General features: G+C 41.0%; 1 long non-coding RNA gene across 1 annotated transcript; it reads right to left on the bottom strand.

Annotated features, from left to right (window-relative positions):
* Nucleotides 1-12,232: 12,232 nt before the first annotated feature.
* On the bottom strand, nt 12,233-35,254 carry LOC141947354 (uncharacterized). The gene is made up of 3 exons (XR_012630091.1): nt 35,048-35,254; nt 14,516-14,640; nt 12,233-12,286 (listed from the first exon to the last, which is right to left on the bottom strand). It is a non-coding gene; the product is annotated as an uncharacterized LOC141947354 (long non-coding RNA).
* Nucleotides 35,255-72,089: the final 36,835 nt, after the last annotated feature.

Here is a 72,089-nt window from a genome sequence, read left to right as displayed (position 1 = left end):
ACAGAGCTGCAATTTCACCTTTAAGAGAAGGCAATGTTTATATTCCAGCAGTCCTTTTGAGTTTAGAGTTCTATACCCTGGAGAGCTGTGGGATCACTTCTACAATGTTTTGACCACTAGTCAATAAAATGCAAACCTATTTTCTGCAGATCTAAAATCACTGTGGACCACAGAAATATCACTAGAAAATCTGTATCCTATAAATCACAAAAGGTAACTTCTGCTAACTGACCACCATGCTCTGGTTGGTCCCTCCCTGTCCAGAGCTGCTGGCCTCAGTCCCACCTTATGACTCTCCCCAGAAGTCCAAGGATGGGGCGGGAGGGAAGACGGCTCTAGAACAGGGATGCCTTTCCTCAGACACTCTGCTTTTGAACTCCAGAAGCCTCGCCACAAACTACAACTCAAAAACCTCTCCATTCTTCAACCAGTCATGCACAAATGGATTCTGTAACTCTGCAGGGCTCCTGCAAGAGACCTGGCTCCAAGGATCAAGAATCTTTCAATTAGATGACCAGTATTGATATTAGATTTATACTACATATGGGGTATATACTAGCACAGAAAGAGAGAGAAGTTTCTGCATATTTTCTTGTGATCTGAAGAGTCAAGGAGAGGCAGGACTGCCCAACATTCCAGATGTCTCTTAGGAGAGGACAGGTCCAGGGAGACCACAGTGTTCACATTTTCTCTCCTCGGCTACCAGCCTCCCATTAAATCTGTCCTTCACTAAAAATACAACATAGGAAATCTCAGGAGCATAAAGTACAATACTGAGAAGAGAACCCATATTCAGCCTGATAATCAGTTGCTTATTTTTTAAATGTAAGAGTTAGAAGTGCTGCCAGCACAAGTATGTCGATATTTAGGACCTGAGAATTAAAAATAGCAATATAAAAAGTGAATGCTTTTTCTCCCCTTTCCTTTATGCTTAATTTCTTTTCTAAATGTACTTTGCACATTGTTAGGTAGGTATAACGTGTGGGATGTATTGTTGAGGTTGCCATGGTTTCTCATTTTTAATGAGCTTTGAGACTTTATAATCTAACCAAATACATTCATAATTACTACATCTCTTTTTTTTTTTTTTCCTCCTTTCCCCCCTCCCTCCAAAGCACTCCAAAAATTAGTGGTGGTAAAAGTAAAACTAGTGATTTGAAAGACAATACAACAACAAAGTAAAGGCCCACCCTCAAAGAGTTGGCAAACAAAAGCTTAGGAAAGTAACAGGAGAAAATTACCACCAGACTCAGGGATCTGTTCCATGTCCTTGTGTCTGTTCTTAACATCTAAAGTCAGCAAGATCATTTGTTCTGTTGGATGCAAAATTCCCCAAAACACACAGAAAACCAAATCACATTTGTCATCAGACGTGATGGTGACCCACTGAACGCGGCTACACCAACTCTGAAGCTGTTTGCTAAGTCTGCTCTATGCGTAGGGAGAGGCTGGACTGCTCAGACGTTCAGCGGGCAGCCGTCTCCCGTGACACCTGCCATTACAGTGCCTGTAGCCCTGACTTGGCAAAGCAAGGGAGCAACTGCCTGACTTTGCAAACAAGGATCTGAATGGGACAACCGTGCGCTTATAGTGGGGCCTTTTTGGACTAATTCATGGAATCAAAGTAAACAAAGCTGAAGAGGCAGAAACACTATTCAATTAAGAAACACAAAAAAAATTCTATTTCCTCATCAAAGTGTTTTGCTTTTATACTACTGGATGAAGTAACTAGAGATAAGTAAGATTAAAAAAGCCTTGCTTGTCAAATGTACAGCTAAGGAGAAAAGCACTTAATGCTTAAGCAACCATAAAAACACTTTTTTCATGAGAGCTGCTTCTCAGCTGAAGCCATTTCCTACCACGCAATTTTTGACTGCTGCCTAATGCTGATGAAATAGGGCAAGGTGTAGAAGTAATCTAGGCCCTGGATCTGTAAACAGCTCTTTGTCCCAAACACATAAGCAAAGGTGCATTTGCTACTTACCACCATTGTTAACCTTACCTCTGGAGTAAAAGAAATCCTTTCCTTCAATTTGTAGGCAGACCAAGTATGACTACCATATTTTTATATATAAGAGAAGGCAATTTTAGCCTTCAAGAAACCAGCAGATTGAAACCGCAGTGTTTATACAACTTACAGTTAGCCAAGCAGCTGTGGCTGAGAGTTCTCAAAACAATCAGCCACTGCAAGGACAGAAGATGAAACATCTGAGGGCTCCCTGTGGAAATTTCAACACATGCTGTCCTAAAACCCTGCAAGGCACTTGTGCGCTTAACCATCCCACTTGGTAAGACAGCTAGGCACACAAAGACCAGCAACGCACAGACCAGGCGACTTAATGTTTCACAGAAAATCTGTGCCAGAGTGGGACACTACATCAACTTCCAAATTCTTGAGATTTAATTTTCACTCGTGGTGCTCTATCCACAGACCACTCCTCTCTGCAAGGACAAGGAAGAACATCAGCACTACGCCTGACAGACGACTGAAACCCTGCTGTGATGTTAGAGATTAGAGGAGCCCTAGCACCTAAGTGCAATTTGGCAGAAATTTGGAGGAAAAACATAAATTACTTCTGCAGTATGAGTCAACATGAACACTGTGAAGTAAACTTGTGATGCCAGCTTCCTGCATGAAGTGTCTGAGAACTCAGACATACCAGCAGTGCTTGCTTTCCGATGAACTCTTACAGAATGAAAGAAAATTGCAACCTAAAAATTTCCATCCCGCGTTCTACTGTGAATCAGAAATCGCCGACTCCTCTCAGAAGGTTCGTTAGTATTTTACTTGAGAGTTTCCAGAGAAGCAGCTCATTTGAGCAGGGCTTTGCTAGAACCTGTGTTGTATAACCACACCGCCATCTATCCTCTAAAATCACTCCGATTCCCAGTCGGAGGAGGCTTTCCCTGCTTTCTGGGCAGGGCAGGGCAGCAGGCTGACTCTGATCTACACTAGACTTCACCTAGCCCGGCCAGAAAAATTAGTGCCATTTACTGAAAAGGTTATTGAACAGTTCTCTCTTTCAGCATTTACCTACACCTTTAACAAACCTTAATCACCCTGTAATATTCTTCCTGCTACGTGGCTTTCCAATCCCTAATTTTTATAAAATACAATAATGTGGCTGCTTCTTGCAAAGTAGGATAACAAAATGCTGAGTATTCCAGGCTTTAAGGATATGCAGCATGGCAACCAGTGTTAATGTCTAGTCACTACCTTGGTTCAACCAAATAACAATACTATCTTCAAGCCTCAAATTTTGAAGAAGTACCAATAAAGAGGAAATTTCTAAAGAACTCCAATAGTGTAGGAGGTAAGAAGATCCATAAGGTAATTCATGGGGCTGGAAATACATTTTCAATGATTGTTCTGTGACACTGATGACAAAACAGTAGTATTTCCTAATTTCTGAGAGTTTGATTTTACAAACTCAATTCCATTTAAGCTGGTGGAGATATTTTGCACTGGGAGGAGAGGAACAGTGAAGGGCCTTTTTTTTTTTTTAAGATACCTTGTCAACACTGTGTGAGGTTAGAAAACAGAGGTGATAAGGTATGCTCTGATTATACACTGTGACTTGATAAGTTAGATGCTGTGGACAATGGGAATGAGCAATAGGAAAGAATATGAAAGTTCATCTGTCTTAATACTATTTTTTTAACATTGATTCCTCACGAATCTTTGAACAAGATTCCTCAGGAATATTATCATGAATTCTCAGACCTTGCCATGACATTAAAGTATTAAGACCATTTCTCTTTGTAGCACCAGTAAATGGTCTCCAGATAAAGCCATGAAGATAGAGGCAGCTTCTTACTTGTTGAGAGCAGCTATAATGTAAAAAGTTAGATGCATGTTTTTAAATAGTGCATCTTTATTACAGATAATTTTGCTGGTAATTAGATTTCAACTTCACCCTGTTTCCTTGAAGTTCTGGTCTTAATCTCTTGTATCTACTGGTCTTGATGAAATGAATTATTTTTATTGGGAGTTGCAGTTAAAGCATTTCACTGATTGAATAATGCAATGTAATTATCTGCGTGTATGTGTAGAAACTGCCTTCCAGTGACCAAAGTAACCCCAAACTGGGATGCAACCATTTAGCATAAGAAATTATCACATCTTTGGCACAGAAGTCTAAATTTGTATTATCTGATGTACAGTATAGGTTTGAAGACACATTCATGTATAGCACAAACACTAGAACAAATGAGCAATTCCCTTCTATACAAACAAAACGGAAAGGCAGGGTCATGCACACCCCCTGCTTTGAGGGGAGAACTACTCCTTTCCCTAGAATGCTTTTCTCCAGTATTTTCACTATATTATTTAGGAATCTGCCTCCACTAATTTGTTTCCATGGCCCTCCATAAAGACCATCTCAAATGATGAAGTGTGAAAAACTGACATAATTAGGTGAAAAGTCTGTACTAATTGGAGGCATCCGATTTGAAATTACCTCATTTCATTAGCCTACTTAGCATCATAAATAGTGTTTGAATGTCCGAAGAATCACACTGGCCCATCTTCCCAGCAATTCCCTCTCCGTTCACACATACATTGACTTGTTTTCCACCTATAGGTACTGAGCATCCCAAAGTGGGCATCTAGGAAAATGAGGTAAGCATTAATGGATAATCACAGCAGCTCGTTTCAGGGGAGTTTCTTGGAGCCACAGAGGAACCCTCTGGCAGAAGCAGAACTCCCTGTGTCAGCTGCATGAAGCTGGTGTATGACATCGGTGCCTGCTGCTGCTCTTCCTGCAACACTCACAGCCCGTTTCCAAAGCAGAGAGCATTCTAAGGCAACAGCCAGCGTGACTGCACCTCCAGGTGACGGACAGAAGTGTCATAAAGGGAAATCTAGTATCCAGTTCAGTTCTCCAGGACTGCCATTACACACGTACACACAGGATCTGAAGTGAAAGCTGCACAGACATTTTGTTTTATCTTCTGAGAGCGCAGGTTGAGCATTAACACTTTCAGTAATGTTGTTCATATGCACTGTCATAGACTCAGAAGGAATCCAAAGAAAAGAAAATCCATCTTACTGGCACACATATGGCGAGGAGGGTCACACTCTTTAGGGCCACAGCACGAATCTCTGTTAACATAATGGGACTAAGTCATAGTTGTTGTTGATCATCATTCTCTGCAGTGACTGATATGACAGCCCCAGAAATACACTTTGCCAGTACAAGTAAATGAAATTTTCTTGACAATAGAATACTGTTGAGTCAGAATTTTGGCTTCTGTTGCTGATGAACAGACACTTTGGAGAAGAGTACGCGTTACTGGTTTGCAGACCTTTCTGTCCCTATGTGCTAAACTCAACCCATTTGGTTTTGTTCTTACCTAGCAGAGGCCCACAGCAATGAAGAGCATCAAGTGCTAGAAAACTCCACCCTGATTTCTATCTGGAATTTGACATGTGGAGAACCTTTGGTGAGCTTCAGTGCCAGCATTAGATTCAGCCCGCTCACATATTTTCAGTAACGTCTACCAGAGCACCAGCGCCCAGGAAACTCAGACTTGTTCTTTCAACAAGTGTGTCTGGAGCAGTCCACCAGCGATGGCTCTGCTCAGGTACTCGTTCCTGCTCACTCGATGTTACTTTAGCTATTGCTGCACAGCCCCGTGCAGTACAGATGAACTCCAGAGGCTTTGTGGAATCCTGCGTCTTCATCAAATTTGGATGTTTTTCTATATAGAACCAGCACAGCACATCCTTGTACAGTAATGCCCTAGACTAATGGAAAATTCCTGCTCCAAAGCACTAAAATGTCTCAATAGAACTATTGTAGTGTTTCTTTTCATGTGGCCAACAGAAATAATTTCTTTCCTAGTCTCATGCTTATTAATCTGAGTATAATACTAGTATTAGACATCAAACTGGCTATCACATGATAGAAGACTCTTGTGAAATGCCTTATTATCCAGTTATTCAGATCAAGATTGTAAAATAAAGCATTTCAGCTTGCCTAACCTGAGTAGGACATGCAAGTCTATGCAAGAGTGGGAAGAAAACCACTGCTTTCTCTTAAAAGAAAAAAACAATTATTCTAAATATTAAATTTTTTGTTTACAGTATTGTCTAAGCCAAGTATGTAAAAACCACAAGTCAGGCAAAAAAAAAAAAAAATCAAATTGATTGGTCTGATTCAGCATCACAAGATTTTAAAATAACTACTGCATTCTTTGGGTGGTGGAATATCAAAGAGTTCACAAATAAACAGATATTTAGACTAAAACATAAGAAGGCTTTCCACATCACATTCACACAGATGTTTTTTCCCCTGAAAGCACAATTTACATCTAGAGTAGGGTTATGCTATTTACCCTGCTCTTTAGATAGGGAGTTTGGAATACTTTTCCACTATTTCTGATAGCAGAAGACTCTCACATGTTTACATTATGGCAGCAGGGTGGCTTTTAAGAAACCCAGACAATATTGGTAGATTTGCGATACAGTCAGCGTAGTCAACAATGCTGCTTAGTTTAAATTTTGGACTAAAACTATTTTTTAAAATCAAACATAGTGTATCTATTTTTCATTTCTATTAAAATCAATTACTGCCTTTACATTTAAAGTCAATCCTTTAAAAAGAAAGCTGATGAGATGTTGGATTACGTTGAACATAAACTGACTGGTTCAAAGGCAAATTAGCAATCACAGGAGTGCACCATTTTAAACCATTAGAAAACTGCCTCTTGAGAACCTATCTACGGCAATCCAGCCATGCTACTAGGGAGTGCCTGCTCTTTCAGTTTACAGTGCAGTTTTCACAGGCAAATTCTATTTCAAATTTGAATGCTGAAATTCTATGTATTTTAAATGGTTTTAACCATGATTGATTGTATCTCTAAATTAAAACCTGAGGGATACCAGTATTGACCAAAAGAAAAACGTAAACCCGTGGAAACACATTAAAACACAGTATAAAATCATTTAAGGCAAATCAATAGGCATAGCCTTGTCTTTAAATCACTCTTCACAGAACAAAAAAAAATTCTTAGCTCGCTCTGTTTAACAAAACACTATGTAAGTCAGGAAACATTTTCACAGAATTAGGAATACTAAGGCACATATATATATGTTCCCCAAACTAGATTTTCCCCACCACTACATACCCACTTCTGAGAAAATATGCTGCAATACAATGCTGTGAACCGAATGTGACTCAAACTGCTAGTGGAAGCTGTAAAGGTATCTTTCAAAGCTATTTAATATGGCACACATAGATAAAACACACTTTTCTAAGCATTGTCCAAACTCACTGAAGCCAACAGAAATACACATAAAATTGTTTTGGTTTTGGAGCCTGAACCTCACTTTTCTGTTCATTTAAATGAGAGTAGAAGCCTTGATGACTGACCCAGTAACGTATTTACAATACATGGCTTTATGGTGTGCAGTTAGCGTCCACTAGCTATCATTAAACCCACACTGAGATCTTGTTAATTATTACGATTTTAGAAAAGCCATTAACAGCTACCACACTAAAGGTAAAGTTCACTGTAGCAAAGCTACTTCCTGATGGCAGAGGCTGATTAGACTGTGAGTAGTTGGGGTACAATAAAATGGCCTCAGTTATTCAATCTAACGGAGCTGATCAAGATAATCTGCACATCATCCCCTGTGCAAGCACAGACATGTGCTCTTAATTCTCAATGGAATATGTAAAAAATAGATTTATTAAGCAGCTTTGTTACCACTCATTGCTTCAGTCTGCAATTACAAGGGAACAGCTCTAATGTATTGCCAGTTTCAGTCAGAATAACCTGTTTCTTATCTGATATATAAAGCAGGGGGTTATTATCATTCATTACTACGATGGTACCAGTCACACTAGTCTTGATGCTGTCTTCATACACATGGAAAGACGGTAACTCTCCTGCAAAGTGCTAAGTACACAGTTTCTATGGTAAAATCAGCCAGGACACACTGAGTTCTCCCCACCTAAGATTATTTTGCAGTGATTTGAAATTCTAAGTCAAAACTGAGAAAAATACTCCTGAAGTAGGCAGGTGATCTTTTCACAAATTCAGACAGTGACTATCACCCCCAATCTGCATCACACCTCGAGAACTGTTCAGCATGGGTGCCTCAATTCCCATAATAAGGGAATGCCATGAGATTAAACCACCTCATGATGCGCCAGGTGCTTAAGCAAAAAGCGTAAGTGTCTTTAGTTTTAATACAGTATCTAGGCTGCAATTTGACAGGCTCACAGCAAGGAAAAAAGGAAATTCTGTCTAAGATTGCAGTTTTCTGTTTGCAATCAGTTGTATCAGTTTTAGTACCTAGCTACACAAGAAGACAACTCTGACCACAGTGCCATTGTGTGTCAGTGGAAGTACCAATGAAAAAGGAAAAAACAGCAGCAACAAAAATATCCTAGCATATGCAGAATGAGAAGAGATCCGTCTGTGTTCAAAATTAAGTTTCAGAAATTGATTATGAAAAATAAAGACACTGGGAGAAATTCACTGTCACAGCCTCACAGCAGTATTGACTGTATTGATCTTCCTGAGAGGTATCTGTTTAACCCGTTCTTAAAGACCAGTTATAACAGATGCTCTACAGTCTTACAAAGCAATCCATCCTTTTCCTAATAACCACAGTCTGGAAGGAAATAGTAAAAAGAGATTTCAGAGGACAAAAAAATTATGGGTTTGGTTTGGGGTTTTTTTAGTCTATCCCCATACATAAAACTCAAACTTTAAGGTAAAAATCAAACTGGTCTGAGGTGATTACTTAGACACGTGCTAAATGTGAAAAAGGAAAAACTGAAATAAGTAATAAAGAAGTTAAAGAGTCGTTACATTGTGTGTCTTTCCCAACAAGATTTTTGATGCCATCTGTGAATACTATTCTTTAAAAAAGTATCTTGTGCTTTGATTTATGAAAAGTACTTTTAAGTCCATGAGATCTGAATAGTAGCAGGCCCAAGATCCACTTCGATAATTCAAGTTTTAGATATTCTTCATGCTGCATAACTGTAATAGATTTTTCATTTGATGTTACTTCATTAAAGGTCATTTTTGTGTGACATTTGCATAACTAGTTCTCTAATTATATTGCTAACCATATGAGAAGCTTTTTCAGGAACAGTTCATTCTCCCTTGTCAAGGAGACAAATTTAATTACAGAGTGGAAGCTTTAATTAATGGTTACATAAAAAAATACTTCTGTAAATTCCTTTTAGATTAGGTTTTGAATTCTTAAAGGTCATGCTCTTATAAAGCATGTAGCTTAAAAAGAGATCATGACTTCCATATATCATCATTACACACCTCAGATTTGTATTAGTGGACATTGTTCATTCTCCTTTGTCACAAATTTTGAGTTTTGAAAACAATTAGAGATTACCAACTGGTTTTTTTTAAGTTCAGCAGGTGAGGGTTTCCTTTAAAAGGATAGCCTACACATACAACGGTCTCAGAGACGGCAACCCATCAGTGCATCTGCAGTAGTCATTTTTATGCTAGACATTTATACTTCATTCATCTGTTCTGCTCATCAGAAGCACAATGGTGAAAACACCGCCAAAACTATATAAAACAACTTAATTATAATAGTGAGGTTGCAAAATAACACTCTCAAAATACAAAGTCAGTCAATGAATAGAAAGACGTTTAAGTATACACATTCTAATTCTGTGGTACTCACTCTCTTCTTATTTTCTTACCCTCTACTGACACCTCCAACCACACAGTTCTTAATTTTGTGAGGGATGAAATAAACGGTAACAGGAACTTAATCGTGGAAGCACAAGGTTTTTGCACTTCAGCTTGCATCAAGCACATAATTCAGACTTTAGGACTCCAGAAGTGTTTATAAAGAATAGCAGGGATCCCTTTTTAGGATCAGGAAACACAGAAGAGTATTCCACATCTATTTTTAGATAGCAGAAGAATGGTCAGATTCGGGGTTCAATACTACAGTACAGAGGAAAATAAATCCTGGTTGTTAGAGGGAGGTGCGGCTGTGGTTCTCAGCATGTCCAGTGTCTCTCCTTTTGCTCCTCTTTACCCCAGAAGACCTCTGTTCCCTCCTGTCCTCAGCATTCTGCAGAATTACTATTTTGTTTGAAAAGATCAGAGGAGTAATTTTTCTGCAGCTGGTAATACTGATGGCCAAAAGGTAAATTATCTCATACTGTAACAGATTTGGAGTTGCATTTAAGACTAGCTTCAAGTCAAAGAATGAATTAATCTAAAACTACAGAAAGTGCTTGGAATTGAGCAAAGCGCACATATAAAGGGGATGACAAACTAGCTTTATATTCTCTGAGCAGTTCCTATTAACTTTACAGTATGTGGTGATCAATACAAAGGTTTACAGAGGTGCTGTGCCATTCTCGTTCATTTAAATTACAAATCCATATATAAAATGTATTTGATAAAAATAAAGTATAATAAAGAGAAACAATAGAACTTAGTTAGTATCTCTAAGTCATATGTTTCATCTCCTAATTCACTACTTTTCCCAGTTCACACTTTTGCCCAGTGAAGTTTGTGGCCTTTGCCCAGTTTAGGGCAAATTTTGGTTTAAAGTTCTCTGTAGTGCATCTGGGTCCACAGCTGAGCCAATCCCAGTGAAGAATCCAACAGCAAAAACATGTTCACAAACAAAGAAATTTTTCAATAAATGCTTTTGTCTCTCTTTGACAGTGGTACCTGTTACCCTACCTCATTTTGGGTGACCTTAAAATTCAAGGTCATATTAAATTTTGCTAAAAACAAAATTGGCTCAGCTTAGGATACACAGGGTGTTCTTTGCTTCTCTTCACACACTTCCCTTTCTGATGTTTATGTCCCCTTTCATATAAAGCAGAAATTAGCTAACTCTTCCTTTCTGTAATGGAGAAAACTCTCAAGAGCTTGGATAATGTAAAATTAACAGCAGACTGAAATCAGGACCATCACTGTCTCCATTTGAGTGAAGAAGAGGCCAAAAGGAATAGAAATACTCCCTGCCCCAAATCCAAAAGCATATACAGATTATAGCTAATCTCCTGAATCACAGAGGTTACAAGATTAATCAACTAGTTTTCATGTTTTCATGAACCAAGGGACATCAAAAGCTAGGAATTAAAAACTAAAGTTGACAACTGTCTTCTGGAAGCATACAGTGGTGACAAGTATCTAATAACGGGGATGGGCAGGATCTTACGACAATCAGAGTAACACAACTGCCATCCTTCAGGATTGGGCTCTGAACCAGTCAAATGTCATTAAAGTAAAATTAAAACTGAACTAAGTGCTGAAAGTTAACCCTCCAGAAAAGATCTAATTAATAAGATGTTGACAGTGGTTGCAATCACCCATATCACTATACTATTGTTTCTGATGAGGAATAGATTTGGACTTGTTTATAGTAAGACACAAACCAGTATTTTTAAATGGACTAAAATCTAGCATGAGTCTATTCAACTTCACTGAGTGGTGGATGCCCTGAAAACCCCAGCCATGCAGGAGACAGGGTACATCTCAACTGGTCAAGACAACTGCTAATGGCATCTTAAACATTCACCTCACACGTCCACTACACAAGCTGTAAGTTCTGTACCTGGGAAAGCCAACTTCTTTGCTCCTCTCATTCACATTTTAATTTTTTTCATTCATAAATGTATTGGTAAACTCCTTTTTAATCTCACCTATCACTTTCTTAGAGCCCAGACTAAATTGCAACTGACCCTTCCACCAGCCAACTCCACCTCAGTTTTAAAGATTTTGTCTTCATTTCCACAGGACACTTAGGCCTCTCCAAAACATTATGCTAGCAAAGGGAATGTCCCACATTTTCCCTTACTATTCATTCATATGCTGCTAAAAATAACATGACCTATTCAATGTTTTCACTTCTCTCCAAGACTCCTGTACATTCTTTAATCTTTTTCTACTATATGACTATCATATTCCTTTAGCTTCTTCAATTTTAATAACATAGTCAATATTGGAAGGTGTTCTGGGTCTTTCTTAACCTTCCTTCACATAGCTATGATATTAAGTACATGAAATCCAGAAATTTAATCAACAAAGAGGAACATCCAACAAAGTCTTTCTCACCTGAATCACAGGGGCGTTGGGAAACACTGCTCGGAAAAGAGGTGTAGCAACTATCTATTAACACAGTTATTCAACAGGAAAATTGTTGTGTGTTCGTTAAACGAAACGTCATGTAAGCTCTATTTCTCCCATCCAAGATTAGAAATTGCACTCTCACCTCCAAACCCAGGGGACAGCAGCATACAACGGGTCTTCTGAGAGGCAGGTGAATCTGCAAAACAGAATAAACACAGCTGTAGGAAGATAAAGAGGGCTCTTGCAAGGCTAAATGAGTGGACTCAGAAAGCAGGATGGCTATGGTAGTGGTGTTGACTGCATTCACAGAAAGGTTTGCATTATTTTCTGTTCCTGTTTAGTATGTGTGAGCTTTGAAGCTGAATAGCCTTCAGGAAATCTGCCAGAATGATGCATCTAGAATCCCTTACAACTATGAAGGCAATCTGTCCCATCAGCTTTCTACTTTTCATGCTTCACAGTGATTTCAGTTACTCCTTGTTTTAACCCCAAAAAATAGTTTTGTATTGAATCAAGACATCCATATACCATATGGAGCATCCAATGGCATTAGAGGCAAAAAAGCTGTTCTGCAAAAGTGATAAAATCCAGGCTGAGAGCTCAACATGTATTTTTTGCTCAACGTCTCCTAGTTTACTTTTATTCTTCATATTTGTATGTCATCATCTTGGATAAAATTTTTCCATAATCAAGACAGACATCTCCTGGTGGTACACTAGGCAGGATGAATTCCTCACTACACAGAATTATTTCTTCAGAGATCATAATATCCAAGTATTGTTTATGTAAGTGAAGAGAGCGCTATGATCACTTGAAGGCACGTAAAAAGCCCAGAGCTCTAAGATGGTGCTATTTAGATTTATTGTCTACACTGCCATCACACTGAGCAGTCACTCAACCAGGCACACAAACTAACACAAAGGGTGCAAGCTTTCCTTGCGCAATTACTGAAATGTTAATACTTCAGAAGACTGAGTCAAAACACAAAATGTCCAGCTTCAGTTACCACACCAAAACTGCAATGGACAGCTGGATACTAGCAATGGTTATTAACTGTGAAATACTGTGTAAACATAAATTACATTTTAAAAACACCCCTAACAGCTCCCCGAAGCCTCACTGTCTGCAATACAACTAGGATCACAAGAATTTTAAATGTAAAGATGTTGGGTTTTAGTTTAAGTAAGTACAGTAAACTGTAAACAACAGTATTGATACCCCTTTTTCAAGCACAGAAACTGGTAACAGCCATGACCAAGAAAATGGACAGGTTTCCAGAAAGGCAGAGTGTGAATTAATAAAATACCTTGATTATGCAGTGGAACCTCTTAAGGAATCATTTAAGCTGTACAGCAAAGCAAAAATAAGCAATTTCTACTTTTCACTTCCTTTTCCTCTACAAACTCACCTAAGGCTTTTTTTCTTTTCTTATCTCTTTTAAAGTGAATCATTTCCTATCAACTTTTGCTGCATCAGCCTAGAAAAATCTTTGGAGTACCTAATTAGGTACTCTTCCTGTATTAGTCTGTAGTGTGATCTGGGTATCACTATCTTGCTTCAGCAGACAAGGGAAGAAATACTGATTGTGAGTCTATCTGATTGAAATCATCCACCTCTCCAAATCCGAAGAGCAGCAGCTGTATTGGTAACAAGCTATTCAGAACCAGAGTCTTAAACAGAGACTCTGAGATCTTTCTCATTAATCTTAAAACCACAGCTTTTTAGAGACAGGTTTAGACATCTGAATAGTTCTTTGTATTTTTGATAGCCCAGGTAGATGATATTCCACCAGTTTACATTTGTTTCATAATTTGAATCGCATTCCCTTCACATTTTAAAATTTTAAACCTAAAGGCCTGAGCCAAAGTCTCTGAGGTAGAAAAACTCTACTGACTTTAATTAACTTTAGCTTAGACCCTGACATTATTCTATTTTTCTAGATGAGAGTTTCAATTTTGAATTAAGCAGCAAATTCCTCAGCGGATAATCACATTATACTGAGGTAAGAAACTAATGTAGGAAAACCTTTTTCTTCAGAGGTACAACAAATGTGGGGCACAGCACTGGTGGGAAAATTGGGAAATCAACCTGGATAGATAGCTTCAGCCAATGCAGATCAGAAGATGGTTAAAACCACCAAAATGAAACACCTTTATTGCATTTCTGTATCTTAAATGAGGCTCAAAACAAGGATCTGTGAATACAGAGGTATCTCTTTCCTGTCAAAGACTCAACACTAATCACCCCATGAGGCCACACACCCCTGTTCACGTGTCACAGTTTGCACTGTACTAGAGCTGGTGATTCTCACACCATGTGGTAAACTACAGAGGTAAATCGATCCACCTGAAAAACCAACCTAAAGGCTTTTTTACAGTGTTACGTTACTTTTTCCTTGACAAATCAGTTCACTAATGTGCTTCACCTTACATGCCCACAGCCCCCGTACTGACCCAACACAGGAATGAATGGTCACAGGTGAAACTTGACTGCAGACAGACAGCACTGAAGGAGGACACGTGGAACCACAGCCACAGCTCCTCAAATGATCTGAGAAAACGTAATGGGAAAGATAAGCAGCTTTGTCTCTTTGAAAATGAGTATCTTAACATTGAGCATTATGAGGTTAAATTGATTTTATTGTAAAGCAAGTCCAGCAGTTCATAAAGTTTATACCAAATCCAAGCATCATTTTCAAATACAAATTTCCTTGTTTTCTGAGACGTCAGTAACAGCACATCCACAATCAACTGTATATTACATTCGTATTTCCACCTTCTCCAGTGACATTTTTTGCCATGCCTTTTTATATCAAATTCAATTCTTGATTCAATGTTTGATTGCAAGCCACAAGCCTATATAATGTACTGATCTCTTCCATAAGACACACTGTTCTTTTGGGCCTTCACACATTTTCAAACCCTTTGCTGTTGTTCAGAAGCTGAATGCACACAGCCTGCATACTCCATGACTGTACTTGCAGCGAAAAAAAAAAAAAAGAAGAAAAAAAAAAGAATTCTCACTGGATTGGTGACCCCACCTGTGTAAGGGAAACCGGCCAGCCTCAGCATGCAGCCTGGGAAAAAGGTCTATCAAATGCTAATGATTACAGCTGTCCTGTACCACACCTCCCAGTACGTGCTGGGAGGGACAGCTCGGAGGGACTGCAAACATTTTTATCAAGCAAATGAAAGCAAATTTTTATCAAGGAATGAAAGCAAAATTTCCCTAGACTTACGTCACCAGCCAGTACAAAGCTGGCCAAAGCAAGGCCCATATTCTTTAACACCAAACCTTCACAAAAGCGGGAGTGACAAGGATGAACCTGCTGTGTTGGTGTGTGCAAAGGCAATGTTTACCTTCAGGTATATAATACAGCATCAGAGAGTTACTTTTAGGACCTAACGTGACATCTACAACAGCAGCCGATTGTCACAAGTTCTAATTAAAGTAACAGCCTTGAGGTTCAACTGCAATTCAATACAGAGAGGTAGATTTTGGATGTGTCAGGTCAGTTAGGCAGGAAAAGCAGCAGAATCAATTAGGAAATAATTCTCTAATGACACATTCTTGCTTTTACCAAGTAATAGAAATAGACTGGTGAAACAGTCATTTTTGTGGCAACACACAAATCCTAGGTAGAAGTTTAGTGCCCTCTCAGGACTGTAAACACCTTTCTGACCCTGGAGAAAGCAGAATTTTACTAATTCTGTGTATTGGTTCCTACTGAGAAGTGATGAGTCTGAAGCAAGGAAGGTTTGGTACACTGAACTGCTGCACACTGATATAACCTTTCATACATTTACAGATATTAGGTCCTATCCTTCTACGTTTTAAAAAGCTAGCAACATATATCCCTGTTCAGAGTGAGAGCAGACACTTGCTTTTTCTTGAAGAAAATGCTCTCTACACCACCAGCAGGAACCATTCAGCGCTCGGTAGGCACAGTTCTCCGTGTTTACAGAGGGTTTGGGAACCACATTAAGGCTGTCGAGCTACTGTTGGGCAGTTTCAGCTGACTGCAGCTGGTATCCTGCACAGAGGGGTCTCAGACCAAACCCAGACCCTGCAACAAATGCTGAATGCAGAATGGGAAGGTTTATAAATGCTATAAACACATGATCAGCTCATTCACTGTAAGATTATTACCTGAATTTTAGAAATATAGGTGATTAATTTCCTTGCTCATTATTAGTCTTTGAAGGGATTAATAATGAGCAAGGAAATCAATCAATACCAAATAAAACAGGCATATATGAAAAGCTTCTAACCACATGAGTTGAGAACCACAATCCCAGTATTAAGATCACTTCAGCTCGACTTTAACATACAACATGTTTATAACTTTTTTATTTAAATCTACTTTATTGTAAAAAATAAAGAAAATAAGAGAATTATCATGCAAGTAATTGACTTCAATATATTAAATTATCTTTAGAGAAGAGGAGCAAAATGACTCCAACTTCATTAAATGGAAAAGTCATGCAAGGGTTATATTTGAATATAAATTACTGAATAAGGTAAATGGACAATGCAGACTGCAATAACTACTGGACCAAGATATTTTTGCATGTAACTACAAAAGTAACATTCTCATATTTATAAGAAACAGTAGTCATTCTCAATATACTATTTTTTAAATATATAATTCAAATCACTTTCACATGATAGAACATGCTGGTTTAGAAATAAAGAAAATCAAGTATGAGTTGAACTCAGTAAAGAATATTCGAGGTCAGTTCTCTGCTATGGCTGCTCCTTGTTAGATTAGAAAATAATAAATAACTTCTGTTAATGCCTTTTATAGCAAGATGTTCCAGAGAAAGTTTCTCTCTACAGATTAATCCTTGGAAAACCACAAACCTTTGGAAAATTCTATCTTAAATGCATTTGCAAATCAGAAAACTCAGAAGAGGACACTCTGAGATCCCAGAAAACAAATGCTGCTGTACCAGACCACACTGGGAAGCTGCCGAGAAACCCAGGAGGCACAGTTTTATTCTAAGAAGCTGAACAAAATGATAAAAAAATCTTTAGGCTTCAATGACAAAACAAGCACACAGGATATTTGACCTATGCCAGAAAACAGATTAAAAAACAGTGTCAAATCATAAAAAGATACAGAGGTGAGGATATTTAACACCTTTTTATTATCCCCCAAACAAACAGTAAAAAAACCCAGGATCATACTGGCTCATGGGTTAGTTGAAATGATGAATATAGTTTCAGGATGCATCTTCACATTGTTTCCTTAAAAAAGTCTCACTAGTTTTATGCGTAAGATGAAAGAGCTTGTCGACAGAAACATTTATCAATTTGCTGTACACTTTTAAGCACATTTATAAAGTGAAAAGTCACAATTAGACTTCTCTGTGGCAGAAAGGGAGGCAGCAGGTTTTGTTTCTTCTTCTAAAGAGACAAAAAATAGGACTTTAATAAAAATAAAATCCATTGCCTTTTATGAAAGACAAAATAAAGGTCAAGGAAAAGGCTTTGAATCTTCTGGGAAATAAGTAGTCCTGTTCTCAGAAAGAAAGATGATCAGTGGCAGACTTAGTCTGTTCTTCACTATCTATCTTGCTCAAGAAGTTTTATTTTCCCCATTTTTCTACTTATAATAGGAGCCACTGAAAATTTAAGAAGTATTTCAAGTATTTTCCACTTTATTGCAATTCAAAATAGAGAACTGGAAAATGCCTCCACAAATAGTTTACAATGGCTGGAAAGTAACAAGCAATGTGTACTCACAAAACCAGAAACAATTTAATCTCCCATTAAGTTTTAATCATACCTACAACAAATACAGTAGTTATCAACAGCTTGCTTTACAATAAACTGAAGACACAAAAAAAAAGAGGTAGAATACTGCTGAACTTTATTACCTATAGGTAGATAGGGAACTGAATGCCAAAATCCCACCTTAGCTAGGACACCAGCTGAGTTGGTGTGTACAAACAAAAAGATTTTTTTTCATCCTAAATACCAAAAGGACCAGCTTAAAGGTTGGTAAGGATCTTACCTTCTGAAGTATGAAAAAGACTGATGAACTTCTCAATGGCTAGAGAGATGTTTGCTAGTGAAAAGCTCATACATCCTACGGATGCAAGTAATCTGTACCTTACTGAAACAAAGCCCTTAACATTTTGCAGAAACTTTCTTACAAATAAGCTTCAAATTCAAGAGCTGAACTTCTACCATGTAAATACAATTGAGACATGATGGTGTTAGAACAGTGTAATACTAAGCTGGAAGTCCATAATGTGTACAGATTTGATTCCATCCAGCATTAAACACCTTAAGCCTTACGTAGCTTCTCTCAAGCCTCTCTCACTGCAGATATTGCCTTACAGTTTAGCCCTAGACCCTAGTCAAGCAATGTAACAGCAATTATTTTCAAGGCAGTTCTCCTGCCAAGGGGTTACTCTTGCCTACACCCTAGAATATGGCAATCTTGCTCGAGGGAGTGCCCAAGGGTCCACAGGAGAATCTCCTGAAACAGTCTGGAAGGGTGCCCCACGGAAACTTGAGAAATGGCAGAGGAATAACCCCACACCTACCCTCTTCAGCTGTGCAGCCTATAAGGATTAAGGTTATCATTATTACAGGAGAAGGCCAGGAAAACCCCTTTCTGATAATCATAAATTTGCATGAAATTTCAGCTTGCTATGTCCCAAAATTGTGTATGATTTTACACATCCATAGGGGAAGGGGAGGAAATAGGCAAAATACAAGGAAAAAATCAGCCTAAGATTGATGCTTTTCTTCTTGTTACCCAGTTCAGTTTTAGACAACTCAGCTAAAATTAGGAGGCTCTGAACATATTCTCTTCACTGCTGGGGTACCACTTAAAAGCTATGAAGAAAAAGCATTTTTGAAAAGAGCATGACTCCAAGCCTACTAAAGCTGTAAGAAATCCTCTATTTTAATTTTGCAGAATGTGATTCAGGTCCTTAAATAAAGCACAAAGGTGGAAACAGGATCTCCATCTTCCCCCTGGGCTTCAGGGATGGATCTCAGAACTTGAGTAGATTAAACTGAATTCTGCTTCTCTCCATATTCTTCTTTACTTATTATTTTCTTATCCCATCAAGAAATGCAATTAGTTAGACACTGAGCCACACAATGGAACAAGTTTTAATTGACAGAGGAAAACAAGATAAAAAAACAATTAATTTCTTCTTTATTGCTTCAGAATCTGTAATAATTTGCATTCAAGCAAACAGTAATATCTTTCATCTGGAAGGCATTCCAGGCTAATGCATCTGTGGTTTATTCTTTTGTTTGCAGATATTCAGTGGCTTGCTAAGATCATGATTAGATCATGACACTTTCTAATTCTTTGGATGGTGATTCACCAAATCTCAGAATTGCTACCACCTCCTCTCTGAGACATATGGACTGGACTACATAGTAAGTGACGAAGAAAGTAAGAGCTATTTTAGAACAGAGCAGCACTAGGTTTGTACCTAATGCAAGTATCTAACAACCTATTTCCTTTTTGCTCTGTTAAACAGCAACAATTGCTCTTTTTACTTCTTTTAAGAATGATATTCAGATCTCTAAAATGCATTTAGTATCTTTTAAAGTCAAACTTCTCTGCAATTTGGCTGAGAGGTTCAGTATTATGCTGTGTAGCAGTTCTGCCTAGGGTTCAGTTCCTCACTGTAAAAGAAGAGAACACCTGTAACATTTAGTGACTTGTGCTATGATTCTGAAAAATTCTGATGGATTACATGGTGATGTGTCTCAGTCACTCACAGAAGAACATGACACCAGTTTTCTTTTAAATTAAATCCTGAAATCTAGAACTCCCTTCCTATAAAAAAAAATTATCTATTAACGAATATCAAGGCTACTGGCCCCACTCCCAGTGTAGGTCTGCCTTTCTCACTCAGTCACTGTCTTTTGACTTTATTGGCAAAGGTAAAGACAAGCAGCTCTAGCCTGACTGTTGGAAACAGGGCAGAAGGAAAGCAGCTCATTACAGAAGCAAAACTGAAAACAAATATTTTTGAATTTGTCCTCATAGCTTTTCAGAACATAATTCAAAATAGTCTTAATCAGGTCTGATGGCTCAGGGAGTCTAATTTCATTATTTTAGATGGTCCAGCTTTCATACGTTCGCCGGTTTTCTTGTGTCTTATGTTCTTCAAGCCAAAATTGAGAGGGGGGTAAGGTAGAAGACAGAATCACATTGGATATACATTCTGTTCCCTCTATTAGCATGCCTGAAAGCACTGAAACGTTGAGACACTCAGTGTCATCAGTAAGTCCCAGGAAGTAGTGGACAACCTCACGTACCTGAAAGCTGAGCTTCTCTCCAGCTTCCTGCAATACACTGAGACATCTCAGTGGCACAATGTTTTGGCAACCTTGCGTGGCCATGAAAATTGCCAATCTGCAATTTTCCTCAACACTGAAGGGAAACAACTGGAAAATAAGCTAGGGCATGGATTTAAACACTATTATCTATTCTGGTCTCACATCTGGTTCATAAAAGCACACAGAAAGTCCTAGTTGCTACTAAAACCTGTGAATACAGGCTTCTAAATATCTTTTTGAATATGACTTAATTTACCTTTTAGATATTCACATTGCATGTTAAGAGGACTTCTTTAAACCATAAAAAAGGTCCCTCAGTATGGAAGAAGTGTGTCTGTGTGAGGGCTAGCACAGTTCAGTATAGGTTCAAAAGTAAGGAATGCCACATTTTCTCAAGGCATCGCAGATATCACACACAAGTAGTAAAGTAACGTTAGTAACAAATTCTGCTCTGTTGTCATAACAACGCTCACACAAGACACCAAGAGCTGAAGTGAGCTGTCAGGATTTTGAAGCAAGAAAGAAATCAGTTCAGTTAAGTGACTCAGGACTACTGAGCTGCTTTAACAGACACGCCTATTTGGCCACAGGTCCTTGGAATGGAAAGACTTTGGTCGTCAGTACCTATCCGAGCTAAATTAACACAGAGTTCAAACATCATGTGAAATCATGGCAAAAGCTACACACACAGTGACAACACAACAGAGATCTTTCTCCACTGGTCTGCACACCAAAGAATCACCTAGTGTTCATGCAGATAAGCCAGTTTTATGAAAATTATAGGGGATATGGCTTCTACCGTATTTTCCTCAGCAATACAAACCTTTTCTGCACATCTAGCCATGTCCCAAAATGAGTAATCACTGTGCGAAAACAGGAAAAAAATATTCTGTATGTTTTTAATACCAGACACATGAATGACTTGCCATGCTATCAGATACGCCACCACCAGAACCTCCATCCATGTGACGATGTGATCTTTCTAAGACGGACAGGCATGCCAAGAGCACTGCATGCTGCTACACTGACTAGAATAATCAGAAGCAACTTCTAAGTGGGAATAATTTAGCACAGCTAAAATAGTCTCAGTAAAAAGGAAGACCCATTTTGCTTCATATAGCATAGAAGAAATCATAAAGCTTACAGAAGGGCTTTTTTCAAAGAGGTCTGAACTTATCTGCAAGCATGTTTATTCCTGGGAACTGAGTTCCCATACGTGGTTAGGTGCCCCAGAATAGAGAGAACTTTGCATTAATTTCCACAAAACTTGTGGTAATGGCATATTTGACACCTACAAGTTTTGGAACCCTCACAAAGTAACTCAGAGTTTCACAAACAAGGTAATTTTTTTTTAACCCAGGATCTTTCCAGCACATGCTACTGCAAGTGTGTTAGCAGCATCTGGATGTACAAACACATCTGTTTGCTTGTGCATTCACAGTTTATATCCTCACAGCTGAATTTTCTTCCATTGCAAGACATTTGTGTAGTGATCTACTCAGGCATTATAATATATGCAAAGTGCAAATGCTATCCTTTCTTATTAGAGATTCAGTAAGATGTTGGTCTTGCACATTTCTGATTTTCCTTTTTTCCCTCTTTAAGCTGAATCTAGAAACTTATCACCACTTAAGGAGAGAACTGAAAGAGTAAATCACTTTTTTTGCTCTCTGGGAATTAGAATTTTGCAATCAATTTAAAGGCAGTCAAAACTTTGTCATTGGTCCCACTGCAAACATTTTTTTGCAAAACCAGCAAAAACATAACTAATGCAGGTTGCACATTCCACAAGACCATAATAAAATTTTCTGATTTTCAAGAGAAACTGGTAACAGAAGATACTCTGAAGAAACACAAGTTATCTGTGGAACAAGTTGCTGTATTGAGGTTACAAACTCAGTGGAATTCCAAGAAGGAAATTTTGTGGGAGTAACTGAAGCAATCCAAAACATTTCAAACTGGATAAAATCTTTGTGCTTTAGGGCTCTAGCAAACCACTAATAGATGGAAGTCTGTCAGAGGCATGCTCTGTAGGCAGGTTATTCTATAAATTTATGCTCTAGGCTTTATTACAATTTTATCTGGAACATTCAGCTATTTTCAGTGATTTTTCAGAGGAAACATTCATACTCGTTTATGGCAAATACTAGGCTTATAGGGAGTCAAGTATGCAACTGCCTAAAACTTCTAAATCCTGAGAAGAGTCTTGCAAATGTGGACTTCTACAAGCCAGCTTAGGTAAACTCACATTACTCCTACTTACATATTTAGCCTGACCTTAATCACACATTTCCACATAAATAAAATCTTGTATTTCTAATGAGCAGACAGAAATGAACAATCAGCTACACCTGAGTAATACAGCATGTAGATTGAGAGAAACATTTCATTAAGAAAATGAGAAAACAGTAATAGTAATCTATTTTCACTCACCGCTTACAAAGCATTTATTCTAAGTGCCCACTAATATTGTTATCAGAGCATTAATACAGCTACCAATTCAGATCTAGTTAGGGTTTGAAAAGGAAAAAAATTAACTTGGAAGTTTTTGTAATTTCACAAAACAACAACTGAATACTGAGGGTTAATAGGAAATCATTTACCAGCTACAGCACGCTATTATTCCCAGTGACAATGATTTTTAAAATTATTTGTCCTTATGGTTGTTATGGAATATTATGGAAAATACATGGAATTTATTTCTAAATAAATTAGAATATATTTCATAGCAGCATCCTCCCAGAGTCATTTACCATGGGAAACATTAGAACTCTGTCTGTACTACATTTGAAATAATATTGATACTGTCTCCTTGACAGGGATAAATCCAAACTTGGGCTTTTTGCTGTGTTCCCCCCCACCTCCTCTGTGCGGGCTGACACATATATAGGTCTTCCACCATCTGAACTACTTCTGTTATATTATTTATGTTATAATGAATATGGGCTGCACAGGTCAACAGTAGAGATATGAAACATAAGAATCTATGTAGTGTACACCAGACAAGATAGCATCAACTGAACTAAGATTAATCCACAATACAGTGAGAAATAGCAGGATTTCAGCAACTTTTTACTGGGTCACAAAAATATTTCCATAAATAGTAACAATATCAACATCAGCCAGTGTATTTCAGTTATATTCTTTCGTGTGCTATACAGTTTGCGTTCAATCATTCAGTTTACTTTTGTCAGTGAAATACCATTTAAATGAACAAATACTTGCCCCACTGAAATGTAAAACCATAGATCTATTTCCGTTTTGACAAAGATACTTATTGTGCTAAGAGCCATTAGGACATTACCAACATTTGTTAACTCCTACCAGCTGCGGCCATCCCAGCACGGGATTCCCAGGTTCCAGGGGCAGTGGCCGAGCTCCGCTTTGCCAGTGACATGGTCAGATCAACACGTGCTGGTAACAGCCTCGTGCATCAGCTGTGCTTTCTCCTGGGATACCTTTGCTTGGTTCAGCTTCGTTCGGGTGTAACTATTGATGATGCTATTAAGGAAACCAACAGTTGAACTGATAAAAGACAGACATTGGAGAGATGATAGTCCTTCTAACTCTCCTCAGAAGCTTCCTCAGCACTACAGCTTGCAGAAGAGCAAGGCAAGCAGCAAGGAAAGAGGAAGCTTTCAGGATTACAGCAGGAGTTCAGAGACTACTTTAAATCCTCTTCCCACACATCTTCAGGAGCCCTTTTGCTCACAATGCTAATTCTCTGCACATTCCAACTTGCAGGAAAAGCATACTAGCTATGATCTCTGCAAGTTTTCTGGTATGTCCCCCTCTAACTTATTTCTATCCCCATTATCTGCTCTACAGAGATTTTTTTTCACCTTGAACACCTATTCCCCTATGGGGGAAAGAGAGGAACATTCATATACACCAGCAATCTAATTGTCACAACATAAGAACTCACAGCACCCAAAATTAATCAGTTATATTTTTCACTTGAAATAATGTTTAGGTCAACTGTTGTGTGAAAATGCTAGGCCTGGACAGTAGATGTAGAGAAAAAGAACTATAATTGTCCCTCAACATAACACCTAACATCCAAGAGTTGTATTGCTACAGTAACAAATGGGAGTGGGAGGAGAACAGTGGCAGCACAAGTTTCTTATCAGAACAAATCCTCCTGCAACTAGCAGAAAAATTAGTGCTTCGCATTCACACAAGCTCTTTGGTTGCTTGAGTGTATCCATGGTAACACCTATCTTTCAGAAATTCTAGTATGCATCTACACACTTATTTTACATTCCACCTAAAACATGAACAGAATTGAGAGCACTGGAGTATCTGCTGCAGTAATCTGGTTCTACTTCAGCTATAAAAGTGTATTAGAAGAAAGAAAAGCTCCCCCCCACATCTACCCTTTAAACCAAATTCCTCCAAAACATGCAGCTCTAATTTCTGGATTAGTCTATTCCTTGACAACAGTATTTATTGTCCTGCAACGTGACGATGAGCCCTGCAAGATTTTGAATATTTTAAATGCATTGTTATGTACCAATTACTAACTTCTGACTGGTAAACAAACATTTAGTCATATAAAAAAAAAGTTGAAAAATATTTTATTATATCAATAGCATTTTTCTTAATTCATAATAAGAATATGGTGTATAGCATTTTCTCAGGAAATTTGACAGAATTAATAAGTTTTCTAATCCTGATGTAAACAAAGGCTTCTTAAAAGAAAGATCTGTAATATTTTTATTTGTGGATGCAGAAAAGAAAATTACCTTGGAATTTCAGATTTCCCTATAATAAATTTAAGCCTCCCAGTAACTTACTTTGTTAACTTACCTGGTAACATGGTAATTTTCATGATTTCTTTTAATAGCATATCAGTACACAAAAATCCGCATACCTCAGACTGAAAAACAAGATCCTAAACAATAGCCTGTAAGAATTATGATAAAGATATTTAAATTACTGAATGAACAAAATTGGGGTGGCGTTTCACTGAAACAAAACAGTGTGATTTCATTATAATGTCATTACAACTTTCAGTAATTGTAAAAGGAGAAAAAACCATTTCTGCTTCTGAAGCAACTGACCTCTCTGCTGCCTTTTGTTCTCTTAAAACAGCCAGACCATTGTCCTAAAGCCAGCGTTTTAAAGCCAGCTCCTTCCTAACAACTGTTAGGCTTCACTATATGGTATTCATTGGCAAAAGCCTTCTTGCACAAGACTCTACTTCTGTTATTTGCTTTACTGTATCAAAATTCTCTTTAAAAATAAAGAAGAAAGTAGATTGATTCAGATCTAAAGCCAACAAACAAACAAACAACCCCAAAAATCAACTCACCTCGGATTAGGAACTGTTGTTCTTTAGGGAACTTGTTTTCCTTAGCTTCATTTTTGTGTTGCTCTTTATAATTCAAATTCAGCTACAGTGCCAGAAAATGGCAGGCATGTCCTTGGAAACAATACACACAATATGGGACTATTTTTACCAATAAAACATTTCTAGTGGTATCTTTGAAAAGACTGGGGCAGCAATGTACTCGAACCAGGTAAAACCAATGGAAATCTCCTCTCGAGCCCATTTTGGCACCTTTGAAATTTTATTTATGTTGCCTCTTCTTGAGAAAACAGATGGAGTTAATTGCTGGGTTTTTAGTTACTATGTGAGCAAAAAAGCTAAATTACCTTCAGAATGACTCTTGCATGTGTGCAAGAGCTAGTACAAGCTCTCTGCAGAATACAAATGTAACTTTCCAAGTAGCATTTGAATTTTTACATTTAATTCAAGTGCCTAAAATTTGGAAGAAACTTCTCTTGGGAGGACTTTTGTTCCAGTGAAGAAATCAGTTTTGCTATTTACTGCAAATGCCATTCATTTTACAATGCCATTCCTTTTAGCTCTGTCGTCTGCCTGCCACTGCAATTAAGTCTAAAGAAGCTTTCCTTTCACCCCACTTGGTCTTACAACACATACAGAAACTCAAAGAATGGAAGATTTGATGCTTTTTATATTTACACTGGCAAAATAAAAAAGACAAAAGTTTCTTCTGCTTGGAAAAACAAAAATGAAATCTCAGTAATCATAAACAAAGTAGAATTCTACTGTGCCTTCTTTGCATATCACCTTGGTAAGGACTTGCACAAAAAGATACTAACAGATGAGTATTATTTTTTCACCCTGGGCAAGCACACAGTAAAACAGCTTATTAGTATCTCACCTGCAAAGTCACAGCATCTGCCTTTCTTATCAGAAAAGTACTAAGTTATTATTTCCCTTTCTTCACCTCTTTATTAAAACTCTAAATATCACCATTGTGCCCAGAATACTGGGGGAGAAATCAGTCTGATATCTGAAAAGTCAAGGCGCAAACTTGAGAATGTTTTTGTCTTTCAAAGTTGCATAAAAAGTAAGAGTAATGTAGAAAGACAAACTAAGAGAGTATGAAAGGAAACAGAAAAGAATTCAGAAGATTTAGAAATGTATTTTAATTACAGAGACTGTAGATAAGGGTAAATTTGACAATGAACTCAGGCAGTCTATGAATTCTGACAGGTTTTCAGATAGCTCAGACTTACTGTGCAGAAGGTAGTGAATATTTTATGTTGTTTATTTTGAATATTTTTACTTGGAGTCAGGTCTTTTTGGTTAATAAAAATCAACAGTAAGTTACAAAAAAAGTATGTGTGTTCATAAATATTGATGAGAAACCAGTCTGAAAGTCCTACTAAATTGACCAGTTCCATTAACTTTAATGAGCTGTCAGTCAGACTGCAGGCCTGCAGAGCGAGGTACCCACAGTCACCTCTCGCCACATGCAGGCGCATCTGGGAGGAAGCATGTTCTCTGCAGAGCACGTCCACGGGGGTTTCTCCTCAGCAGCACACCCACACCAGCTCTGAAGAGCACCAAAGTCAGCGGTGAATTACACTGACATCAGTCCAGCTGGTCAACCAGCCAATGGCCTTGTGATGTTAAGCTATATTAAAGTCTGTTTGGTTTTGGGGTTGGTTTTTGCGGGGGTTTGTTTGGGGTTTTTTTTGGGGGGGGGGGGGGTGTCAAAGAAAATGTAAGTTTGTCCTCAAATAAGTGAAAAAAATTAAACCCTAATTCGTCAGTAATTTGCTGACAAGTACAGGTTAAGCCAACAGATCTACATAAGTCAGTCAACTGTAACCTTCTGTCAGGTCAGAAAACCAAACTGAAGAACCACACGACAATCATCTGCTGCCACTTCATCCCTAAATAGTAATTTTAAAGAAGGAAATGAAGAATCAAGTTAAAAGCTAGATGTCACAGTGGCAAACACACTGTCACTGCCAAAGAACCCCTCTCTAATTTACAGATCCGAGATCTATACGACATTAGCTCTAGGCTTTAAGACTATTTGTTCTTCAAAACTTTTCCCCACAACGCACAACTTTATTTTCTTCTAAAATATGACAGACTGGCTGCAGGAAAAGGCAGGATGTTGAGCATGTGCTGGTACCCCATCCGGAATTAGCATATCCTAGGGATAAGGCAGCTCTGGTATTGGGAGTCAGGAAGGAATTTCTCCCCCACCAAAGACTGGTAGTGCTTTCTTATTTTCCTGCGAGGAAAGCTGCATGGGAGCAGTACGGTTTGTTCATAGTTTCAAAGCTATTTGTGGTGACTCAGTGTCAATATCAACTTTTGAACACGAAATATTCCTCATAAACACTTGCCAAACCATTCACATATAGAAATTTAAAAAGAAAATCAAAGTAAAAAGAGCAAAAATTAAAATGTTTCACATTCTGGTTAAAATTATGAAAAAGTGAAACAAGATCCAAATTCCCAATAAACACTTGCCAAACCATTCACACAGAATTTTTTTAAAAATACAATAAAATCACAAAGCAAAAAGAGGAAGAACTAAAATGTTTCACATTCTGGTTAAAATGATGAAAAGGTGCAATGAGATTAAAATGTTCATGCCCTCTAGCCTACAAACACCTAGACTGTACTTTACCATCCTTGGAGGGGCTGTGAATAGTGCATTTGTACAGCTATTTTCTTCTCTACTGAAACCTTTCTGAAATAATATCAGACAGGGACGTTTTGCCTTGCTGTGGGTGGTGAAATTTCATTCACATTCTCCTGTAAACAACTTAACAGCACATTACCATCCCACAAAATCACCTTAGCAACCCCTGCAAACATCTTAGTCTTTCAGAGGTAACAGTCACATCGAGCTTTGCAAAACCTCCAAAAGAAAAAATACCACCTCTGGTAAAACACATAACAAAAGCTTTATGTTTTGCTGCATAGAACCTTAAAATCTCTAAAAGACACAGACTGATGTTTTGAGAAGTAAGTGATTTTAATGTAAAGGAGCAAACATTCCCTTTCAGAACAAAAACTTCTGTCCAGGACATGGTGCTTAACATGGCTTTAACATTAACCAATTTAGTGATGCTTAATACTGATCAAATTATCACCAAAATGAACTTCTTATCTTAACTCCTGACATGATTCTGGTCAAAGATCTGGCAGAAGAGCAGCATTTTTTGCTTGAGCGGAATTGAGTGTGAACTGGATTCAAACCAATGTTTTTCAGAACTTCTTATGGATTGAGAATGCTGAGAAAGTTCAGCAGAAACATACACGTGTGGATTCTGGATTCGCGCTGGATTCTCAGCAAGATGTATGATTTTCCCAATTTCCTGTAATTAACAGATCCCAGTTCCTCTTTTCTCCTTCTTACCCATTGTTCACTCTAGTATCAACTTGCCACAGATCACATCTGCTTTTTTGCCCCTCAGCATAGTGATGTACAAAAATGTCAGGACGCTTCCATTAAACACCCACCTCGGAATGTTCTGTAGTTCTTTTGATACCCTAAAATCAACTAATGCAACTTGTTATCCCAAAAAACAACTCCACTCTTAGCAGACTAACCTACAGCCCACATGAGAAAAATCATCTGGTTGGCAAAAAACCTCAAATACCTGGCAAGCCATCAAGCATGAACTAAAAATAGGTTGGGTTTGGGGGGGGGGGGGGGGGGGGGGGGGGCGTGTTTTGGTTTGTTTTTACTACCAGCTTCAGGTATTCTTGGGTATTTTGCTAGATCTCAAAACTGGCTGCAGCTGATTTTTGCCATTAAATAGTCACCAATTTCAGCCACATCAGTGCATGGCTAGGGTTAACCAATATCCTTATTAGGCAGCTGAAATTCCAAACATTTCAAAGTTATTCTATAGGGTATTTAAAGAACCTAAGTACTATGGCATTTATAGCTACTTCCTTTCCTTACATCTTCAAGATCAACGCTATTTTTGGGATTTTCCTCTATTACATATGCTCCAGGAATCTCATACACGAAAACCAACAGGGGCTTGCTCAGTGCGAGCCACAGAACCCAGATCCTCAAACAGCAACAAGGTTGTCTTACATTTTTACCAACTTGTACAGAAACACCAGCCTGGAATATTCAGACAGCTGCTCCTAGCAGCACATTACTTGAACATTATCCCTCGTGCATGTCTCAGTTGCCAAAAGCTGAAGGTCTGTGGTGGGTGACACAGGTTTAGGCACAAATCCACACCACAGCACTGTACAGGCTGCTGGGTGGAGTCTCCATCCCAGCCAGACCCAGCACCAGGTTGAACACCCTGACATAATACCTCATCATGAGAGGTTGCAGGTCTATCATAGGAAGAGTTTTATTGATAGGATTTTTAACTCAGACTGAAGTACATCATGTTTTTAACTCTGAAAATCCTTTGTCAATGAGGCAGCTGTACTACCAGAACATCAATGGCAACCACAGAACACAAAGAAATGAGAATTACGCCCACTTATGTGTGTGTGAATTTTTAGGAATCTCAGAAGTGTATTTATCATATCATTCCCTACCACATCCTCCAGGCCAACTCTAGTTTTAGCTCTCTGATCACAACTTTCTTAGCTCCTCTGGATAAAGAGGATGAAATCTGTAGGCCATGTCAAAAATGCTAAGGCCAACTTTATAATGAAACAATTCATTTCCAATTCTCTGAAAGCCTTGAATATTTTTAAAATATATGTAACGGTAGATATGCTAGTGTTTCATTCATCTCTCAAATGGAATTCCAGGAAGGTGCATTCATACAGAGCTAAAGAGAGCTGCAATAATTATACATGAGACCACGCTCTACCTAAAAATAACAATCATTTGCTGTAAAGTTACATGCCAGATACTTTGAAAAGATGAGGCAGGTCAGTCTATTAGACCTGTTTCAATTACAGATCTAACTAGAAGCCTGTTTCTGCAAAGTTCTGAGCAGTACTTTGAAGACAGAGGGATGAAAGGGTGTTCAGTGTCTGCCAGCCTGAGGGCTCTGGTATAAATGAGCAGAACGTTCAATTCCTTATTCCTTACTGACCAAGGCCAGCGCCTGCTGTAGGGATTCCCCAGCTCAAGCAAAAGGTCCACTGCCCACTCTTTCTAGCTCATGCTCAGGTATGGGATGCTGCTTAAAAGCAGTTCTGAATCTGGGTAACAACAGATCAGATCAAGGATGGTTAAGACAGGCTTAAGAATAGAATAGAACAGAATAAAGTAAGTTTAGAAAAAAACTATCCGCAAGAACATGGAAAATCTACTTGATTGAAAAACTGTCCATAACCGCACTCACAAGGCTACAAGACATCCAGTAGCACTCAGTAACAGTCCTACCAGCACAGGCCAGAACAATCAGGCTGACAATTCATTCCCACAGCAACTTATAAAGCTGCTAGCCTGAACAATTGGGGTTTTAATATCTCACCATCAAACTGGAATAACAGATCAGATGCTTTAGAAGCCTCAACTAGAAGATGAAATTTCAGTCACTCAAGACCACCAATGCTCTGCAAGTCACTAGTGGGATTTGCCAGTCTTTGGGTGCTATAAGTTATTTCAGCATAAACTTTGTTTACTCAACCACAATCACAAAACTGAAAAGAACAATTAGCATGGCTAGTTCAGTAAAATATCAATAGCAGTCTGACATCTGCACGGTGAGTCGTGCCACTGGGTCTGATTGCAAAGCACGCGGGCTTCCCTCCCGCAGTCCACTGGGCCCACCATGGCACGACCTGCTTTGCCGCTGTCCTCGTGCGAAGGAGCGAACCTTCACACCTATCCAAGGAACAAGCAGGGTCTCTCCCCCGACACACACATGACCCCCAACATCCCTCCGTATAGGGCTGGTCCTGCGCTTGCCGAGCCAGCCCACAGGTCACTCCAGCACTGCTGAGCACAGTTACTGTTTGGTTTCTGTACAGTAACAGGGACAGACCTCCCTTTGAGCAAGAATGCGTTTCTTGTGAGTCAAAACTACCAAAGGCTTTAACTGCCCTCCCCCATCTTCTTTTTCCTAAATTCTGGAATGCAGAGACACGACATAATTACCCTGAAAGCAGCAGAGGCAACACGAGCAAGGAGAGATTTGGCCTCTCTTCTTCATAATTCTATTCCTTTGCTTTTTGATCATGATTCAATGAATAACTGTTGCCACAAAAGACTCACTGTTACCAGCTTGCAATTAAAGCCTTCAGAGAAAAATATTCAGACTGTATTCAGGCATTAATATTTAAGGAATAAAATCTTTGCTATGTACTTACTACACGTGTTTAAACATTCTGTAATTTTATTCCTTTCTAAGTAGATAAGATTTCGGGAGGGGGATATCTTTATTCTAGTAAGCAAATTGTATTACGGTATAAATATAACAGATCATGATCCAGCACTGCTTTTACATTTTGCTGCAGAAGGTCTACTGCAAACACAAAAAATTAAGCACTTAAGATGGCTGACAAAAAGCACAGGTGTTATATTCATTGAATGGTTTTATATTAGTTGTGTTTTTTTCATGTTTCTAAGCAATCATTAAGGAGTTTCTCCTTGTAAGTTTGAATAACTTCCTGCAGCATTTATGGCACAAACACTACAGCACTGTGCTAATGCATAATTTAGGAAAAAAAAAAAAAAAAAGGCTCCAGAACAAGACTTCATCTTTCTTCCCCTTCAACTCCAAGTCTCAGTTGTTTCTCCTCTTTTCAGTGCCTAATACTAGAGAAACACGGGAAGAGTATACAGCATAAATGATGATCCAACAATTCAGCTGTCCTCATGACTGGCAAGTTCACTCACATAAATACTACTAGTGCTTCCCATTCTGCAACCATGAGCTCCTGGAGCAAGCTACCAGCAGGAGAGGATGAACAGCATCCTGCACTAGGCTCTGCCTTCTCCCCACTCGCCTGACTTAAGCAAACATGAAGCCTGATCTCAGAGTCACACTCAGTTTTACCCCAACGATTCTGTGAAAAGAGCTCATTTGTAACAGCTCCTTGTGAGAGCTTCCAAAGAGTTACAACCTTATGGAGAAGTTAGCATGTCTCCACAACTTGATTTACCATATTTGGAGATTTCTTTTTTCATATACTCCTTAAACTTACTTTTCTATGGTGGAAAACCACTCAGTAAATTAGACTGCAGAAGTGGAAATACATAAATTGTGATGGGGTTGAGAGAGCAGTTTGGAACTCAATAGAAGTATACAGTGTGTAAATTTTCTGTGTCCACAATTCCCACTTGATTAAATTTAAATAAATAAATTTTAAGAATTCATCAAGTATTGCACTCTGAAGTAGAAGCAGTAAATATGTGTTGTGATATTGTAAACACAGTATGATTTTCAAGAGAATTATTTATTCAGCTTTCAAGTCCTGCAAGGTCTTTTATGTTATTACAATACTATTATTTTTTTTGGTACAGCAGACTGGAGAAATCAAAGGAAAGACTCTGCTATAGTACCAGTAAAGCAATAATTGTAGTTGGTAAACAGAACACATATTTTTCTATAGCTGCGAGCAAAATGCACAAAGATAAACAACAGAGTGCTAATTGCTGGTGAGTAGCCTCTTTTCCCAAACGCTTATATTCACACTGTGTAAGCAGGCAGTTCTTCAGGCACGTTCTGTTGCAGATGGAAACAAACAATTCTTAGCAAAGGATTTAAATGGACATAGCCTCTTCGTTCCATTTATTTTGAATTCTTACAGCAAATGGCTCGGAGTATTTATTTTGCTTAGGATTAACATTGCTCCCAAGCAATTTATTATCTCCCTTTCAAGACATTTAGAATTGTTTTGATGCAGGATCATACAGTACTACTTTGAATCTCCTGGCTGAGTAAGCATAACTCCCATTTCCAGTGAAAGCTCTGATATTAAAAAAGAAGTCTCCCTGAAATGCTTCCAGTATTTTCTTTAACATTCACTATAATTCACTGTAATAGCCCAATTTCACATACTGCTTTGTGGAGTATCTCAGAAGATTAATGTAAAAAAAATGCAAAGAACAGCAAAGAAGCAAAATAGAAGGAAAAGTTGCATCAAACTGGCAAGTCCAGGGGTGCGACCTGGACTGAAGTACTGTACACAACTGTAACCTTCTGGACTACCTGCAGCCATGACCACTAGGAAGAAAGGCAGAGCCACGCAGACATCTGCACCTGACCCTAAAAAGTCTGAATTTCTCAGTTACTAGGAAGAATCAGCCATTTCCTAGAGTTTCTACTTTCCAAAATAATCAGAAACCATGAGCAAGAGCGCTTGATCCTTTTACTTCTGCTGATGATGCTTATGTTAAACGCTTTTTCTGCAAGATGAACACAGCTAAAATTGTATTAGTTACAGAATTATTTTGAATGACAGATAAATATACATTCTCAAGTTGGCTAACATGCAAAATAAGCTAACACATAGACCAGGGAGAGAATAGACATCCAGAAACCTTTCTTCATACTAGGAGTCTTTCCTAAAAGTAATTTACTTCTCCAGTGGTATCTGGTAACCAAAAGCCTGTTATCCAGCAAACAGCGGCAGCACTTCAACAGATAACTGCTCAGTAAGAGTCATCACCATGCTCCTGCTCCCAAGGCAGTTTTGATAATATACTTTACAAAAAAATTATTTTAACAGGATAGACATAGCAACATTCGGCTGATTTTCTCTGCTGCAGATTCAGCAAACTAATACCAGCTGAAGCCCAGTGATGTTTTAGACAGAGCAACCACCTGTAGAAGGGTATGGGAAGCAGCTGAGGATGGAAACATCTTTACCCACTCTGGATCTGGGTAAGGATGCTTGCATAGCCTCAGTCATCTCAAGATGTGAAAGAAGAAGGAACCTGGGTTATTATGCTCCCACTCATTTCCCTGGTCCAAAGATCACAACTCTTCTATTTCATGGGAATCTGGACCTAAATTTCATAGTACGGTCCAAATTCTCTTACTGTGATTTACAGCTAACAGGGACTGCTGTTGTAAGTCAAACAAGACCTATAAGGAGAACCCTAGGTCCTAATACTATCTATAAATTGTGTAACTCATACAAAATAATTACAATATCATTCTCCTGTAACTGTCAGGAATTTAAATGAAAAATATTAATTAATGAAATACAAAGATAGTCCTATAGACTAGCAGTCACCCTGTTAGGTATTCTGATACAAACCCCCATACATTTTAAGCTGCCACTGAAATATCACTTTTCAGTGTGCTGCAGGACAGCGGACAACCCCTCAATATAAAGAAGCCAACAGAGGCATTCACAATTAGCTAAGGGACAACCAGAATTACCAGAGAGGTAACAACGTTCATAGCTCACCTATTTTTAGTGACAATTCAGCAGCAAAACATCCAAATGTTGGAGCTGGCGTGCCTCATCTCTGTTCCTGAGTGGCGCGCAGCCTGAAAATGGAGGCACTTGTAGATGAGGAGCCAGGCAGCCGTGCTTGAGCCAGACTCTTCCGACCGACCACCTGCACCCTTCACAGCCAGCAAAACGCTGCGCAGGCAGGTCTGGCTCATGGAACCCGGGGATTAATTTAAGGTGCGGCTCCCTGCCTCCACCCCAGAGACCGGACACGAACAGCCCCGCTCCCGCTCTCCCCTCAACGCCGAACCTTCCAGAAGGGCGGCAGCGAGCACCAATCGCCAGGCGCCGCGGGAACGTGGACCAATCGGAAACCGCTATTCTCGTGTCCTCCCGCCCCCCGTCAGAAGTGCTTCCGCCCGCCGGCGCCATGAGGGGTTTGGGCGAGAAGTAGCACCTCGGGGCCGGCGCTTTTGTGTTCCTCTCCGAAATGAAACCCCAAGAACATGAGGTATTGCTAAGGACTAACCAGCTGTTCACACGTGTCTCTGAAGAGTGTGATACCCACTCAGAGCAAGCGAGCCCCAGCCAGTGTTGGGCAAGTGCTGTAACAGCATAATCACGAATGTCCACCTGAATAAAGGTCCTCAACTTCAATTCACAATACCATGTGTATCTGGTAAAATAAAATTAAAATAAAGTTCCCCAACACCAAGATGAGTGTGTTCCATTACATTGACATCTAGAAATTTATTTGGATTTTTCTCTGGTTTTTAAAACTTTCCTCCTCTAGACTAGTAAATCTGACAAACTGAATTGTGGTTCACACATACTTACTCTGATACAATTACATTGGTAAATAGTTAACTTTCATTAATTACTCAAAAGTGATAACTTCTCAAGCACAGGAAGTCTGCTCAGAGAGGGAAGAGGTTATCACAGCACTGATCTCACAAATTACGCCACAGCAATTCCTCAGGTCAATTTTCTTGTGTAAACACAAATTACAGTCTAGTTGTCTTAAGTAACACACATACACCTTGAATGGGAACCAACACTGCCTACAAACTGGTATGCTGACAAACTGATAATGAATATATTTAAGATTAAAGGGAGAGGTTAGATTTTGTAGCTATCTTTTATTTTTCTCAGGTAGGAATCTGCTTATAGATTGGTCTGTCTGTCTGAGGGCAGATGGAAAATGAGGGTGGATCTTGCCCCAGACTGAAAACTGCAGCCTTCCACAAAGATAAAGGTTACAAGAGAAATAAATTGCAGCATTTTATAGTGGCAGTCTATTAATGTATTCTGCTAAAATATACAGAAAACTAGAGCATACACAATCTGGAAGTGGTAACTGCTCTTCACAAAACATGCAATTTCCATTTTTTATTAGTCAGGTCTTCTCACACTTTTCCTCATTAGATCACCACAGGATCATTAATTTTATTGCTGCTAGCTTATCTTAATTGCACTAAAACAAATGTTGCGGATATCACAGAGTGTTACAGTAACAACTTCCTCCAGTCTCTGTTTCCTTAATCCACTTACCCACAGCCATACTTCAGAATTTGCTGTCAGGAGTTGCTGTGCTTGGGACATCCTTAGTGGCATCGTGCCTAAAGGCTATCACAACAACCTGTACTGTCAGTTGGAGCACAATGTCTGTGATGTGAGATCTCAAAACAAAACACGGACATGCCTCAGCCTTTGATCAGTCTTGCCATAAAGAAATCTGAATAAAACCTATTTACTGGGTACACAGATTGCATGGAGCATCAAGGCATAGCTGTAAAATCAAGCAGTGCACTATGTAATTGTAAATAACTTCGCTGTCATCTGCATTACTTCTAACAGTAATTGCTTGGCCCAGATAAATATACATGACAGTGTTGCGAAAGCTGTGTTAACATATAGATTAGGATCAGGGCTTACGTTAATAGAACTGATAATAAAACAGATATGTGCATGTCTACAGAATGAGGCCCTCAAACACTGCTCTTTGAAGCTGGGACCATAATTGTTTGTACTTTTTGACATTAAACAAATAAACATAACAGCGATATGAACTTGAACCTCAAGCCGCAGAGAGTTTTCAGTTATTCTTCATTTTATGCTGATTTCAAAAGTCAAACTTTATGAACTTTGAAGGAATCACTCCTAGGTTCGCCAGGAGGCAAGTGACAGGACAGCTGATCTTATATGTGGGGACTACAACCTTGATGTTGAAAATAAACTTGAAAATATCACAGTTAGTTTTTAATACCTGACATTTTTTGTAATAATTAACCAACATATTAGGGAATCTTTCTGTTACCTAGCATAGTTGTTTGCTTCTAGCCTAGTCTTCTATAAATAGTTAGCAGTCTAGTAGCCTAATGTGCCTTATGGATTAAAACCACCGCCAATTTAGAGTTATCCCTGATGAACTTTATAGATATTTGTACTTAAACCCACACATACTGGTTTTTTGCTAACTGCTGGAAGTTTCTGGTAGCTACTTCCCCTTCCTGACTACCACTGATATATTTCCCTGAACAAAAAGATTAAAAAATCACACTTTCTCAGAACGTAAAGCAAATGTATGATGAATTAAATTTAATGATTGTGTGCTTTCATTTTAATCTCCTCTTACTTTAGGTGAAACTCTGTTGGAAAGCACTCAGTACAACATTTAAGCTTTTGGTGGGTACCTTTTCCCATTCTTCCCTCCTACCCATCTCAGGAACTTGCATCACAGCTACATACACCACCTCATGCTTACGGCTGAGTTCTACAAAGACCTCAGAACAGCTTTCTCTATACTTGCCATTGCCACTGACATTGATATCAGTGATCCAAATATTTTAAATACCAACACAGGCTCATGCAGGGTTGGCGTGCATGAGAATTTTGTGCAGAACAAGCCTGAGAACAAACACCTTCCTCCTAACTTCGTCTCATCCAACACACACTTAAACAGGTAACTTCCACAAAGTAAAAGCTCTTAAGTGCATTTTCAGAATCCTGTTCCTGATGCTTTTAGGTTATTTATCAGGACAAAAAAAAAGTAAAATGAAACTGAAAAATATTGAGAATCCTTTCTCTGCTTAGTATGAAATAAAACAAAGGAAATATATTTTTAAAATGCATTTCTCTTAGGCTTTTGTGGCTTGCCCTGTTGCTGGAGCAGTTATGCACTGCCCCACTATGTGTTTCTGTGCCTTCCACATTTCTTTACTTCCTTGAATTGACTTCTCTTTGTTTTACTTCTTGCCTAGATCCCCAAAGGATCCAGATTTATATCTTAATCTTCTCTTCTACTTCCTCCTTCAAACTACTCATTCTCCATTCAGCTGCAACCCAAAATCCCACTGCTCCTCAGGCTGACCCCCAGTCCACCTCTTTGCTCATCTCCTGCTCTCGCAGCCGCGCTGACTCTCGGCTAACACCCGCTGTCCTTTTCCTGACCTGGGTTTGGAACCTCTTAATCAGCTGTGACTCCACTTTCTCCATTTCTTTTTACAACCAGGCATTAGCTAATTCCCGCCCTTATTCTTTAACATCATCTCTCAAAAATTTTTCCTCCTAAACTTTATTGCCAAAATGATCCACACTGTGTTAATTTTTTGCCTCTTTTCCTGCAACTCTCTTCCTATGTGAATCTGGGACACACCATCCCTCTTCTTTCAGTGCATCCAAATGCAGCTGCAAAATTATTTTGGTTTTGTGCCCTTCTCTGTTGTGGCTTCTCAACTTCCTCCAAAGAACCAACAAGATTCTGTTTGTTGATTATGCCTTACTTTTTATTTCCTGACTTGCAAAGTACTGCAAAATAAAGTAATAAAAAAGGATATTCAGTAATGCATGCATGCATACATACACAGTCTCAAAAGCCCTTCTCTTAGCAAGGGTGGTTGCTCATAGGCAGGAATGACAACCATCCTCACATGACACCTGCGTTCCTGTTCTGTGTGTTCCAACAGAGGTGCGGAGAGGAAATATTTAGAGGCAAAGAAAACTCCACAATAAACCCTCTTAGTTTCATCAGGAAAACAGGAGAAAAGCTTCTGTTTCTATCAAATAAATGTTTTACAGTTTTAATCTTTTCTATTAAGTTCAGCTCAGTCTCTGAAAGAAAATATCAAAAAGTAGAATTGAAAACTATCAAAATTAAATGTTAGTTTTTAAAAATATTTCTCAGCCAAACTCTTTAGTTAATTCAACTTAATTCAAACCCAACTTTTTTACTGAACAAATTGTTCACATAAAAAAAAAAATCTATCCAGATTCAGATTCCCTGAGGATGTTTCATATGATTTTTGCCTTGAACAGACTCACATGAAAAGGCACAGGAGTCAGGCACCGGTGAAAGTACAGTATAATCTCATCTGAAGGTGTTCACATTTCATTTGAAATGGGAAACAGACTGGAGGACAAAGAGGTCCCGTGTTTGGGTGTCTCTGCTGCTGAGCTGTTACCATCAGCTATACTGACCACTTAATATAGAGTTGATCAAGGGGAACAGCTATAGCAGATCCTGTCACAGTACTTCCCAAGGAATTGTTGATTTTAAACTAACTCGCAGTTCCTCTTCCACTGCTTTTGCTGTTTAATATATATTATTAGGCCAGCTGCCTGCCTGGGTTGGTTTGTCAGTGAGTGAAGCACCGGTTACAGCTGCTCTGTGCCTCACAAACCCAGCTGGAGTGCTGACGGAGGCTCGGGGCACCGCAGCTCCACAGGCCCCACCTCTGACCCATGCAACCTCTGCTGCCCCTGTTCAGCCCCACCATGTGCCGTGATCGGAGACAAGGAGTGGAAAAGGAAGAAAGAGCCGGGGAAATGGCTTGAGAGTTAGTCGGAGGTCAAACAAATAGACCCACAGGCTGTGTGAGGACTTCCATAGCTGAACTCTTTGACTGTCACCTAGCTGCCTTCACTAGCAACTTGAGAAGAATGAAGCTCTCTGGAATAGGCTTTTATACATTGAAATAAATTTTAGGGATTTTGTCCATATTTAGCCTTCCAAATACTGTGTATCAGCCCTCAAATTTTACCTTCAGCCCTTTCTGAGCTGTCTAGAGCAGCATGGCAGCCTGTCCAAGTTGAATGTAACACCTAATAAACCCTATGTATAAAACAAATGCCTTTCTTTTTTCTGGTCTTGACTTAAAGGTGATTTTAGTCTACTACACATTCTTCCCAATAAGCCATCTTTATTTCTGCCATACCCATATGTGTGAATAGCATTTCATGCTTTTCAGGCATTTCTTCAAGGACAGCAACGTTTTCTAACAATTTACTGTAGCTGAGGTGTTCTCTACTGACTGGAATGCCATTGCCTTTTTACAGGTCTGAGAAGATTTATGTTAAGTTGTCCCTTTTCAAAGCTCTGTGCAGCTCTCGCTCTTATCTCTAGCAACACAAAAGGTGCCCAACAATATTTTATTACACCCAACAATATTTTATTACAGCCCTATATTACATCTGTTAAAACTAGGCCTGTGTAACATTAACTTTCTTTTTAATTTATACTCCCAGCTACCAGTAAATCCTGCCTTATGAGCACTAGAATTATAAATGCTTTCACTTCTTAATTACACTAGTCTCAAATAGAAAAATAAAATATTTTGACCCCCTGAAGATCTATGTAAAATATGTTTTTGCCTACTGATTGCTTTACAAGGCAAGAGTACCTCAGTGATTTCTCCATGAAACTTTTGAGAGGCAAAGAAAATTATTTTGCTGATGTGCTTAATCAGTACTGATGCAACTTTAAACACACATGCATTTACTTCTACACCTGAAAACAGTGTAGCAGTCCTTGAATGTTGTTTCCTACATGAGTAATTTTTCAGGCTGAGGATACACAGATGAGAATTTTAACTTTTATCGTGTATAACAAGCAAGGACCAGTAGAAGAATGAGCACGGTGCTCCATGTCCTGCTACCAGGGCTCAGATCATGAGCCCGTATTTTCACAGCCTGGCCCCATCTGCTGTAGTTGCTCCATGTACTCGCCTGACGGTCACAGCTGACGTCGGGAGGAAGGCTGCAAAGCGTGAGAGATCACAAGCTCATGTGCATGTTGGAAAGTAGTGTTCAGCAGTGGAGTAAACACGAATGCATCCCCCTTAGCCTGGGTAGGTATCACCCCAGAGAAGGACAAAGCAATCGTATCTACAGCCCCTCAGCGCTCTCACAGGCAGGGGCATGACTGCCAAGCAAGATGCCAGCTGGGTGCTCAGACCCATTTGTCCAGGGTCTTGCTGCAGTGTATGCTGAGCAAAGAGGTCTGACTCCAATGCACTTTTTTAATTAAAAAAAAAAATAAATTTTTCCTGCTCTTCTTTATACCCCAGGTCAGCCATCCAAGACAAGGGCTGAGGCTCTGCCAGTGTCCCACACCAAAATCACAACAAAGCTTTCGAAGGACAAGTGACTGACGTGCTGCAAGATGTGGGGGGGTTTGTTTGTTTGCCTGCGTGTTTGTTTTACAGTGGGTCACCCTCCGCTTCTTAATCGTTAGGCAGCATTTCACTGCATCCAACTTTTGGTTCCAGCCAGTCATCATCATAAAAAAAGTCCTGGGAGATGCAGTTCCTGGTTTTAACCATCAGAATTTAGAATCATGGAAGAGTCAAGATCAGAAAGGATCTCTGCATATGTGCTGATTTTGGCTGGGGTAGTTAATTTTCTTCACAGTAGCCAGTATGGGGCGGTGTTTTGGATTTATGCTGGAAACAGTGTTGATAACTCAGGGGTGTTTCCCTTACAGCTGAGCCGGCTCACACAGAGCCAAGGCCTCTTCTGCTCCTCACCCCACCCCACCAGCGAGGGGCTGGGGGGGCACAGGGGGCTGGAGGGGCACAGCCAGGACAGCTGACCCCAGGGTCATCCCCCCCAACCATATTGCTCAGCAGTGAAAGGGGGGGGGCAAAGGAGGAAGGGGGGGATGTTGGGAGTTGTGGCGTTTGTCCCCCCAAGTCACGGTGACGCGTGACGGAGCCCGGCTGTCCTGGGGTGGCTGAGCACCGGCTGCCCTGGGGAGTGGGGGATGAATCCCGTGTTTGGCTTTGCTTGTGGGCGCGGCTTTTGCTTTATCAGTTAAACTGTCTTTACCTCGACCCACGGGTTTGCTCGCTTCTACCCTTTGGATTCTCCCCCCCAGCCAATGGGGGGGGAGCGAGTGAGCAGCTGCGTGGGGCTGAGCTGCCGGCCGGGGTTAAACCATGACAGGATATCATCTGGCCCAACCTTCTCACCTGCACATGTGCATCTGAACTGACTGGGCAAAAATCCAGTTTTGGAGAAAGTATGGATTCGATATTCTAAGCCAACAATTTTGAGCTGATAAGAATGATTTTTTTCTTGAAAAAATTTGATTTCTCCCAATGCATTTTTTCTGCTTTGTATATTGGTTTATCTGTGACCAGTAGATTCTTTAGTTTCAAGAAATTTCTGTATTTCTCAAACTATTCTTAGTCCTAAATAGTTTTAAATTAATTTGAACCATGAGTCAGTATTTCATGGTGAATTACACATAAACCAACTATACATGTCATCATACAAGAAATTAAGACTCTTTGTTCATACTTATTTTCTTCCTGTCTGAAGAAGACAGCACAGTCATAAACCAAATTTCATTCAACAAAGATTATTTCCAATAATATTAAAATTATTTACAACAATATTTACAATAAAGTTGATAGAATTTTCCTTTTCATGTCAATGAACAAGCACTCCAGAAGCAACTACAACTTACGTAAAACCCCTCTCTCTCACACATACTTAAGGACTGTTTATCTTACAGAATTAAAGAGCCATAGCAAATTAGAATCTTTCTCAACAGGATTTTAAGTCAACACTGTTTAAATTAAATGCTACCAAAAAAAAAATTTCACCACACTTTTGTCCTAATTATAACTTGAAATTTTTATGACAGGAATAGACATTTTAGATTATGAAAACCAGTAATAGAAACTTTCTTCTTTGGAATGCTTTTGAGTAACCTGTGAATTTAAAAAAAAGTGTGACTACAGTTCTGAGACTTCACAGGAAGGATAAGGTATTTCAGATAAATCTCCTGCTGCTTAAATACCACTGTTTCAGTGGGGGAAAAAAAAGCTTGTTTCAGTTCAGATGTTTAAAATGACCTACTAGAAATTATTGGGGCTTAACTGGGCTACTAGAATTGGGGCTTAATTTTTTTTTTTATTCCAAACAGACAAAATCTCTATTGAGATGCTCTTTAACAAAAACTAATTTTATTTTGAAAATGAGAAGTGCAACAAATATTTTCAGTCTTAATATTGTAAAAGGGACAGTAAGTTTTCTTAAATTTATTTCTAATAAAAATAACCTTCTGTATATGTATTATTCTCTTGTATCGTTCTCCATCAAATCTCTGTTACACTGAAGCAGGAATCTGAATAAAGGAAAACGTGCTTCATTATACAGTGAGCTAGAATATTAGCAAACTAGTACATTCTGCTGCCTTATATACCTGTTTTTTATTAGGATATGCTTGGGTTTTATTAAGTTTAAAGTGAAAGATTTTTCCATAAAGCTTTAAGTGTAATATACCAACCACACTGGGCTTTTTTTTTTTTTTTGGCATTCATAGTGCATTTTTAAATAGTATTATTGTCTAGAGACTTTTGTAACCTTTAAAACATTTTAAAAACAATTAAACATGCCTTTCTTAAAATATTTCTTGCTACATTCAGCTGCAAGACTGCTGAGGTCTCGGCTTTCAACACCATGACTTTTGCTTTGAGCAATAATTAAAACTAAAAAAAACAGTGAGGCAGCCTGTGCTTGCTGATTGCTGCTTTCTATCTCATTCGTTCCCCTTTTGTTCTTCCAATTGTTTCAGGTTATTTTGGAGGCTGCTGAAAGCAGTTGGTCTGTAGCAGCACAGTGTGGCCCATTAATGTCACCAAAGGGATGTCACAAAAAGAAACGTGTAGGAGTGGCTGTACGAGCACCCGACCCGTGTCCCTCCCCAGCACTGCAACCACGTCTACGTACAGTGACACTACGAAAGCTAAAGCTAAAAAGCATTCTTTTGAATTAGACACATAGCCAAAAGTGAGATTCAGTCTACTGCCAGGCTTTAAAACACGTCATAAAAATCATCAAGGCTCATCAACCAAGAGATTAATTTGCTGACATTTTGTATCATCATGACGCCATGCCTCCTAAATATACTCTGAAGCCCTCATGTTTTACCTCTGGGGGTAAAGTTCTTGTGGTGAAATGCTTAACACGTATTTTGTGAAGTGTTTTGTCAAGAAATACTTGACAAAATTAAAGTTTAGTTACGAACATTCATCTAGGATGGATCAAAGGCCATTCCTTCCTTCAAGCAAACACAAAGGGTTAAAATCCTGGCTCTACAGAAATCCACAGGAGCAATTTTGTTAGTGGTTTCATAGGAGCTAGGATTTTATACTAAGTAGCTTGGCAGGTGGGCCTCTGACACCAAATTCACAAAAATAACCCACGGAACTCTCAACCCTCAGCCGTGAACCTCCCCGCCTCCTTCGCCCTCGTCAGCACAGCCAGGACAGGGCTGCTGGTGGGACACCACAGGAGGCTGTCGGCTCCCTGCCCCAGAAATCCCTGTTGGCTCCATTTGGCTACATCTGATTAAACCCGTTTGGGTTTAGCCCTTCTCCCATGACAGCCCACGGCAGATCCCACAGAAGGGCCGTGACAGCGGAAGGAGGCTCCTCGCTGCACCAGGAGGACCTGGTCACTGTTCTCGGCTCAGCACGAACCTGCTCTGTGGCCGTCACGCCTGCGGGACAGCCACTGGCCTCAGAGTAAAGGGGGGCATGTCACGTTGGTGCAGAGGGGGCTTGTGGTAAGCAGGCATGGAAGGCAAGCTGAAAATGCCAGACTAGCTTGCGTCGACTTGAGAGGTTGCATAGGATTTAAATGCATTTTCAGTAAAACATATTTATAATTTAAACATGATACTTTATGAGCACGTACTTGTTACTTATCTTACCTTATTTAACTTACACTGCACGCAACTTTAAAAAGTAGTCCAACTACTCTGGAAACATCTGACCGAGTCGCAGCTCGAGCGTGTATCACCGTACATCCAGGGAGGATGTTTCTTCCTGCGCGCCGCAGGGTGAAGTCGAGAAGCAGCCCCCTGCGCTGCCCTGGCCGCTTGCTGGTGTGCTGGCGGTGTGCCGCAGCAGGGGCAGATCCCTCGCCCCTCGCTGGGAGCTGCCTTTGCAGGACACAGTGCTCCCAACGCCGTGGGATCTGAACAGCCTGCTGCCTCCTCTGTAACGTGCTGAGTGCCGTTACCACTCCGGATAATGAGAGGCTTTGGCTTTACCTACCGACACATAAAACTGGGGGCGTGTGATACAACCTAGATCAAGCTTTAAGTACCTCTGAGCATTCTTATTTGCTGTCGAGACAGAGGCTTGTTGGGATCTAAATGGGGTTTCTTTATAGGGCGGTGATGGCTTTTCATCTCCAAGCTGAGCTAAAATAGGGAGAAATCATAGGCTCAGGTTTAGTGCTTCTGGTCCTTTCCTTGAGGTTCAGCGGGGACTATAAATATATTTATAAGGTGTATGCTACAGAGGCAGTAGACAAAAATGTTTATTTAAAAGGTTTCTTTATTAGGGGCACAGGCTCTGAATACCTCAGAATACCTGGTTCTACCTTGGCTTTTCACACTCTATGTATTGAACTGCTACTTGCACAACAGGTAGATAATGCAGTGTTAAATTCAGGAGCAGCTGAACAAAAAGGCTGTTGTTAACACCTGGACTGAGGCACAGGCACTTCTAGTTCTGGCTTTTAACTTCCTTTTCCTTCAATTTTTGCCTTCAAAACCCAGATGACCCAGGCAGCAGAATGCATAAAAATTTCTGTGGGATCTGAGAGTGCTGTGCAAACACACACATTGAGCCAAGCCATGGCCACGGTGCCTTCTCCTGCCTTTGGGAAAGAGCAGCCTGTCAGCCAGCAGTGACACCTCAGAGACAAACACTAATTCTATTCCGTAGGTTGTGGTGGTAAAGTGGAATTTCCACTTAGCGCCAAAACCCTATTGGAAATCACCTAGACATGCTGTTGGTCAGCCTGGCTCGCCTTCCAGGGAAACCCCAGCACAGGGGGAGATTGGGCACGTGCTTCTCCACCAGCGGGGAGGGCCAAGGCATCAGTCCAGAGCTGGACCCAGTGCCCGGGCAACGCTCACCAACACGGAGCCATCTTCACCCTCAGAACCACTTGACATCTACTCTTAGAACTAGGCCCGTGCAAGTGATGCGAACCCATTCGGTGAATTGTTCAGCACCTAATTCCTGAAGGCAAAGGGCTAAGGACTTGAAGATTAGGTCGCTAAGGTCTGTATACCCTCCAAAACACACCAAATATTTCTATTTCCTTAGGCATTTAGTGGTTTTAACATCTTGTCAGATTAGCTCCTGAGCTGACACCCAGCCTAACGATAAGAATTGAAACTTTATATATGTAAAAAAGTATTTTTCATTTACATGACTACAAGCAACCTTGCAGTCTCCTTAGTGAAAGCCTATATGGATTAAGAAAATTAAGTTATTAAAACTGCCAAAACCTAGACATTTTCAAAATAATGAGGTGAATCCTGTAGATCCACATGGCGGAGAACATTAATCCTCTGCTGTCATTCCTTTAAAAAGGATCACCCTTCTCTGCAGGGCCATATGCTTCATACTTATGGCCTCTAAGTTCGCTAGCCAGATTCCTAACTTGCAGTGCAGCTGCAGTGTGGCTACTCCTCCCCATTCTCCAGGGCTCGCAGACCTTGCATCGAGGTCCTTCACCTCTTGGTGTCGTGTCCCACAGCCCATTATAATAAAAAATCGTTGTAAAGAATAGTACCAGAAGATGAGGTAATGTTATTTACCACATCCAGAAGGAAGGTTTTCCTGTTTGTGTCTGGGGCCTGCCGGAAACATCACCATTTGTGTATGGAAAAATGATATTGTGTACAGAAGAATGATGAGCACCTCAGACACTGTTGGTCTGAGCCAAGCCACCCGCAGTGGAGCCCAGGCCACGGTGTTCCCCAGCGCAGCCCGGCACCGTCAGAGCTGTGGGCACCAGCACTGTCGCGTGTTGCTTCTGCCGCTGTGACCAAGGGAAGGATGGGCCAGAACCTGCTCTTAGCGGGCAGAGGGAGGCTGGTGAGGATTGTGCCTGTGCTGCGTGGTGAATGGCTGAGTGGTGATTTATAGCGTCCACGGGCTGCTGGAGCTCACGGCGTCTGCGTGGGGCTCGGCTGGGAGGGAGACAAGAGGCTGTGGGGGAGGCTTCCTGCCTTCCAACGCTACCCATGAGCCGCGCAGCCAAAAGTGGGGAACAGCGAGGGAGGGCTGAGCTAGGCAGGAGGCTGGGAATTAGAGGAGTTGAAGAAAGAATTAGCAGTAACAGAAGAGTTTGTTGGACTTTCAGCCTTCTTTTCAATGTAAAAATAGCAAACAATGGGGAGAAATCACGGTATTTACTAAAGCAGGGATGCAATATAGCTCCGTAAATGGGGGAGAAAACACAGCCTGCGGAACGTAGAAGCTGTGGGACATGCATCAGCCATGAAAGGATACCTAACAGAAGTTATTTATGTGTGAAATGAGCTCTGACAGAGCTCACAGGGGAGAAAATCAGAGGATTAAAAATGTATCTAGAAAATAAATGATAGAAGAATTAAGATGTGACAGAGGAGTGGATGGAGATGATATATAGAAACCTCAGGAACTGCAGGTGCATCCTAAGAAGAGGAGTCATCTATAGAAACATAATCACAAGGGAAAAGTACCATTAATCCTGACCATGAGCAGATTGTGCATTTAAATGAAAAGTTAAGTTAAAACAAATATGCAAACACAGGCCTGTAATCAAATATTTCATAAGGCAAAATTTTTGAGAAGCTAAAGAGTGTAGTGAGTGAACTCAGCAGGGAGTTACACGTGGAGGAAACTCCACATTTTTTATATTCTAGTCTAAGATGCAAAAAATGCTTTCTAACTTTCTTCCAAAAAGGGGAGCTTTGAGGGGGGGAGAGCTGCTGAAGAGGGCTCAGGGCCCGGCTGACTGAGTGACTGGCCAGCACAAGGACAGATACTTAGGAGAGAGGAGCGAGCTGTGAAGAGTGGAAGAAAGAACCCATCAGACAATGAATGATGACAATAAAAGTGCTAGAGGTGTTGCAAAGTGAAAGGACACTGTGAGGATGCCAAAAACCAAGCAGAGCTACACTTATAAAGAACAAAACAGTAGAAGGTTCTTCAGTTTAACAAATACTAGAAGAAAGAAGGCAAGGCAGCCACGGTGTTGGGCAAACAGGAGAGAATTCACAGCATATCACAATTGGTCTCAAACCTGGCAGCGAGCACTCCAAGAGGTTATTGTCCTGAACATGGGAGTGGAGGCAAGAAAAACCATAATATTTAGGCTAGAAGTAAAAGTCCAAGAAGGCACATCTCTTCAGAATGCCAACAGAATTGGCATGTAACATAGCAGGTCTTGGACAAAGTGTTTCATGTTTGTTTGGTTGTTTTTTTAAACTTTTTTTTTTTTTTTCTGGAAGCTGAATGCTTTCTGAGACTGTGGGACAAAGCTCTGGAAGTCAGCAGCATTCACAGCAAGGCCCAAACGGATTCTGAACCCTCAGCAGATTACTGAGGAGGGTTATACGCAGCCGCGGAGCGGAGCTCAGCAACCAAACCAACCATCTTCCCACCGAGGGGTGGCTGTGGGAGAGCACACGGCCAGAGCAGCTCCACTTTACTAACAGTATCGTCATAAAAACTTCCGTATAAAATCAAATAACTACTGACTGTGGTTCCAGGCACAGGTGTTCTCGAGGGAATATTTAGACACCAAGCCCTGCCATTTTCCAGCACTGGTGCTGATGAGTTTCAGCCGTAGGGGTGTTTTACATGGAGTGCCCAAGAATTTTCACATAGGGCATCCATGGAGTAATGGATGTAACACACAGACAAGAAATCCATTTTCTCAGAGATACTGGGAGACTCTACACTAGATTAAGGCTTTTCAGGAAAGTTATTTTCTCTCTAGGAAACTGATTATAATCAAGCTGTATAATATGAATTATCCTACCACCCTGAAACATCAAGCGGCCATTCTTTCCAGGGGCTTGCAGCAGATTTCCATCTCTGTGCGCGTACACAACCCGTAACTAACAGGCACAAAACTACCAGACACAAACCACAATTTTGACTCTAAGAACAGTAAAGAACTGGTTGCTTTTTTAACATTTTTGTTATTGTATCTAATACTGGAAAGGTAGCTTTTAATGAAATACTCCTTATGTAAACCTGGAAAATTCATCTCTCAGCTATGTTTTCTTCAACAAAATTCATTAGCGTGAAGCCAGGGCCTGATCCTACTGCAGCCAGTAACAAATTTCCCATTTGGTTCTTGCTGTCGCACGAGTATACTGAGGGTGCATTCATTTTACTTCCACCAACAGAAAGATGTCTGGTTTATATAACATTAAAAATAAAGCTGCCAGAAAGCATGCTATTAGAAAAGGCAAAGAGAAACAGCAGCCATCAGATCCAGACTAAGGCCACGGAAACGAGAACTCACGTTTTCTTCCTCTTCCCTGCTGCTGCCCAGCTGCCAGCAACTTCTGAAGCAAACGTGGGCACTGCGGACGTTGCATCTGCTCTAAGAGCAACTATTGCACCTGCAGCTAGAGCCTGACTAGATACGCTGTGCAGTATGAAATGCTTTGTTAAAACCACAGCAGGTTTTCACATGGCCACAAACAAGATGATGGTGATTTGTTTGAGAAGCAGATGACACAGCGAAAAAGGGAGAAATCAGCATTTCTTCCCCCCGCCCGGTTCGTTGCTCTCCGGTCTAGCTGTGCACCCCCAGGGATCAGGGTAGTGAAACGCGATGACAAATGTCTCTGCTGTTTTATGGCTGTTTCTAGAATTGTACTGCAAAGACAGAATTCCCTGTGTCGGTCTGGTAAGATCCAGAAACACAACTGTCACAGGTTGACAGTTCTCCAGGACTTTTCCAGTTTGTCTCATTTATGAGATTCCTCGCGAATATGACTGGAAATAAAAGCCAGAAAGGACGTTTCAAGGCACACAGCTTTCCCCAGTTCTGCTTCCATTATCTTGGATGAGGAGAACTTTGAAAACCTGACACCCAGTGTAAGAGCACCACACCTGGGTGTTCTGAGAGTGCCAGCGGGGCTGCTCCCATCACAGTGTGACTGTCAAAAGAACAAACTGAGATTTAAAAAAAAGAAATAGGGACTCAAATTGCAATATGGAGACAACCTCAGAGTAAAACCCAAACCCGACTAGCAACCAAGGGACATATTTTGATTAAGTCTGGTTGGAGATATACAGCTTTATTCTGGCTTGATAGCCAATTACATTCTCCAAACAGTCTCATAAAACAAAACATGCAGCCAAATGGGGTCTCTAATTAGCAAGCAGTCATTGGCTTCCTAGACTCCATTGAACAAAAACAAAACCCAAAATCCAGCAACGCTGCCCTGCAACACTGGAACAAAGAGGAAAATGGTATTGAATTGTAAAGCGATTTTACCTGCTTTTCTACATTTTAAAAAACTGAAATAATAATTAGAAATGCATATGTCCTTCCTATCTCCAGAGAGCAGCTGGCGTCCTAGCACTTCAGGTGCCACACTGCATGATGTGAAATGACATGTAACCAATTCATGTCACCTAAACGACTTACCATTGACAGGGTATATCGGCGAGCATGTATTTATAGCTGGGACAAGCACACTCAGATTAATTAGCAGCTTTCCTCAAATGAAAATACAGCAGCATTTCAGACAGACCATGTTACTTGTGAACTTATGGGAAGACATATTTTAGCAGCAGTGTAAAAGGAACAGAAGATCTACTTAAAAGAAAAAGGTATTGAGGGGATCTACATAAGGAGTTCAGATCTTCAGAGGAAGAGAGGAAGTTTTAAGGATACAAAATGCATCTCCCATTTTCAAATGCACTAAGAAATGATCCAGCTCACCCAACTGCCAACAAATATTTACCATATTGTTAAAGATGAAGTTGTTTTAGAAAACAAGCAATGTAGAAATAAGTATTTCAGACAAAGGAACTGTGCTTCAACAAAAAGTAATATTATTGTTGGTGTTTCTTAGTTTTAGCCTTTTAAACGACAATAGCAGCACTACAGTTCCCACCTTCCATCTTGGTTCAGCTAATGACATGTCATAAATATCTTGTAAAATAATTTTGAGCTATTTATTAACTCTGTGAATCAACAAACTGCAGTCAAATTGATATCCAAGACCTGACAGATAGTCTTATGTACAAGTACACCTTTCACGGGCATGTCTCTAGCTTATGAAAGAAGCTGACAAATAAAGCTCAGGGAGGAGTTCAACCAAGACGAACCACAGATCTAATTTTAAGGAATATGAGGTGACAGATGGTATTCTTCCTCTTCTAATGTTAGTGTTAATTTGTTGAAAATTATGAAAAATTAGAAGAAGTGCTACAAGCCAAGTAAACCAGTCTGATTTAAAAATAAAAAATTTTAAAATGTTAAATTAGATGCATCAAAATGCATTTGTTATTTTTTAAAAACTCTACACTGTTTCTTCTCCCCAAATCAGCTTGGAGAAATAAGTGTAAATTTAAGGACTGTCTCTGTGTCCCTCCCCACAGTTAGGCTTTTTTCTTCTCCCCATCAATCTTCCTCCACAAAAAATATTTCCATAAACACCACCCGATCGCTGTGATGAGTTTGCAATATGGCAGCTCTGTGTTCCTCCCCAGCTCCTTCCTGGGAAAACAGCACCAAAAAAAAAATGGGGAACTCTGTTCCCAGGCTGCCTTCACCGGCTGGTGCGGGACCTGCTGAGCATGCAGCAAGCTCTGCTGCCTGGGAAATTTAGACTGAAAATAAGATGTGTATTAAAGAAGTAAGAGAAGTTCTCCACTGAAAAAAAGCAGATTGTGACAGTTCTGTGCTGACAATAGCTGCAGCAAGGCCATTTTCCTTCTGAGAGACATACACTGCGTGCAAATATCCCTAGAGTGCAGCTCCCACGCCTCGTGCACGTCGCACGCGGGGACACGCAGCTCATGCAGCGATTTTGAGCAGTTCAGCTGCAACAAAACCAACACAATATCACAATTTAAGCTTCCTTCTGGACTGAGAACTACCGTCTTGTTTCCTTTACAGACCTCTGCCTGTACAGAAGAGGTCAAAGCCACAGCTGTAAATGAAGAAGAGTCCGGTTAAAAACTGCCTCACGCCAGGGTACAGAACTGCAGCAGCTGGGCAGCCGAGCAGCTGGAATTAAGGGACTCCTGTATTTTCAGAGCTCTAACCTAAATTATTTCTCCAAACCACCCTGTTCGTTATAGCCTTTCTGTGCTCATTACTTGCATTGCTTGGCAATTACAGGCCGTGTATCAGTACTAGAATTCATCAGCAGAGATTTGACTCTGCCTGCATTAGGTTGTAACACCACAGCATTTATTAACCCTTCTGTCCCTGGCCCCAGGCTGGGCTGGGATCTCCAGCCATTGCTCATTTTAGTCAATACACATAAAACTGCATTGTCTGCCTCAGTTCCCTCCTTGCCAAGCTTTAGTAAAATAGTTTGTAGAATAATAAAAAGAGACTAAACACTGTGTATTCTCCTGTTTAACACACAATGCCTGCTTTTATTTTTGAATCAGGGAGATGATAAATCATAATCCTTATTCTTAGAAAACTCCTCCAAGAAATAAATGTGAAAAAGTCTTTCTAATTCTGTTTCATCAGTAGAAAAAGACTTCCTTCTCAGAACAGAAGGGAGACTCCTAGTTTCAAGAATTTTTTTTAACTATAAATTTGTTGTAATACAGATGAATGCCAAACAATTGATTAGAAGAGCATGAAGAATTACAACTCGCATCTAGTAGCTGCAGCTCTCTCCTGAATTCCTCCACACCAGGGAGCCAGCGTGGGGGTCGCTGAACACAGCAGCACTGCTGCCCCTCACCACTGTACACACAACATCTTAGTTTCACACAGAAGCTTTTCCAAAAAATTTCAGTGTTTGAGCTCTTTCACCTCTGCATAGTATGAGTATTTCATAGTATTCAACTAAAGTGCCAAGAAATGGAAACAAATAGAATCTTTTTCTTGTGCAATTAGGCTGAAGTTTACATTGGTGGAAAGAGAGAACTAATATTTTTAACTGAAGAGCACTGAGGTTGTATTGGTGGCCCTCCATCTTGAGTCATTACGTCCATGATGGAAAATTGTACACACATCTAAAATTCAAATATTACTCAGCTGGTAAAAAACCCTGAACAAATACAAATGTAATTGGAAGTTAGTAAAAATGACTAGGTTTAAGACTGAAAACAACCGATTGTGTAAAGACAAATCAAACATCGTGACAGTCTCACTAACTTCTATACAGGACGTTGTGGTTCAGCTGCTTCACAGTTTGCATTGTGAAGAAGTTCATCAGTATCAATTAACCTTTGTTTACAGCAGGCATCTGCTCGCATCCTTATAACCAGAATGCCTGAGGGGAGGAAAGGACAGGGGCTGTAAATGCCGTGTGGATTTAAATATAAAAATTCTTTCTTCTATTCGTGCCCGGTGAAAACCAGAAATGATGTAAGACAGAAAAACTCTAACCTGTATCAGAGACAAATCATTTTTCTGTTTCTGCAGAAAATGTAGTGACCCAAAAAATATGTTTGTAGACTTCTCAGGAGTGGGGCTGTCCATCTGATGAGAGACAGCGCAGATGGTGCTTGGCCTTTAATGAAAAGATTTTTCTTTCACTAGGAAGATAGCTGTAGGTTGTGTAACAGTAAGAATGAGGTAATATTGTGATTTAGGCAATGCAAAATGTATCTTCTATTTATTTCATCTCATGGATTTGGGAAATACCTTTGCACAATATATAAAAATCAGCATGTAAGATACTAATCTTGAAGTTTTCTATTAAAGCCAAGTGTAAGAAGGATCCTGATGTTGATATAACCTGCTCACCTGTGACTGCAGATGAAGATATATCCCAGCCCAACAGCCTACTGAACACAGGACAAGTACTTCAAGCTTTATAAGACCATGCGTATAAAGTTTTGCCATGGTTTGCACACTGATGTGTAATTCTAAGAGCCAGGACCATCATCATAAATCCTTTGTCGCATTTTCAATAACAGCCTTTCAAAGTCGTCACCCAGGTTGAGAAAAATACAAACACAACAACTCCAGCCTACACAAGGAGCGAAGGCTGCTGGAGAATCTGCACTCTGTCCTCACACTTGGCCAAGAGTACTTTTGCATTAGATGGCAGTGGGATCTGGAAAATAATTGCCCAGTCCCAGCTCGTGGGCATTTGATCATTTTCTGCTTGGGAAGATGAGCAAAAAATGCTCCCTTCCGACATTCAATTAGGAGAGCTATTTGGTGTCAAAGTGCTGAGGGAATTTAGCAGGACCAGTTATTGCTTCTTTATGCATAATTCTGAATTTGCTGCTCTAATGAGCCCTTCTCTATATCCTTCGTGATTGTCACTCATCTTGGTGAAAATGACTTGGCCTGACAAATCCTGTTAAGCCTCAGAAATTAAATGAGATCTGAAAATGCCTGGGTACACATCCGTACCTCCACATACTGTTCTGATCAGTAGTGTTAGTTAAGCAAGCCTGGGGGAAGGCCAATAAACCTGGAGCTATCAAACAGGATCGCCAGAAGCAATTAACAGGGCCCGAGAATAACAGGTGCTCCCCGCTCCTGAGGATCACGCCCGAAACAGAGAGAACAGAAACAATTAGCAAGGATACAGGCTAATTGCTTGGAGCCATCCAGGTCTATCCTGGGTGGAGTGTACAGTTCCCCCACAGTGGCAGAGTGCAGGAAGCCTTAAAGGCAGGGTTGCAGGAGAAAGCGAAGCTTTTACTGGGCAGGATGTTGCGTGATGGGGGCACACTGCGCCCTTTGCCAGCCACAGCCCTGACAGCAACAGCCTGCAGGGGCTGTTGGACTACCCGCCCGCAGAGCAAAGGGCATTTGACTCATTTATTCTTCAGGTGTGTTGCCAGGTAAGAAGGAAAGGTGTAGTACCTTTGTAGAGGCTGTTTAGATTCCTCAGCTCTACCCTACCAAATCTTTTTCAATACAGACTGTCAGCAGGAGCACTGTCCCATCTTATTCTTACACTGGCCAGCTGCAAAAAGAAAATTTAAAAAATAGTATTTAGGGAAAAAAAAAAGTGTACTGGACTGGGTGACCTGTGCAATTGTCCTGTCTGTGACAAAGTAAGGCATGAAAAGTTGGAATTGAGGGGGAACGTTTGGACAAGCTTTTGCATTCAAGACCTTTCTTCAGATCCCCCAAAGCAAATCATGTTTCCAGGAATTGATTCTGACAGTTATATTTTTAATAATTTATTTAAACCAAAAGATCTCTTGTAGTAGACAAAAAAAAAAATAGTGGAGGCAACAGAAAAGATACCTAAAGGAAAACATGAGGGAAAGTCGAACTCTACAGTACTGATTTTAAAGCTGCAAAATTAAAACTGACCATTGAATATTTTGCATAGTGTAAGTAATAAAGAGCACAAATACCCTAAGAATACCTAACAATTCACCTTTAGGCCCAGACCAAGATCAACAGAAACCACAAGAAGCTCATGGCCTCACAGGGAGAACCCATCTGGAGGCTGGCAGAGAACTTGAACGGCCAGGCCCAGGACCTGCCCGAAGCCCCAGGACCTGCCCAAAGCCCCAGGTGTCCGTCCCACAGTCCCTGCTGGCAGCCCTGGAGCAGCCAAGACGGGCCAGATCACACCGGGAACATGATGATGTTGAGTGGAAAGCTCATCTGTCTCAGTGCTTTCCTCTATTTCCTACCCCCTGTAGCCTTTGAAAATAGTTCCTTTGAGTCGGAAAGCCGATCTGCTCCTGCTGGGCTCACCGGGTGAGAATTCCTGGCTACTCCCCATCACTTCCACCCAACAGCCCCCACCTCCGTGTCCCAGTGACAAATTTAATCTGCTCCCATTTGGGAACTACCCTGCTATTAGCTCTTTTGATTTTCAGTCAAGTTAAGAAAAAAGACTTTCAAGACTTTTGCAGTGTTGGTGGGTTAAAGAGAGTCAAAACAGTGAAGGAGAGAGCAGGGTCCAGCGGGTGCCTTCGCAGGGTGTGCAGCTGTGAGATGCTGCCGTCCGCAGACAGAACTCAAAGGCAGCTGTAAAGGTCATGCAAATTAACAGTGACGTACTCTTCCTCTGCAGCTCCAGCATGTGATTCTCATATGAGTTCAGTGATTTGATGTGGGGAGCGAAGACAAGTCAGCATTTCAACCAAAGGGGGATCACTCTATCAAAGCAGTGCCAGTCAGAAACGCTAACCGCCAGAAAACCGACTGTCCCGGTTCAGCTGCTCTGGAAGAGCCTCACTGAGCAACTGCAACAAAAGCAACCAGCTCACCAAGTTTGTAGCATAATTTCTTTCTAGTTTGCACTAAGCACAGCTACAGAGGTATACAAGTACTCCATCCCTACAGGGCATAGCTCTCGCTTTCTTTAAGCGTCGCCAAGCTCTGCAGGAGGGCTTCTACATCAGGACGCACATGCAAACAGCTCTCCAGAGCAGAGGTTACTGCCCCGACACCCCGGAACGAGAGCGAGTGGCTGAGTGCATGGCTGCGCAGCCCACCCACTACCTGGTCACACTTCCAAATCTTTCGAGAGCTGGACATCAGAACCTGCATCCCTCAGACCAGAAACTTCTCTCCAGCTCCTCACAGGTCACAGGCTGAGCCACAGCCCTTCCCAGTACCAAATCCCACATTTATGCACCAAACTACACGGTCTGCTCGTGCGACTGATTTGTGCAAATCCATTCGAAGCATGAATTCGGAGGCTCCCCTGAAAGGTAGCACAAAGAACCCAAACTTGGGAAATAAAATCATAATTCAGTCTGACAAAATAAATTTATAGCTCAGCGTTAGCCTTACGGTGATTTGCCCTACTTCACCCATCTTTAACCCAGCTTCCTCCTCAGCACATTTTGCCGGGGTGAATCACTGCTGACTCGCGTGTCCAAGTCAGATATTTTGCTGCAATTTCATCCATATGAAATTCATCCAGCCACGTATGGCTGTGACATACCCAAGACTGACACCAGGGCAAGAGTCAGCTGTGGTTTTGACGCAATATAGTGAGAACTTCAGACATTTATCTTAGGCAATCTATGCATTTCTCTGCTTTGAGGGGATTTTAATATTCCATACTGAAGAGTAAAAGCTGGATGCTATGGTTATAGCAACATAATACATATTTGTTTGAATAACAACTGCATTTTTCCACATCATTCCTACAAGAAAAGAAAAGAGGGAACATATGACAAGGCTATTCCTTCAGTTGCTGACAGTAGTAGCCAGATGCTCCTACATGGTTCATTCATTGCTCAAATACCAGTTGCACACCAGTAAGCACAGCCCCTAACATTAAGTTTTGCTCATGGGCAGCTCCCTTTCTCACTCGTGTGAGCATATATCCTTCCCCAGAACGTGATTTCAGCCCGAGGTCAGTTTTCAGCTGACAGAGAGCCAATTTCATGCTGTTCACAAGAGCAGCACTATGTGACCAAGTCTGACAACAGCCAGATTGTGTCGGGCAAACCAAAAAACGCACACAAAGTTAACAGAATTCCCCTTTGTCTGCATAAATACAAACTAACTTAGAAAAACTGAAATATTCCTGAACCAGCCTCACTCTCTCCCTCCCACAAAAGAAACCCCCCATGAATAATACAATCTTTAAGATCAACAATCCTCTCTGCTCTCAGAACAACCAATTTCATGCGAACAACCCTCTTTCTTTGAGAGCATATACAGTACATTTAGTGCACTTATATAGAGAGAAATATATATAAATATTTATATGTATAGTGTATACAATAAACACAATATATACATACTTAAACACAAGATCTGTGGACATTCAATCCAGCCACATTTTCAAGCCACAGCGACATGCTCAGCGCACACCTCTGTGACCGAGTAGACACCACAGAGCTCAAGCAAAATCTCCTTCCTGCACTGGCTACACACATTACAAGCAGGATTAAAAACTTTACATTTGTTCTGAACGCAGCTGCTGTCAGGAGAGACAGAGCCTGCAGCAGCAAGGTAGTGAACTCCATGGAGACAAGTGAAATGTTTTTCTTGAAAAGGAGGAATTCAACGTGTGAACACGCCCAGTCATTGGGGACAAGGCTCATCAGTGCCCTGCGGCCACCTCTGCTCCTCGGACACCGGCAGCACGTGTGCAGGCAGGATCTATGGGAGATGTAAGCGGGTGCCTGGTGCCCTACCACACTCTCCCTCGCTACGGCTGGCAAAACAGAAAAAATGGGCAGAGCTGGAGGAAAGCAGAAGAGTAAAGAACAAGGAGGTGATCAGAAAATCGCAGCATTGCGTCACTACTTCTTCCTGTATTTTCACTAGCGAGTAGTCGTTTATACCCAGAGTACATTAAAGCAACTAAAAGGCTGCTCTAACTCAGCAGCTGACATTAGAGATGTGACACAGACCCTATTTACCCAGATGCTGTGCCAGCACAATGACATCGGCTGTGTATGAATTCAGTAACATCAGTTAAGAGCAGCACAGGCAGCTGAGCTGTCCAAAGCGGTCCCTGGTAAGGAGCTGGTGGCCCAGCGTGGCTGGCAGGAGCCCTGGTGCAGAGGGTGCCCACCCTCATTCCTCCTGGGCAAGTGCTATCGCTGTCTGTGACTCTGCCCGTCCTCTGGCCCAGCCAGGCTCAGGCGCACGCAAGAGCTGCGGGGACATCGTGACACCTCCCCGGCACATCCCCACATGCAGCACGGGGGGCACGCAGGGCACCTGGTCAGCCTGAACTCTAGCTGGGTTTCAACAAGCCCTTCCTATTTGCAGATGGTAAAGTTGCAAGGATAACCTTTAATGCTGGACATGCATAAAATGCTTCTCTGGTACTTCTACAGCTGCCTCTGCGCTTTGTCCCACGCAGCAACTCATGACATACATGTAAAGCTGGAAATAACATGTGTAAGGCTGGACCCTAGAAACACAGGCTGTGCTGGACACAGAGCATCAGCCAGGCAAAACAACCCATACGCAGCGATTCTACAGCAGGAGGGAGGGAAATTGGACAGAGTCCGGTCAGACAGGTTGTTCATTCATTGTACTTTTAGCAATAAATCAGAAAAGAAGCCAAAACAAACTTCCAGTGGCCTCCTTTCCACCACTCCTCTTCTGAGAAAGCAGTGCTTCTCCTGGAAAAGAGAAGGCTTGCTCTTTACTGATGGCTCCTGGGCTTAACGTGACACGAAACCATTGCTCTTGCCTTGATGTCAGGGCCCCGCTTGTGCCGCTGCTGCAGCAGCCAGCCAAGCGCAAGAACAGCAGCGTGCATCAGTACTTGCGGCAAGACAGGAAACCTCCAGCAGATCCACCCTTCCTTCCTGCGCTCCCCAGCCAAGTCACACACCCCAGGCAGGGGCAGCTCACTCAGCACTGAGAAAGCTGAAACAAGCATTCTGCAGCTAAATTTAGAGTTTCTCACATAACACAACCATTTCGCAGAATCTCTGAAAAGCTACCTTGGTTGTAAGTCAAAACATGAGACAATACGTGGTAGGAAAACCACCCAGATTTCTCCTCTCCATAACATTTATCTAAATCTGGACTTTACCTTGACCTTAAGGAAATGAAAGAGGCCCAAATTTACACAAATCTTGTTTAGACCCATGAAGCCCTTAGTTAGTTAGTTAGTTGCAAGAGTAACCAACCTCCAAAACCACAAAACTGCTGCCTGAATGTTACAACATACTGAAAGCTTGAAGCAGAAAAGCTGACATGGCAAATGATAGATCTTAGGACAACATCTGGTCCCCCTGAAGTCTTCCCTGAAAAGAACCCAGATCCGCACTTTTACCTTTGTACTCTTTTAACTATTTTTTCCACTACGAAGATAAACAGAAGGGCAGCACAACCCCCCTGCACAGCATTACCTCTAGAAAGCAAACTTCTTCAACATAGTTAGCAGTGACCAAGATTTCGTCTTCATAAATAATGTTGCATTTTTTCAAGCACAAAAAGCAAACCATCCCCAGGAGCTGTTTCCCCAGTAAGCGATCGCGTTTGGGTATTTCCTACGGATGGACCCAGTTCAAACAGGACTGACTTGCCAGGGGCCTTTATTCACAGCCACCTTCCTTCGCACCCTGCTAAGCAGAGCAGCATTTACACAAAGTGGCTTGAAAGTGTTTGTTCTTTCTGCCAGTAATAAAAAACCCCCCACCCCAAAACAACCCCCACACAACAAAAAACCCCTCTGGCTGCATTGAATGGCAGCGTACACAGTTCTAGGCCGTGAGGCTGAATTGAATCATTAAATACAGCTTGATGCTCTTTAACCCAGTGGGGCTGTTGGCAGCAAAGGAAACATGAGGTTCTGCATGCATGGCAAATTGGCAAGGTTTTCATTCCCGCTCCTTAAAATTTCTCTTTGCTTTACAATGGTATCATTTAGGATCTATTTTTATTCAAATCCCTGATGAGACCGATTCAGGTCTATAAAGACCAATTCGAAATTCTTTAGCTCAGCAGGAGTATTACAGGCAAAAGTAAACAAGCTATGAGGGTATATTTTTCTTGGCTATTTACTCCACTTCTATTAGTATTTACAGGCAGACTGAAAAGTCACATCTTTTTCCTATAACAGCTTTTTCCAGGCTGATTTGCTACATAATCCAAAAAGCAAATCTCTCAGAGTTGCCACATGTAGGCGTATTCCAAACTCCCAACATCTGACAGACACTGACAAAGACACAATCAGTCAGAACAACAGCAATACCACTTGAATATCTGGAGCAGTCAGAGAGGAAGGTAATGCAAGCCAGCTTTTTTTTTTTTTCCCCATTTACCCTGGTCCAGCCTAACTAGCAGCTGAAGCAGCATGAACCATGCCAGCGGCGTACAGGGAAATTATGAGGAGTGATGCTTTGCTGCCAGCTTGCCCTCATCCTGGCTCTGCAACATGCGGCAGTGCCGTGACATCCTTCTGGAGAGGCAGAGCTGGGGGAGGATGGGGACACAAGACCTGGCTGGCTCCCCCGGTGCCACCAGATGCCTGCCCTTGGCCAGGCGCAGGGGCTAGCATGCGGGGCCAGGCAGCAGCCCAACGTCACTTCATTTTCTGATGTTGATGGCCACTCAGGAGGTGCCTACCTGTCATCAACCATTTAAGATTTATTGCATCAGAGGCAGCAAATAGTACAACTTCTTCTGGGACTGACCTAGGATATCCCACAGCGCCTTCAGTGATCCAGCTAGGCAGAAAGTCTTCTCTGCACTGTTACCATTCACAGCAGACCCGGTGCCGCCGCGCCGATCCCTGCAGAGCGGCGTGAAGAACCTTCTGTGATACTTCACAATTTTATTGGGCAATTATTTCTACAGACAGTAGGGTGAAACTGTGGGAAACATCTATGGAAGCCTAAGGCCTTAGAGTAACAGAAAACTAGAGGATAGAGGATAATTTCTCTGTTCCTACCCAAGACACAAGTCTTCCATTGGCAGATGAACTGCTCAGAGAACTGCAGGAATTATTCTTAGTTCTACCAAAATCAGAGTCTACTCACATCATCCTTTTTATCAGAGAGAATAACACTATTTTACTTCAATTCCACATCTTCGAGTTTCTCATGCCTTTTTAGCCTCAGGCCAGTTGTCAGTCACACTGGTACCTGCACAGACAGAAGCGGCACAGGCCTCCTCTTTACAGCCTGAAGGTCCCTGTGTACTCCCCACCTGCACCAGCCCCAGCAGACAGGGTGGGGTCGTTGCACGGGGAAGGATGCAACAGATATTTCAGCTGTAGGGACTGCTTTTAGAAGAGCTGCCCTTGCCCATCTGTCAGCCCAAGCATGGCTCTGGGCAGCTGGCAGCACACAGAAGTTGGGGAAGCTCTCACACTGCAAAGCCCACCATATGGCAGTCCTCATGGTTTTACAAAGGTTAAGTTCGACAACCTCCAAGAAAGTAGAGCTGATGCTGTTCAAAAGTGCCAAATTCCCCCACAGGCTCGTTTTCAGAGAACTACAGACAGTGTCTGTCTACCTGAATTTTTAAAAGGGAAAGAGGTATCATGGCTAAAAGCTTGTGAAACAGAGAGGTGGAAAGAGGTAAAAATTTGTAACTGCCAGTGACACACGTTCCAGGAAAAAGAGAAAACATTGCAGGAGATGCTTTGTCCAGAGATGCCACGGCGTGGGAGGGCCCAGCACTAAAATTAGGCTCTGCTTCCAAGTTTCTGCTAGTCTGCAGACATACAGAAGACGGTCTGACTCCCCTCTCCAGAAATCACATCCCTGTCGCTGGTAGTTTAAGTTATCTGCAGCAGGAGCTGGAGCGTCGGGAGCTGCAAATCAAGGACAGACAATGGTGTAACATCGCCTCTTCCTTCGCTCCGCATGGGTGCCAATGGACAGGGAGCTATCGGGGCGGCAGAGAAGCCCTTCTTCATTTCCTACTGTCATATTCAGTGATGTGCTTTCTGGTTCTCCTGAAGAGAACAAAAATGGTACAATCACCAGTGTAAAAACTACTATAAGCACTAGAGGACTCAAAGGCCATGACACAGGATCCCTGACAAAAGTTGCTTACTTTAAAACCAAAAGCTCATCAGCCATTTCAGTCCATGCAGCTTGCATTTCTACTGCCTCATGCATTCTTAAGTAAGAGAGTATTGTCTTAAATAATTCAACCTTAGTAATCTGCCAGTCTGATTAAAAACATTGAAAACAATTTTATACTGCTCTCTGAAAGACATTAACAGCTGTCTCTCCTCACTGCAGAAAGACTTGGATTTACATATCGAATCCTAAACCCAACTCTAAAATTTTAGGCTTTAAGTCAAATAAAAATAAAAAACAAAAGGAGAAGAGGGCTGATAATAACAAAAATATTTATCTTGCAGTATTTTGATCATTCACGATTTGGAAGACATGTGAAACAAATTAATGGGAGTGTCCTGTTTTGGAACAAATTACCATGGTGAGGCACCCCTTTCTCATCATTCCCAGAAACTGCCATTACTGCCTTGTCTTTCCTGCAAGCAAACTTCACAGAACTGCAGCTATATCACATTATTTGTAGAGTAAATGTAAGCAAAATCTTAAGCCAGCTTCAACAGTTTTACACCAGAAACCAGTCCATCTCTTCAGAGTCAGAGCCTGGCTGTAACCCAGTATATGGCTGCTGACATTATGGATCCATTCGGATTAGCTCAGAGTATGACCTTCCAGCTTTAGACTGAGGGTGTCCTGCCCAAAATAAGTTAAGCAACAAAAAAGGAACACCATGAAACAAGTAGTAAAGAAAGCTTTTGGAAATATGGCACTTCTGATAAAAATCCAAATGCAAAACCTAGTGAGACAAAAAAATGTTAAATTGGTCTTTATGAATTGGTTAGTTACCACAGACTTGATCACCTAGCACCATCTGACAGGAGCTGCATGCAAATCAACGGTCTGCTGCACAGCACTCTCAGTAGAGAGCGTGCGTATAGATCTAGTTATGCATATAAAGCAGCAATTTCTGATTTATTATGTGCAGCTCCTAGATGACTGCCAAGTCACCAGAATATAGTGTATATTGCATGGGTGCAATCTGAACAAAGAACCTGTAAACATTCATAATATGCAAACCTTATTCATCCACCCAGTATATGTCTTTTAGAAAATCAAACTCCTTCCTGTTTTCTATCAAAGGAAGACTGAAACCAACAGAAATAATAAATCATATTCCTGCCTCATGCTGAGAAGAATCACTGTGTGGCTTTAATGGCCCCAGAGTAGGCCCCTGTTACACCAGCTCGAGTTAGTTCCAAAGTCAAATCGCGGTCAATTAAAAAAATGCTAAATTGCAGTAATTCATCTCAAAACCAAGAAAAACATGGGTTTGATAAGATGCATTAGGCATGATTTAATTTTGATTTTATTTTGTATTTGATAGAGGAAAAAGCGACTGTAATGTCAAACATTCAGACATCGTGCATATACATTTCTAAAAATCAAATGCACGGAAAGGAAAACTATTCTTGCCTCACTGTGGAAATAAATCTTATCGTGGAAATAAGATCCAAGGACTCACACAACCCGTTCTGAATGACAGCATCTGACAGGTGACATAAAACTTAAAGTCTGGATTGTCATTTAGTGAACAAGGAGGGAAAAACAACAGCACGTTATGGAAACCAGAAAAAATCATTAAAAACTTTGCTATTATTGAATTTATGGGAAAAGACTCGGATACCCTAAAATGATCACAACGCTGTGTTGAAAGAAACCTTCTTCCAACAGAAAACTAAAAAAATACCATAAAAAATTCAAACTACATGGAAGGAGAAACAGTACCAATCTAAGGTTACTCAGCCAATAAAAAAATGAGGCATTAGATCAAAATAAGAAGTATTTTGATTTTTGTTCTAGCACCTTCACATTTAATTTTGATCACTTTTTAAATTGAAAATAGGATATCTTAAAGCAAAATATTTTTAGCACTTGCTAGATGAAACTTGGTTTTGAAAATACGGAACAAAATGCTTTCGATCATTTCCCCTGTGTCCTCCCCCACCCCATGCAAACGGCTCAGTATATCCAGCTCAGACCGTGGAACAGTTTTGGCTCCTTTTCTTCACCCCTGCATTCAAAAAAGAAGTTAAAGAAGAACCTTTCTTAAACCAGGTCCTCAGTGGTTACACTAAAACTTAGCCCATCACATTCAGTATTTGCAAAATACGTTCCAGTTATTCCTACACGTAAACTGCTCCCGTCAGCTGCACAGGTTTTTGGTTTTGAATGAAACGTGAATCCCAGTAGCCAAATTAGGAATCCTCCTTTCACACCACGCTGTGGTACTCATAAAAGAGACTAAATTGGTCACCATTGTTTGAAATGATGTAGGAAAAGGGATTCCAGTTTTTACCGCTGAACGTGTATGGCAGTATTGCTGAAAGAAAAGTAAATTATGAAGCCCTGTGACATACCCATAACACGTTCTAAGAGGATTCTCCCACCTCCACACAGCCCCTCTTGCCTGGCATGCTGCTCTCACGCTGTACTTACCCATTTATACAAACAATCACCGTTTTCTGGTAAACTATCACCTCCTATCTCTACGCGTTTCTCAAGAGACTATAGTTAGCTCCAAGCAGTTTTGCACCTTTTAAATAAGGGGGAAAGCCTCAAAATGAGGAGTCATGATTATGACAAGCAGGTGCCCAAAAGGCAAAGAACTAAGAAAGACCTGGAGTGCAGAAGCCTGGTGCTGGCCCTGGGAGAGGCCCGCAGCTTCAGCAGCCCTGCACCGAGGCCGGTGCTCTGAATACCAGGGTGCTTAGAAGCTGAGTGAAATCTCTGTGGACCTAAAGCTGACTTTAGCCCATCCAGAGAGGCAAGATCCTGAGCTGGTGCAAATGGGATATCCTGGGCCTTGCTGCGGTTCAGCCCAGGAACCCAGCGGAATCACAATCTCTCCTGGCCTTTTTTGTTCAGTGTTTAGTCTTGTGCATGTGTGATTAAAAACTGCCGGACAGACTCCTGAATAATGAGGACTGCCTCATCGTTTGGCATCTCTGTACTCTAGACCAAACCTCCTTCTCCTCCTCTTGTACCTTTCTGTTGTCCTCCTACAGAAGCAGCATTTTATTGGCATCAGCCTCCTCCTGTCTCCAACAGTCTTGAATTTAACACAACTCCTGCTGCCATGGGAAGCACAGAGCATCCAGGGTCAGCTGCAATTAAAAAATTCTCAGTGTTAATTTGCAGGCCAGCTGTAATCACAAATACTTTGACTATTTACCCACTTTATGCAAGTGTAAAACAGCCTTTCCTTGCCTTTTCATTTTTTTAAGAAAATCAACCCCTTTTTCAATATTCCCAAGAATCATTCACTGCTTTAACTGTCAATAGCATGGCATTAAAAAAAAAATAATGTTTGATAATGAAATTACCTGCAATCCTATGCAGCCAATTTATGAATGAGCTAAGTTATAAAAATTCACCAGCCCCACCCTGCAGAAGAGGAGCTGGTGGATCCAGGATGCTTCAAGGTGCCAGTAAGGACCCCGCTGCCCAGGAGGTCTGAAGGGACCCAAGAAAGACCAGACAGCTTAACGAGGCTCGAAGGAGGTCTACAACAAAAGCCTCATCCTGGGCAGACAGCAGGGACAGCGGCAACCTCTCAGAAAAACTGGTGCAACTTGACAAGAAAGATTACCAAGGAGAGAGCCTGAGTTTGAGGTAAAAAAGGAATATGGGCAACTTAGAATAAAGATTAGCATTGGTAAAAATAAAGAAAAAAGGCAATGTTTTCACCAATCCTCTCTCACGCCCCTTATTTGCATTTTCCGATGCCAGCTCGCTGATACAACATGGAAACGGTTTGACCAAGTGATGTATCTGCAGGTTTCTATGGTGATCAGCACATAAATTGCCTGCCCAGCCGTGTGTGAAAGAAACCATCCGTTTCAGAAACTGCAAATTTTATGCAGAGAAAACCGTTCCCTGAATCAGGGTATCAGAGGATTGTAAGCACAACAGAAAGCCCAGCACTTATTTACCAAGCTGAAGGTTTCTACACTATTGGTATGGAAGTGTGGGACAGCGCAGTTAGGTGATAATTCAGAAGAGACAAAAAAGAAAATAAAAAAAGATGACAAAAAAATGTATACAAAATAATACTAATCATCACTAAATAATTATACTACATACATCATTTTAAAATATTGATACACACAAAATACATACAAAATATTTCTAAATACCTGAAATACTGATTTATACAATAACACTTGAACACCCTGTAAACAGATAAAACTTGGCTGATTACACAGGGCTGCTGGGCATATTACTCCCCCAGATGCGCCTGTGAGAGGGAGAGCTTGGAGGCAAACCCTTGGGGAAACTGCCGGGCTCCAGCTGGGAGTCTGGAGGCAGTTAGGCACTAGAAGGTGTGACAGGAGCTCAGACTTTTTTGTTTGTTTCACACTTTTCTCAAAAAAGGTGCCTTGAAAATGTTTGTCATCTACCCCAATACAGACAAAAAGGTTCCACCACAACCAGAAAAGACCCTTTCCACTTTGTAAGGGTAGAGATGTGGAAGATTTTTCACATTCCTTAGGGAACCTTCACCTAGAGTAGAAAGAAAATGGCAAATGAGGATCTCATAGTACAAAATTTGATGAGGCAGTTTTTAAAGGCCTTAAAAATGATAAGACCAATTCAGACAAAGTGAGATTATTGTCATCATTACTATTAAGAAAAGGAAACATAGATCTGAAACAGTTGATCAGAAGCCAACAAAAGGTGCCCTGGAGACAGGGTGAAATTCTTGTACGGAAGCTCGTGCTTTCTTTAGTGGAGTACCTGGGTCTGAGATTCTGACGGTCTCTCTAATTAAACAAATCACCAAAAGTTGGAGCAGAGCAAAAAGGGCTGCTTTATGCTGGTGTCGCGTCTCCTTGAATTTCATCCTGGCCTTAATGTCAGAACAAGAATGCTTGACAGAAGTAACCTATGGTCAAATACATATGATCAAAGTAAACACCAAGAATAAATCATAAATAGGAATTTCTTTCAAGTTGAGGGAGTCCCTCCACTGGTTTCCTATCAGTCCATCCACAGATCAACACCAGTTCCATCAAAAAACAAATTATGAACTAGGGACAAGCATCTTATTTGTAGCACTCAAAGTCAGCATCCGCATATTGCACAGAAAGCTTTCACCAGCTACCCCAAAACCCACAAAACTGATTTTACAAGTGGATGGAGAAAGATTACATGCATTATTTTCCTATTGAAAAAGCTGCTTTCTTTCCAGTTCTGGAAACAAAATTTCCCATGAACGAGCCCCCCGTCACAAGCAGACAGGGGTGGGCAGCCCTGTGGCAGGCAAATGCAGTGGCCTCGGGGCACCATGACCAGGCCACGCACTCCACCAGCCCCACAGGTGATGCTACACTTCTCCAGGGAATGTTTTGATTTTGATCAGGCGTGGAAATAAAACACTTTCAAATAATTAAGCATATTCAGTATAGTAAGTAAAGTTTTCAGTAGTAAATGTATATGTATATTTACTAACATATTGGTACAGTTGTGGAGCAACACACATACTATTTCTTCTTACAGGGCATGAAACATAAAAATACTGTATCTGAAATTTCCAAGTGAAATTCCAGGCACTTTCCGAGCACAAAACATTTTCCACTCCTTTCTGTGTAAACTACATGTAAAAAAAAAAAAAACCAACCCAAATCTGAAGTTTTATACCACCATAGTTTTGACATAACAGCTTCTATTCCCCGTTTCTAAATTCCCCTCCTCTCCCCACTACCCGCTCCATTGGGTTTGCCCCGAGCAGGGAGCCGTGCGCCTTCCCCAGCACGGAGGGGTCAGCCTTCCCCAGCGGACCTAGAAGACCACGTCTGTCAAAAGCAGACATGGGAAGAATAAATTAGCATTTTTATTACACCCCCACCCCTCCCAATCAGAAAACCAACTTCATACATGTATGTATCAATGAACACCCATGTAGACACCAGTTATTATGAAGAGCTAATTTAAGAAATTAAAGCTAAGAGGAGGGGGGGTTTCCTTAAAATAAGTATGACTGACTTGTGTTAATGAAACATCTAAGCATGTAATAGTTGATCTCCAACAGCAAGTATCAGCTGTGTTCATAATAACAGGGCAAACAACAAATGGTGAAAAGGGATTAAATTCATGTACTTTGTAACTAGCTGACTGTATAACCTATGTAGAAGGCTTTTAACTTCATGGTCACTGTCCTTGAGAAGAATGGCAAGAACCTTGTCTTTATAAAAGTGTTAGTTCCTTACAGATCTTCATGGTGATGAAAAAAAGAAAAAAATCTCAAATCCCAACTGCCACACGCTTTAGGCAGAAGCACTGATTCCATCTATTTTGGGTATTCCCGAAAGGAAAGTGTGGATAATAAAAATGAGCACTGGCAACAAGACAAACCTTGTTAATCGATACAGACTAAGTCACTGGCTGGCACTTTTCAGCTGAGAAAGCATCGAGTACATTGCTCTTGAAAATCTTCCCCTGCACCCAGGACTATTATTTGCCGATAGCCCTGGCTGACTTGGAAGGCGATGGGCTAAGGGCAGGAGTTAATACACTTAGTGCCCTTTAGGAGTGAGACCTGGAATCTATCAATTCAAATACAACTTGGAGTAGACAGTGATTTAAGTTTAAAAAAAAAAAAAATTAAAAATGTATGTTTACTCTCAGTTTTTCCACAAACAGGCTTTGAAATGCCAGCCAGTTCTGTTTTACCCTGTTATGGAGAAACATAAATGCCAACTCCTAAAACATATTAGGAAATGAGTATGGCTGAGAAAAAGAATATAATGTACACAATGATTTTCTTTTCCAAAGTCAATTACTCCAGCTCCCAAGCCTGAATTAAGCAGCTGCAAACCTTCCGAAAGCAGCTGCTCCTGTAACCCTCCTCGGCACGCTCGCCTCGCCGACTGCAGCGCCGGGTCCCAGCCCCGAGCAGGCGGCTGCAGCGCAGAGCCGGGACTTCAGCGTGGCTGGGCTCTGGCTCTCCGAGGTCACTCTGAGCACCACTGAGTCACCCAGGGCCACGCGACGCCCACGTCCTCCCACGAGTCTGTCGGTGGTTTTATATTTTGTTAAGTGTCCTGCAATCCCGGTGCGCAGGTGGGAGGAAAGTGAGAGGCTGGGGCTGCATCAGGCACCTCCCGCACCAGCAGCCTGCTGGGAGCCTGGACCTGCGGTCCATCGAGTCTCACACACACAGCCATGAACTACCAGCAGCTCCTGACACCGTCACTTTATCACAGCGTTACAAACAGCACCATTCCATGAAGGTGCATATACCTCCCGCTAAGATGTGGGACCTGATGTACGTACAGACCCAGAAGATGCTACGAACACGCGGCCAAAAGATACCATCTTCTGGGAAACCTGCTCGCAGAGAGAAATGAAACCCAAGTACGGAGCCATAGACCACTTCTGCTACCGCAGACACGTCTAAAAAAACCACAGAAGATGCATGTATTCAAGATGCCTGATCAAAAAATAGTAGAAATCGGTAGCCTGTAAACAACAGATCTTAAATTTATTTAGCATTATGTTCCAAATAATCTAATAAGTATAAACCTTTTAACAGATAAAGGGAAGTCAGTAGCATGGTGACTGCTTTTAATCAGAACAAGCCATTTCACTTTTAAAACCCTTAAACCCTGAACATTAATCAGCATTTATGGCTTGAAATTAGAGACTGCAAGTTTTGTTACTATCGCACAGAGCTCAAAGACTGTATGTCCCACACCACGCTCAGAGGGAGTGTGTTTCAATTCATCGGTTAGATTATTTTTTCAAATCAAGGCAGAACTTCTCTCACGTGGTGCCTGTTCTACGCCTGGTGAAATTAGCAGTGACTGGAATAATTTAAACTTCCAATCATGGGTTATTTATAACCTTTGTATAAACCTCTTGAGCTAGTCATTCTGTTGTGCAGCGTTCCCTGCATGTTGCATTTTGCCAAGGAAGAAGATGACGCTCAGCCCTTGGGTGCTGGAGGTGCTGGGCAACGCAGGATAATGACTTCCACAGCCACCCATCTTCGTGGGGCGTGCAGGGGGGGAACTGAGGGTGGCTGCAGCTGAACAGAGCATCCACCCGCTCCAAATTCAGACATGACAACATGTGCTTCCTTCTTAGCACCCCCAAATAGGAGTTCAACCACCTTTTTTTTTTTTTTTTTTTCTGTTGGGGTAGAATGGGAGGAAGCAGAACTGTGTGTGTGTAAACGGGAAGAGGTGAGGAAGCCGAGAACAGTGAAGTGTGCTGAGATCTTCATTTTTCTTCTACAGCTACGAAGGGAGCAGGCATGATCATCTACCAAAGAGGGAAGACAAATGAGCACAGCTCCTCTAGCGAGACCCTGCTGACGCAGAGAGGTGGGCTGCTGGTGTGCAAACAGGGCAAAGCTCGAGTGCTCTTCGCTCTTCAGCTGCCCAAGTTCCTGCTGGAAACAAGCCGAATGGATGCCTGTGCGAAGCTCACCCTGCAGAGCGTGAACTGGGGAGACAAGAGTCCCACGAGATGACTGTGACCGTCCCCGGGAAGGGCTCTAATCACCAGGCTGCAGGTTTTCTGGAGGGGGACACCTCAATGCCTCCCAACGAAGCTGTTCTGTTCCACACAGCGTAACGATGGTACCACAAAGCTGCAGGAGCACCATCCCATCAGTCAGGGGTTATTCCACCCTCGCTGGGCAGGGCTTGCTAGAAACCCACCATCAGGGAAACAAACAGAATCACTGCATCCTTACGGGCAGCAGCAAAACAAGAGACTGGCATACTGTCTTCCAGAGAGGGTTTGTGTAAATCAAAATCTGATTATGCTACATTTTGAACGTTAGATTTTCCAGGAGATGGTGAAGCACAGGGATATATAACCTGTTTTGCATTGGTAATTGAAATTAATTATGATAATCCTTCCAGAGTCCTGCAATCGCTATTTTTAGATTGCACCTTTCCTGAGGGTTTTAAAAAAAATATTTTCTTTTTCCATATGGATAGTTATTAGACTTAAAAATAATACCTACCCTTGAAAGAAAGCTGGAGCCACATCCGGGTATGCGCCCTGTTACCTGTTACAATGCCGTAACACAGGAGTGAAACGTCGCCTTTTCCAACACTCTGCTGGATCAACCCTCTTTGTTAATTTTGAGCGCTGTGATGGATCAGCACAAAAGCCCTTTTTGAAGTAAGTGTGTTTAATCTTTCAAAGAGATTGATTTGAAATTGACCCAGTTTCAAGTGAATAAAAATTGTAACAATTTCAAATTGATTCAATTTTGAGCCTGCTCAAATCATATGTTTTACATGTAACCTTTGGATCTGAGAGAGAAGTATTTCCATTTTCCTTCAAAGAGT

Source organism: Strix uralensis, chromosome 9, assembly GCF_047716275.1.
Source record: "Strix uralensis isolate ZFMK-TIS-50842 chromosome 9, bStrUra1, whole genome shotgun sequence".
Classification (NCBI taxonomy): domain Eukaryota; kingdom Metazoa; phylum Chordata; class Aves; order Strigiformes; family Strigidae; genus Strix; species Strix uralensis.
This window is presented reverse-complemented; position numbering and strand designations above follow the sequence as displayed.